A 72089-nucleotide genomic window follows, 5' to 3' on the forward strand; every position below is an offset into this window, starting at 1 on the left:
ATTTATTTCAATATTTTTGCATGAAAATTGATATAATAGGAAAATCGTATGAAAATATTAATAGAAAAATTTTACCGATTTAGTGGTTAGTTAGAAAAAGAAATTATTGAAGAAATTGGGTAAAAATAAGATATCGGTACCTCTATCTTGTAAAACCAAGTCAAAAATAATTTTATAAATATTTCTGAAATGTTATTAGTGTGGTATTAAAATTTAGTTAGGAAATTTTAATGTTTGGGTAGTCAATTAAATGAAAAGGACTAAATTGTAATAGGTGTAAAAGTTTCTAGAATGATTAAATAGCTTAAGAGTCTAATGAGAAAGGATTTAAAAGGAAATTACACCCAAAAGTTATTTGGGCTGGACGGCAAGGGTATGAAATCAGCAGGAAATTTGATAAATTAAGGGTAAAATTGAAATATTGCAAAATTAACTAAATAAAGCTAGGACTAAATAGGAAATATCTAGATTTCTCTTCATTTCTCTTCAATTCCAGCAGCTAAAAACGCCATAGGAGGGTTCTCTAAGCTGGTATTTCATAATTTTGCACCAAGTGAGTTAATCCTTGGCTTTTTCTTGTAATTTTGTGTTTCTAAGACTTTTACAACTAGGTCCTACTATTAAATTCATTAGTTTTTGATTTCATGGATGAAATTGAAAGTCTCCATGGTTGAGTGCTGTAATTTTATCATGAAATAGAATTAAATTAAAGCTTTAATTTGTTTATGAGATGATTTTATTAGGTAATTTCAATAGAAATTGATTTTTAGGACCTAATTGTGAAAATGCTTGGAATTAAAGTCTATTGCTGAAATTATGATTCCTAAAGGTTGTAAACTAGTTTAAGGTGATAGAATAAAATATTAATTGAGAAAAATAAGTTCAATTGAGAGGCTAATTGAGTAGGGACGAAATTATCATTTATTAAAAGCTTAGGGGAAAAATGGTAATAAACAGCTTGCACAAAAACAGTTTGGACAGCAGCAGTAGACTAACTTTGAAAAATCACCATAAATTTTAGAAATCGAATTAGAAGATGAAAAAAATATGGAATTAAAGCTTATTGAGTCTAATTTCTCATAGAAGAAATAGTGTAAGCAATGAATTTTTAAAATTTGAGATATAATGAATTTTGTGAGATAAGGTCAGAATGAATTCGAGTTCCCCTGTTCTGACTTTGAAAAATCATAAAAAATTGAAGAAAAACAATTAGGGGATTAAATTTATATGTATAGAATCCTTAATGAGTCTATTTTTAATAAAAACAAACAATAACATAATTTGAATTCTTTATGAAGAGATAATTAATTTTTAGTGAAGAAGGGTCAGAACTGTCTACAGCAGAACAGGGGTGATTTTAAAGAATAAACTGTACTGATTGGCTAAACCAAAAATTCTGAAAATTTTATGGTAAGAAGATATGTGAGTCTAGTTTCAGGGAAAATTATCGGATTCTAATTTGGAGTTCTGTATCTCAAGATAAAAATAATTTAGTGACTATGACTCAAGTAGACAGCTTTGAATGAACTATAAATAATAGTTGAATTATAGAGAATGTTGCATATGAACATGAAATGTATTAAATTGATAATTAAATTTATTTATTTAGATCCAGAAGATTCAAATACGAAGCTAGATCGAGGAAAGGAAAAAGTTCGGGATTAGTAGATTTTTTTTGTTTACAAACAAGTATCAAGGTAAGTTCATGTAACTTGAATTATATTCTTAAATGCTTGAGATTGTATGTTATTTATGTGAATATGATTTGAATGTTCATTGTATAAAAATTTATGAAACATTGATATATTTGATAAACAGAGAAGAAATCCCGGTTGAATGAAAGGAAAATTCGATGGATCTCTGAAAAGGAATTGACGGTAAAAAGGATCTAGCCCGGACGGGTGATCCTATCCTGATATATGTAAAATGGATTTAGCCCGGACGGGTAAAATGGATTTAGCCTGGACGGGTAATCTGAACTAGGGTGCAATTTAGCTTTGACTGGTAATTCAGATCCAAGCTCATTAGAGTAATTGTCGCAGGGATTTAGCTTTGGATGGTAATCCGTTGCAAGGTTGAGGTTCATGAGTGTGCTCTCTGAAATGGATATGTAGCACATGAATATAAATTGACGGACCCAGAAATGTACACTAAAAGTGTATCTCTGAAAATCCATCGAAAATTCCAAGAAATTCAACGGGATAAATATGGAAAAATAACAAGGAAATGGAAATCATGGTATTGATTAGCTCATCAATCATAGTATATATTATTGATACATGAAAATTATTGTACTAACTTGAATGTTGAGTTTGTGCATATTAGGGTAATAATGCATTGAATGGATATAGGAATGTTTATTATATTGTATTGAAAATATTAGGTAAGTATAATTCTTGTTACATGAGCTTATTAAGCACAAAGTGCTTACCCCGTTTCCTTTTTCCCTATTTTGTAGTGTTAAGAGCTCGGAGGTCGGATTTGGTCGGAGACACATCACACTATCAACCTCAGGACTTTGGTATATAAAGAAACTTTATTTTGGAAATCAATGGCATGTATAAGCTAATAAAGTAAATGATTCTGTGAAATGAATGTAGAGTTAGCCATTGGTATGGTTAACAAACCTGGTTTTGGGTATGTGATGACGTTATTTTATAAATATACATGAATTTATCTTGAAAATATGTTGAATTGGATTGGTTGATTTGGATTGGTCTCGATATAATATTGCAGGGAAGGTTAGATATCTATAAAGGGATTATATTGAGTTTTTCCTAAAAAAAAAAAATTTGTAAACTCCGGTAATACCTCGTACCCTATTCTGGCAATGAATACGGGTAGAGGTATTGCACATACAGTTTAGTATTTAGGCTTATAATCATCATACATACAATTTACGTATTTAGGGTCTAAGTAGTACTTACCGACCCTACAATAGGTTCATAGTTGACTTGGGCGACCCGTGCGACTTTAGAACACATTTCAGTTAAATGGGCTCACACGCCTATGTGGCCTGCCCGTGTGGGCCCACATGGCCTAATTTGGCCTTGGCCGTGTGGATCACATGGCCTGACCTAGAATTTCACATGCCAGTGTGGACTACCCTTGTAGGCCCACGCAACCCAAATTAGTATAGCTCGTGTGTCGCATACGACCTACCTGGCCATCACACGGTCGTGTCTTATGCGCGCGTGGCCTCATCGATCATATGCCCGTGTTATGATACACAACCTACCACACGGGCGACCACACGCCATTGTGGAGTTGATAGTGGGGTTTGCAACTTTTGCTGAAACCTTATTTTCTACATTTTCGGGTACACACCTGTATCGTTTTCGACGCGTAAGCTCTCCTAAGCCTCCAGAACCTAAAAATCGACCAATGTAATACTCAATTAAACATTTGTTTTGTCATTCAATCAAAAGTCTATCGAAATTTATCATCGGTAATCTAACGAAACCCTTACCGTCAACAACCGAAATCGCAACTCTTAATTCTCTACAGCAGCACCGATCAATCGTTGCCCTTCACCTAATCAAAAAGAACCACAACAACCTTCTTTAAGAGACTATACACGAAACCAAAAAGAAAAAGGCAAAATTGATACTTACCGAACAACGAAGTCACATGTTTAAACAACGGAAACGGATGGAAAAAGAAAACGAAAAGAGAACAGTTGAGTGGGAATAGATTTCAGCAGCAATGGTGGGGGATGAAGGAGGAAAACAACAGTGAGAGAAAGAAAATTTGAGATGGGAAGTAGTTTTGGAAAAACAAAAATCAAATCCTATCAGATTTTCCCCAACTCCTCACTATCACACAACTTCATAGACTTTCAATCCCAGTCAAATTCAACCACGCCATACGCCCTATACAAAAAGAATTACTCCCTCACTCATGCAAGGATTCAAACATAGGACCTTTAACAAATTAACACTCCACTTAATCACCAGACCAGCAGGCCCATTCTGTTAATTACTTGCAAACTTTTAACTAAAAGCCTGCTGACCAGAGATAGGGCTTAATTCATACAAATATCAAAATTTACACAAGCCATGGCTTGAACTTGGGACTTCCTACACACACCTAGAACACTTAACCACTGAAGTAGGCAGATATTTGTGCCACACATACGCAAAAACAAAAGATTAAATTTTTTGGGCGTTATACAACATATTATGCGTATTATAGATATGTGTACTCTTTTTCCTTCACTAGGATTTTTTCCCACAGGTTTTTTTTTTATCTTAGTTAAGTTTTAATGAGACATATTATCTATAAATGGACGTCCAAGGGGGAGTGTTATAAATATTTTATTAAGTGGATGTCCATCAAGATCAAGATAAGTTTTGATGTACTTTAAATTATAATAGTGATTAAAAGTAGATCTCTACTTCATTTATACTTTTTATGCTTATAAATAGAGACTTTGGAGAAGCATTGTAAACATTCCGATTGATCAATAAAATACATTCTCTCTTTTGCTATTTCATTTTCTTTGTTCTTTACTCTCTATTTTTATTTTATAACAAATCCAATATATTTTATAAACCCAAAAAAATCCTAAAAATTAAAAACAATTTAATAATTTAATAAAAAACCTAAACATCCTAAAAACAAAAAAATAACACTGACAACCACCATCTGAACTAAACTTAAACATTGAAGTAACCCTAAATTGAAAATCATCTAAAATCCCTAATCAGTAATCTCATCTCCTCAAATTGAAAATTCTTTAAAATATCCTAAAACCCCTACTGTTGATAGCCATCAATCACCACCGTAACCCAACGTAGTGACACCCTAACCATCACCTTCGAGTTCACCTTCACTCAACATCATCTGGTCATTATCACCTTCGAGTGACGCCGTAACTCAATAGCTCAAAACACTCACCATCGTCCTGCGTCCACCACCACTAGGTCACCAAATCCCCCCTACTTTTCTTTATTGATTATGTTATTCTCTTTGTTGAATTATTTGTAAGTTGTGAAGTTTAAGGAATTTTTATTGTCCCTAACTTTTCTCCTGCCTTTTGTTGGAACCTAACATGTTTTAAGCGTGGCAGAAGCATAACCTTTTCTATAGCCTTTTGTTGGTATTGTTTTGGTTTGAATTAGGTTTGCTCTTTTGATTAGTATTTTGTTTGCTTTAATTGGATTTAGTTTTGTGATCCTATTCAGGTGTGATTGTGTAGACATTTCTACAGATTTTTTCACAATTGCATTGTTGTAGTCCGTTACTTTTTATTAATGGAAATGATAAGTATAGCTTCAACTGTTCTATTTACTTTATTTAAAATATCATCGTGATTAAATTATTTGGTTAATTTAGATAAAGCCCAAATTACTCCTTATAATATAATTTATTAGGAAATGTAGGGAATTAACCAATGTATGTAACAAACAAGTAAATATAATAAAATTGAAATGATCGAACACACAAATTTTGTGTGGAAAAACTCTACACAAGAGAATAAAAAACCACGAGCAAAATGAGATTTCACTATAATAAAAGAAAGTACAAAAGATGGAGAGAATTAAAGAAAAACTCGAAGCCCCACAAGAAAAACTTTTTTGAAACAAAGAACAAAATTCTCTCAATCTAAATATTTCTGTTGTTGGAAATCCGTCCTATTAGTTTGTGTTCTTTGATATATAAATTGGTAATAAAGGTAATTGCTAATAATTTCAAAATGGTGTTTCCTAATCTCATAGGATAGGAACATGCAAGTTTCATTGCAGGATATAATATTACTAACAACATACTAATTGCACAGGAGGTCATTCATTCGATGATGAGTAAGCACAAAAATAGAAAGTGAATGGCTGTCAAAATTGACTTGGAAAAAGCTTATGACAAAGTACATTGGGATTTCATTAGGGCATCTTTTAAGGATGCAAGAATTCCTGACATGCTTATAAGTGTTATAATATCTGTTATTTCGAGTTCTACTATGCAGTTGTTATGGAATGGTGTTCCAATGCAAAAGTTCAAGCCGACGAGGGGTATTTGGCAAAGATGTCTGCTTTCTCCAATTCTATTTGTTCTTTGCATGGAATGGCTCAGTCATAGCTTTCATCATACTATAGATAATGGTCTTTAGTGGCCTATTCATTTATCGAGATCTAGTCTGAGTCTTTCTTATCTTTTCTTTGCGGATGATCTTATCATTTTTTGTCATGCAAATCTCTATCATACTATGATCCTTCAAAGATATTCTAGAGAAGTTTTGTGGGTATTCCAGTCGCCGGGTTAATGCTTGGAAGACTAATATTTATTTTTCTAAAGGAACGGATGATGTTATTGGTATGCAGTTGAGCGAAATTCTTGGTTTTCAGAGGGTGCATAATATTGGCATCTATTTGGGGGTACCTCTTCTTCATGAAAGGATTTTGAATAGTATCTTGAGTTTTATTATTGACAAGATTCAGAGTAAACTAAACAGATGGGATGCTAGGAAATTATCTTTAGCTAGTAGAGCTACCTTAGCACAATCAATTTTGCTATCTTTTCCTAATTACTTCATGCAGTCCATGATGATCCCTAAAGGGTTATATGATGAGATTGAATGTATCGTCAGGCAATTCATTAGGGTCATCTAATAGTAGGCAGAAGATATCTTTAGTTAATTAGGAGTCTATTTGCCAACCTCGTTCTTGTGAATGGTTTGGCATTAGACATTTGAGAAACCAAAATACCTCAATTATGATGAAGTTAAGGTATAACTTAGCCTCCAAACAGGATGTCTTATGGGTTCAAGTTCTTCGGTCCAAATATGGTATGAAAGAGGCTTTACCAGATAATATCTCTTGAAGGAGATGTTCCTTTCTTTGAAAGGCCATTTCTAATGCATGGCCCCTAATTTGGGAAAGTTTGCTTTGGTCAGTTGGAAATGGGAACAATATTAGTTTTTAGAGAGACCTATGGATCTCGAATATGGGGCCTTTGATTTTTAAGTTCCAACCCTTGCTAATATTAATTTAGACTGTCTTCCTAGTGATATGATCACTGATGAGGGATCATGGAATTTGGATCTTTTTCGTCTTTGGCTATCAAAAGATATAATTAGACGTATTGTAGGTATTCCCTCATCTTATCCATCTGTAGGTTCTAATAGGATTATTTGAGCTCGTACTTTGAATGGTATTTTCTCTCTCAAAAGTGTGTATTGGAACATTCGAGAAATATCGTGGAATATGAAGGATGTGTTGGCGTGGAAATTTTAGGGACCCCATAGAGTCAAACTTTTCATATTGCTCATCTTAAATCAACGCATGGTTACTAATGTAGAGTATGTTAAGCGGGGTATAGGGCATGATAGTTCTTGTGGTATATGTGGTCATCATTCTGAAGACATTTTGCATGTGCTCAGAGATTGTCCAGTAGCTAAAGAAATTTGGACGCATGTCCTTCTGGATGGAATTAATGGGTGTTTCTTTGCAGGTGACCTTCTTTAGTGGTTAAAGTCTAACTTGCAGAATCCTGCTAAATCAGTAGTCAATGAGGTAAATCGGTCTTGTTTATTTGGCTTACTAATCTGGCGAATTTGGAAGAATCGAAACCTTTTTCTTTTTTAAGGTGCCTTATGGAATACAGGTGAGATAGTTAAAATATCGTATATTTGGGCAAACAATTTGTTTCTTTTCACAGAGAGGACTTGTCTAGATAGTAGGAGTCAAGTTCAACTACTCAAGCTCCAAAAAATTAGATCAACCTGTGCACTGATGGAGAGGTTCAAATTCCTTTTGGTAATGCTACACCAGGAAGAGTCATAAGAAACAAAAGTATGGAGTGGATTATGAGGTACAACAGACATTTGGACAACTACTTAGTTCTTGATGCTAAATTGTGGGTATTCTTGATGGATTGGCCCTCATTCATGATAGGTAATATGTGGGTGTGATGATTCAAACAGATAACTTGGAAGCGGTCAAGATCATTCAGGATTCTTCCTTGACGAGTTCAAATTCTGTTCTTATTAGACATATCCATATTCTTCTAGTGAATGTAGAACTTTGGATCATACAACATTTTCCTGAAGACCGTAATAAAGTTATTGACTGTCTAGCCAAGATGACCTTTGATACAAACAATGGCCTGAAGATATTTGAGGTGATTCTGAGGGAGGTGTTGGCACTTCTATTGTTCAAGCATATAATAGTCTTGCTCAAAGAACTCTTGTGTAGTTAGCTTTTATATTTGTTTTTCTTTACTAAAAAAATTAATTACTAAATTTTGAATTTTAATAAATTTTTCCACAAACTTTTATTTGAAAACAAAATTTAATGAAATTAAAAATAATGAAAAAATATTATTTCATATTTTAATGGTCAACATTAAGTTAATTCATAAAATTATTAAAATTTATAAATTAACTTGGAATTTTTATTTAATGAACAAGACTTGAATTTTTTAGAAATACTTTATTTTAGTTTTATAAATAACATTTTATTTATATTTAAAATCATGTTAATTATTTATTTTAATTATTTAAATAAATTATTTATATTAAATTTAACTTAATTTAATTTAATTTAAAATTGAATAGTAAAATTCTTTAGTTTCAAAATTCAATCAAATAAAAGTGAAATGGCAAAATTAAATTAAAAGGAAAGTGATAAATTTACCTTTTAACAAATACTAATAAAAATATGGTGGCAAAATTCAATTACTATCCAAAGTATAAGGGCTAATTTGCACATTAACCCTATTAATTTGGAATTATACCAAAACTGGATTAGGTTGAGATATAGGGGATGACGGGGCAAAACCCGCCCCGCCCCGCCCAGCCCACCCACCCAGTTGCCATTTCTAAGTAGAACAAGTAAGCAAAGGGAATAAAAAAAGAAAATATAGGGCAGTAAGGATTTGACCAAACGAGCTTGGAAATCCATTGGAAAAAATGGCAATACAATTGCGAATCGGCGGTGGCGTCTTCCTCTCACAATGGTCTCCACAGCTAGTGTTGGATAGTAACAATAGGAACGGGCGGCGGTTGGTAATCGGGGGCGAGAGCTGGGAGAGATCGCGATTCATCGGCCTTGTCCATTGCAACAGCAGAAGCAGCAATAATGGTAGCAGCGATGCTAAAAAGGGAGTCCCTAATTCAAACTACGTTGTGCCACTCAACAAGTCGTTTTCGGCATCAAACTCTTCGTACATCACTCGTCCTCTAGTTGAAATCCTTCGCGATCTCAACAAGCGAATTCCTGATAACATCGTCAAGCCTCCTTCTGATTCTTCTTCCACTTTTCTCCCTTGGTACCGCCGCTAAATTTTTATGTTTGAATTTCGGAATCTTATTACTGATAAATCAGTCGATCTGATCTGACCTGGTCTTGTTTGATTGCCTCAGGTACCATGCCAATCGCATGTTGAGCTTCTACGCCCCTGGTTTGCCTTTTTCCTTTGATTTCCTTTTGTATATCCTCCTTGAATTGCAAACCTGATTCAATATTTCTCACAGGATGGTGTGGAGAAGTACGTGATGTTATATTCTCTGAGAATGGAACTATCACTGTTGTATATCGACTCACTATTCGAGGATCTGATGGAGAAGTATGCTTTCTTCTCCTCACTTTTACTTCTTTATCCTATAATTATATGATAAAAACATCATCCTTACTATAAACACCTAACAATATTACATTCTACTTCCTTTCTGTCCCCATTTTTCTAGGAACATTTGGCCTCACCTTTAAGTTCATTGGGAAATATAAACTAAAAATAATATATTTCATAGGAAGGAGCTATCTTGACTGAGTTGCCTACAATCATTAAGGTTTTCTATTCAATGTTTGTTCCATGTTTTCAGATTTATTGTTAGATGAGATGATGCTGAGTATATCATTCATATGAATGATCCAATAGCCTGATAGGGACTGTGAGGCTTGTAGGGGATTCTCATAGATATATATATATTTGTATATCGAGGCTTAGTGAGACTGATCCATGACAGCTAACGGGACTAGCTTTTGGGAAAACTGAAAACAATAATCTTTCATTCTCAAATAAATAGCTTAATTTGTATAAAGCAAAAGGGGAATAAAAAAGGAATGATCCCTAAGCTTCATTCCTTTGGTTCCTTGATTGCATTGCACAACCAAGAACAGAAGAAACCATAAGCATCATGTGTAGAATTCCTTAATCGCACAAAGGGTTGATTACACCACGCATTTTGATTACGTCATACAATCACACTATCTGAAGTAGAATGTCTCGGAAAATACTCAACTCCCAATTGAAAATCAATTAACTTGGCTTGAAAGCAAAAGTTTAAAGTATTTTGGGGGAGGTGGAACTTCAGATACTGAACTGTGATGTAACTGTAAAATTCTAAATATAATTGTAGTTCAATTAAGCACCACTGGTCTCAAACTTTATAGCATGCTTTATGTCAACTAAATCCCTATTAGAAAATGGCCATGAAATGACAGATGCCATATGATGTGTAAATTAAAATTTGTCATTCTCTTGATGTATGTTTTAATAAATAAATACAAAATAAGAAATAATTAATATTATGTTTTGAATTTTTTGAACTTATAAATAATTTTAAACCTATAAAATATTTACTTAATTAATTTTATAGAAACTGTTTTAGTTTCTTGTTTCTTTCCATTTCCTCTTTTTATCATTTTATCTTCTTTATAATTTATATGATCTTCTTTGGAATGATGCTCAAGAAATTTTTTTTTTATCTCAATATTCACTAGGTATTAAGATCTCAAACCTACTATCATTGATGAGGAAAATCAAAATCATTTATAGCATAGAACACTACTAGTGACCCTTTCCTTTTCTAGGAGCACATGATAGTTCTGTCATATGAAACTAGATGCTGGTTTTTAGTAGGGTTGCAACGACATCAGCCAAAATTTCGGAATCTTTTCTTAAGCTTCAATAAAAGTTAGCCTTGGCGTTGCTTGAATTGGTAATAACTATGTCTTTGTTGTCACATTTGACAAGTAAGCTTCTTAAGCTTTAGTCCTAGGTGATTTCTAGAAGTTACCACCAAGGAAAAGAAGCCAAAGTATCATATCCATGGAATCATATCAGAAATCCTACACCACTATTCACTTTGGCAGGCCTCAAATTCAGTATATCAAGGTGGTCCTTGAATAATAGCTTCCCTCCAAATATTTGTTGTTATAAGGTACAATATCACAATATAGGGTCAAAATCCCATTTTATCCTAGGTTGAAAGCTAAATGTTAATAAAACTATAAAGGCACTTCTTTTTAAGTAGCTGCTGCTTTTAATGAAACTACCATAGTGTTTTTTTTTGGAAGATTCTGCCATAGTATTTTTAACTGACCTCATGAAGGATCCCGAGGCATTTGATTAGTGTGGATTGTTCAGAAATTCTGGCTATAACAGTGGAGAAGTGTTTTCGAACTAGAAGAATCCTTTATCATACATTTACTGTGATTCGGTAATCCAAGTTTAGAAAAACTGAAGAGAATTCAAACCCCCTGTTATGTCATTAAATCCTGTTTAGTTAATGTCTCACTCTCAAATTTTTTGCAACAGCTACCAAAATACCATGCTTTGCTAGCCCAGTCAAAATCCTGTTTCACTATTTTGATGTTCAGAACTTAGTAAACCCAAATTATGTTCATTGTAGTTATCAATTATGTTCTGACCAAGGTATTCAATACCGTGCCGATGGACGTATTGTTTTTCAACTGGAACTGATGCATACCGGTATTGGACTGTTTTGGTATACTGTTTTGGATTTATCAATATTTTTGAAAAATATTTCATATATGCTTTTAGAAACATTTACAAGTATCAATTGACTAAAAATTAAATAAATTTCACATATAGAATATTTATCAATTGTATAAAATACTCCAATAAAGTTCACAGCTAAAAATTCATCATTTGACAAATCCATGGAAAAAGAAAAGATCTCATACATTAAACAAGAAGGTTGTCTTATATATGTAATTTTACATTTTTTTTCTTATTTGTGCACCAGTGGTGCACAATGTTCCGGCTGATATGACTAGAATTGGGTGGAATGAGCCAATGTGATCGATATATGCCAATATTTTCACTGGTGCAGAAAAGAATGTAGAAATGTTTTGGTTTACTACCGGAACAAGGTGCACTGGCCAGAACTGGTGTGGAATTAACTAGATTCTCACACTCCATTTTCCTTGAATTATGTGCGGGATATATACATATCCAACTAACATTGGATATGGGGGTTTGATCCTCCAAATACGTGGAACATTTAGGGAAAAATGAATGTAGCCAGTGGCCGGCACCAATTTTCCATGTTCATATTTTTTTTGCTTGCTTCTGTGATAGTATTGGGTAAAAATACTATGGAAGCTCTTGTACTGGGAATAAGATTGTATTTTGCTTCCTCTACAAGAAAAATAGTAAATTAGTTCATGTATGTTAAATCAAATTTGTTAAAAATTTTATCTATTTTTTCTGTTAAAAATTTGTCCCTGTATGTCATCGTGAGGAATAATGTGGCATGTCATGTGGAATTGTCTTGCTATTCCGTCAACTACATCAGTTTTTAATAGTTTGCTCTTTGATTTAGCGTAGTAAAAAAGATAAAATGCAATCTGATTTCTAGTACGGAAGTCTCTACGGTAGTTCTACTAATAATATTGTTATTTATGTGTATTGTGATGGTATTGTTATATATGTGTTATGTTTACTGTGGTTTTGAAGGCACATAGGGAGTCAACAGGGACAGTATCACTTAGCGACACTGACATAGAAGATCCAGTTGGCGCAGCAGAGGAAATAGCATTCTGCAGGGCCTGTGCTCGATTTGGTCTTGGTTTATATCTCTATCATGAAAAACAATAGATACACACAAAAGCATATTGGAAATATGGACTATGCTTTTAGTCTTACTGTTCAAGCACATTTTAATTACCCGAATGCGCCTAATAATTAAATGAAGGTTTTAAAATTAGCCTACATTGAAATTATTATTTATTATTTTAGAAATGTTAGGTTAAATTTTCCTATTAGTCTTTGTACTTTCGAAAGTTGTGGATTAAATATCTATACTTTAAATTTTAAATTTTAAAATTTTAGTCCTCACTAAACGATAACGGTTAAGTATATTAAAATTTTCTACTTTCAAAATCTGATGTGCCTAATTTATTATCATATATTTAGTGTCATGTTAGTTTATTATTTTTACATATTACTCACTAAAATTTAGTTGATATATTAACAAGTATCAATTGCATCAAAATTGAAATTTTAAATTTTAAAAAGTATAGAGACTTAGAATAATTTAATTGGAGAATACAAATTAAATTTACAATTGTACATATAGACTAGTAATTAAATTTAAAAAAATTCTATTAGGAATAATAATTCAAAAATCATAAGGTATAAAAATAAAAATGATGAATTTAAAAAATACGTTAAATTTGATTAATTTAAAAGTATTAAATTCATAATTTTGAAGCATATAGGTAATTAATTATCATGTGCTTTCTGTTGGATTAATTCTACCCCACTATACACACAAAACAACAACAGTAAATTTGCACCTAACAACAATCATCTAATGAAGATATGTGTACTGTTGATTATTAATTTTCTTTACAAGTCTTATGAAAGAGAAAAGCAAAAAAGCATAAAAAGCCAACTAAAACAGGTCCAGTATTTATATAAATTAAAATAGAGTTTTCCTTTCCTTTTTTTTCTTTTTATAATTCTTTTCACACTATTTATTTAAATTAGGACAGGTCTAGTATTTTATTTATCTATAAGTACGAAATTTTGACCTTCGTAAATACTCTTTAAAATTTTAAAACTTAAATTAATTAATTTTAAAAATAGAGTTCAGATAATACTAATCTATTTAAAAATTAGGGTAAACTACCTAATTAGTCACTCAATTTTTAGTGCGTTTTTATTTTTATCACAAAAAATAATTGCAATTGTAATTGCCATTAAAAAACACTTTCATTTTAGTCACTCAAGCGTTAAACCTTAACAACAACTTATTGTACACACAAAATCATGTCCACATTATGTTTACATTTTCATTTTGGCTATCCAACTACTAAATCATTATAATTTTGATCACTAAAAAAATCTTTTTAAGTCTTGATCTATCTAATAAAAAAAACCTTTAATAATTAAAGTGAAAAAACGATAGAAACTAAAATAATGGATTAATAAATTTGTCAAATTATACTTATTTATCCCATTACTGAAAATCATGTCCACGTTATGTTTACAATTTCATTTTGATCATCTAATTACTAGATCGCTTTTATTTTGGTCACTCAAAAAAACCATGTCTAAGTTTTGATCTATGTAAAAAGAATTTTAAGAATTAAAGTTTAAAAGCAATAGAAACTAAAATAATGCATTAACAAATTTGTCAAATTGTACTTGTTTATTCCATCGTCGAAAATTCTATACACAGACTAACACTACACACCTGTATATTATATACACACAAGCATTGCTAATTACAAATTGGTGGAAGCTCATGGCTAATCATATGTGTGTGAAACTGGACATCCCTCCCTGCTATGATACATAAATGTCAAAGAGGGGAATGAATCTGAGGCAATATTCTTCTACTATTCTATATTACACTACAAATCTCACCAATGCAGTATGATCAAAATAAAATAGTTCCTTTGATGATTTTAGCCGGACGCGTATCAAGGCCTAAAAAGTTTTGTACCTGAATTTGAAGCCATCCAAGAAGTGATCACCTCCACAAGATTGTTCATGTCCTTTGAAATCTCTGCACGTATAATGCTCGACTCAACACCTAATGTATTACTGACCTCTTTGGCTACAGTCTCCCATGGTGTTCCTGCACTCAGATTCACCAAAAGCTCACCTCCACGATTTACTGCATCTGCCATTGCAGGTGGAACATCTGGAAGAGCCTGCAATATAAATAATATGTATAACTAAAACTGCTCGCCGTTTCCAGCAAGAAAAGCAATCCCAAGCGTAGGCCGAAGCACATTAGTCTTATAAAATTCATATACTGAAATGATCCGAAGTAATTTCCATTCATGCAAAGGCATTGTAAAGTAAATTACAAGCATTACTTGTTGTAGAGGAAGCCCGTGATCTCCTGGTAATGATCGAATTGACATGTCTAGCATTGAGCTGATGGCTGACTCTGAACTTAGCACCTTAGCCAATTTTGGAGTTTCATCAATCGAGTCATCCTTGAACTTTATTAAAAGATTTCTCGAAATGCCGTAGTATGACTTTATCTGAAAAAAATATGTGAAACTCAAAAAGCAGAAGTGTAACAGTTTAGCCTAAGGTTATATCCGAAGGACATTGCAGTTTGAAGTACTTCGCAATAAAATTAAGGTTAAAATATGTCATAAGTCCTTGTACTCTTAGTAAATTTGCAATTTAATTCTTATACTTTTATTTCTAGATTTTGAAATTCAAGTTCAACTGTTAACATTGTTAAAATTATTTTGTTAAATTCAGATTTATTACAATGTCATTTTTTAATTGCATTGTTGTAAAGTGAGTTTTTTTTATTTATTTCAAAATGTCATACCAATTAATTTAGCAGAAAAAATTAACAGTGTTAACAATTGGATCAGAATTTTGAAATCTAAAAAGTAAAAAGACTAAATTCCTTAAAATAAAAATATAGAGATTAAATTCCAAATATATGAAGAGTAAAGGGACCTATGACATATTTTAACCTAAATTTAATAACTAAACTATCTTCAGATTTAACATGCTTCTCATCAGTGTTCTAGAGTTGCATATACGTAAAAACCATTGCCTCTCTACAAAAGCATATGGCTGAAGTGCCAGAATTAGCAACCAATCAACTCTTTCCCTCGTTAATATACATTGCCCTTAACATTCAGAATGAAGTAGAGTAGCAAAAATGAGCAAGAAGCATTTTTTTTTTTCAAACAGGGATGGAGTTGTGGACGCCTATGTAGGTAAAGAGTATGTCTTTATTCAGTTTGATATGACTTTCCTTAATTATTGCAATACAAAATCTCTATTAAAAGAGATGATGAATAAACAAAGGTAAGCAGAATATTGTTAAACCCTATAAAGATCTGGGTCTCTTTCTAAATGATCCTAAGGTTTCATGCTTTTTTTATGAGCTTAAGTGAATCAATATAATAGGATGAACAAGAAACAAGGGAAAAGCTCTGCTATTAAACGCAGATTTTCCCTCCCATTGCCCCATAACTTGTGTCCGTGTTTACATTTTGTGTTTATGGTAGCTTTTAGCTTAAAATTGAGTAAAATTTGATGAAGTTGTGGTGCTGCGCCACCAGAAAAGGACTATTTCAGTTGATTCTGTTAATTTTCCATTTGCAAATTTTAGGGCCATTCTCATTTCATTTTATTAGAATTTTAGTTAATATCATAACTGTACATAAATAAGTTTCTAATCCAAGCTTTTGGTATAGGAAACATGGCCATGAAGTACGGTCAAATAGGGAGCAAACGCCACCTTACAGCCCAGTTGGGGTTGCGACATCGGGTTGTGGTGTTGCAATGCCATGCTGCCTTTGAGCAGGAAATCAGTGGTTTTGGAAGAATTAAGCAGAGGCATATCAGTCTTTTCGATCCTTCCATGCCTTGGAGCATAAAAACCATTATTCTGGATCAGATTAGATTTCTTAGGCTGATTAGTTGGTTAAAAGTAGTTTCTGAATTTTTTTTCTCTCAACTTCCACATTAGTTCTCTTTAGACTTTCATTAGAACTTTGTAATTTCGTAAAACTTTTGTAATTTTCAGTAGTTTTCTCTAGTTTTTGTGGATTGTAAGTTGAATTTGAGCCATTTGATGAAGGGAACCAATTGGACAAAGGATGATTTTCGAGTGTCAATCTAGAAGGGAGTTTCACTTCGGATTATGAGCATTCCTAAACACCTTTTCGTATTTGTAGCTTGAATAATTATTGTTAGTGAAGATATTTATGTTTGCTTCAATTGATTTTCAAAATTATGAGCTAAATTTCCTATTGGTTGATTAGGGTTGATGAGTAATTGAGTTGATTTGGTTGAGATACTTGTCGATAAGCATGATTAATGTGTTCAAATGATGGGGCTTAAAATTGATTTAAAGATTGACACCCATTAATTTATATGAACTAGGGAACAATCGAAAATTGACATTAGTTAACTAAATCAATTGAATATCTCCAACTTTAGTATTGAGAGAGCTAAAACTAACCAAAATGCACGAGAGAACTCGTCTTAAGGGAGAACTCAATGAGAATTTAGGTTTAATTATCCTAGAAGGATCAAATTAGAGAGTGAAGCTATTTGGTGTTTAGTTGGAAGCTTATGATAGCGAGAGTGTTATGATTATAAGGATTTGGCATGATTATAGGGATTATTGGCTGTAAATGGTAGAGATTATAAGCTCAATTTTAGGAATTATAAAGGCTTAACTTTAGGGATTATAGCTGCTGTAATTCCAATATTTCTTTTCATTTTTTGTGCATTTGCTATTGTATAGATATCCATCTAACTTGAGGGAATAATCAAGCAAAAAATTCAAACTTCACTCTTTTTTTTACTAATTTTATATAGTATCAGAGCCTAGTTGGTAAATCCAAGTGCCACTAGGTTTTTTTTCTTTTTCTCTACTCACAACACCCAACCTTTTCACACATGAGCCCACCTCTGGTCATTGTTTTTTGGACACGATTTTTCCAGACCTCTTACCCAACCCATCCAACTCCAGCGGTACCTCTATTTTTCATTTTGACTTTGTCCTTTTTTTTTTTTTTTGTTTCTTCGCTAAACATGTCTGAGGTTTTAGATTCTATCAAACCCATTTTCTCCTCCATATCTATTTCTCTTGCTATTACTTTTGCTAAACTACAAGGTACTGATAATTATGTTTTTGAGCTGCATTTGTTGAGTTATGGTTTATGGGACAAGGGTATAAAGATCATTTAGAGAATGATGCTAAAAGAATGATGAGAAAAATGCAGATGTGTGGATGAAAATCGATGCATAATTATGTAGTTTGTTGTGGCACTCTCTTAAGCCAAAATAACTTTATTTCACTCATGCAAAACTTGTTACAAAGTTCGAACCAAGGCTAATACACTATATTACCAACAATATTCAACCTATTTACAGAAGGCTGTCAAATCTTGTCCATTTAAAATAAAATCAACAGGATATGACTAGTTATTTGGGTTAAGTTGAACTCTAAAACATGAATTTAACTATCTTATGTCTCTTTCTGAAAATGTTAATGATCAAAAACAGCAAAGAGACAAATTCTTCATGGTATTAGCCCTGATAGGACTCGGCACATATTTGGCTACAGTTCAGGATCAAATTCTTGCTAGTCCAATCATTCCTACTTTTGAAGATGCGTTTGCTCGTCTACTTTGCATTTCCTCCAACAAGATTGAGATTGAATGCTTTGTGTTAGCAATACAGAAAATTAATCAGCAAGGGGATAATCAAAAGAGGAAGGGCAAAGGATTCAAATCCCGTTGCACTTATTGTGATAGGGAGTCACATGGATGACCTCCTTGCAATACTCATCATAACTGACCTCATTGCTCACATGACTCAGTCTCAAGGAGATAGACTTCTTCCACTACCAAATGCCCAAGCTCAAGGAACAAAATCAGTCACATTAACAGGGGCAGATTATGACGAATACTTGCAATATCAAGAATCGAAACAACATTCTCCTTCTTCAATGGTTTTGTTTCTCAACAGGGTAATTCCTTTGCTTGCCTAACATAGTTTTCCTTCAATGGCTCTTGGATACTTAACTCGGGTGCTTTTAATCACATTTCTGGTAATAGAGACCCTTTCTCTACTCTTGCTTCTCTTAACTCTTCTACAGTTACCTTAGCTAATGGATCTTAAACAGTCATCAAAGAGTAAGGAGAAATTCATTCTCTTCCTTCTATTATGTTATTGTCAGTTTTATATGCCCGAAAATGCCCATACAACTTGATTCCCATTAGTAAACTTTCCAAATAACTTAATTGTAGAGTAATATTTGATTCTTATTCTGTATATATGTAACAAGTTAGGAGTATATGATATATATGCTTCAGCTTGAGGGGAACTGTCATGATTATAGGGATTATAAGCTGTAAAATGTAGAAATTATATGTTGTAAATTATAGTGATTATAGGCTCAATTTTAGGGGTTCTACTGTAATTTCAGTATTTCTTTTCTTTTTTGTACATTTCCTATAGAATAAATATCCACCTAGCTTGAGGGAATAATCAAGCTGAAAATTCAAACTTCAATTTTTTAATTCTTCTTTTTCTTTTTCTAACTTTATAGAGTCCTAGGTACCTTACAACTCGATAGTCATTAATATGTGAATCGACAAGTATGGATACTGAATAAGTAAATTATGAATTGAATCTAAATCACCAATCAACCATACTTCCATCCAAGTTCAAGTTTTCAATCCATTATTAGTTTAACACTAGTTAAGTTTTAGATAATCAAAGAAAGTAGCTAAATTCATGTCTTTTCATATATTGTTGATTTTGTTACCAAGATAAGAATGAACTAACATTTGTAATTGAAGCTCTAATTAGTTTATTAGAGTTCCATTTTAGTAAGTAAGCTTAAATTGTAGTAATTCACAATTGTCCTATGGATTTGATCATTGCAATACTTCCATTTACACCAAAATTGTATTTCGCTATAATTATTACTTGACAATGACCCATACACTTGCAGGTAGTAGATGGTCTAGAATTAAGTTTTTAAATGAAAATATTTTAAAGGTTTTATAAGAACCTAAACCACGTGTCACAAGGTCTAGCTATGGCTCAAATCTATCTACCATGAGGTCAAAGCACGAAACAAGTAGACAATACACTTTGCCTAGGTTGAGAGATATGATAAACAAGAATAAACAATAATGTCAAATGCAACAACCTCGGAATAAAAGAGTTGGAGATTTTACATACAAGTCGTTGAGCTTCTTCAGGTTTTGGAGAAAAATCTTCTCTTCCCTTGGCTAAGTCCATGTACAAGGGAGGAAGTTGCTCAACAAGGGGGAGAACCTGCTTCATAATGGGAGGACTAAGGCTTTCGATTTGCTTTAGTGTCATCTCAGCCTGCAAGTAGTTGATGTAAAAAGGGTTTAGTCATCCATTCCAGAACCATATATAAAGAACATACTCAAGGTAGAAAAAACAAAATGAAGTGTCATAAATGGAAGATATATTTGAGGAAAATGAAAAAGATGCTTTAGACACAAATTTCACACAATAATATCATTCCTTTTAGGTCGGATAAGAAAAAAACAAAGGAAAAGCACTCCTCATATCAAACTTTCATGCTTCAAAATCGGACAGAAAATGGCAAGTAAAAAAAAAAGGTCACTTATAAATAGAGTTTAGTCAAATGGTAGCAACTTACTAAAATGATATTCAATGTGATATCCTAACCATCACTTTATTTTTCATAAGAACGTTGATAGTATCATGTGATGGCATGCAAATATATATTTCAGTATCTAATGGTAACAAAACCTAAAATTTCCACATTATCCAAAATGAAAATTTGTGGCAAAACAGTAACACATAGTTACGATGTCACATCATAATTGGTTATAATATTCCATAATTCTGCTTTTGTTCTCTGTTCTTCATCACTTTTTTCTTTATCTTTTTTTCATTCCTTTTAACTTCATCTTTCTCCAATTTCATTCATTCTCTCTCACAACGTCCATTCACTGTGGATTCCTAGTTTTTCCCTAGACACTTCCTTAAAGATCATCCTTGGTTTTTCTAAATCCCATGCTTATCTGTCCCACTCTTAGGCCCACTATAAAAAAGGATAAGATACGTTCTAAGCCAAATCCAAGGCTGACAAGCTCTCTAAAGGTGAAAAAAGACTTGTCATGGTCAAAGGACCAAATAAGGTTAAAAAGGTCATTGAGCCTCAAGAACTTCTAGAGTGGGATCCTCACTACCATCATCATTGGTGAAACCAATTCTCTTGGTTTTATCATTGGCTCTTCAGTGACACAAAGATCAAACTCTTGTCACCAAGTCAGATATGTAAAATCATGTTTGCAGTTCCAGATTTGATATTTTCATTCCTTGAGCACATTTTCAGATAGGTCAAGGCATAAGAAGTATTCAAGCATCAAAAATCGAAAAAAGAAGTCATAACAAAGAACAATGTTACAATGGTAACAAATTAAAGTATTCATTCTGGTAAATAAAAGAAAATAAAGCATTCAAAGGGAGGAACAGGCAATCTCAAAATGAAACAATGTTTATCTAAAGTAGCATGTGGTCAAGAAATCCATGATTTTAAAATCCTAAAAATCTCATAAACAAAAATATAACATTAATCAATAGATTAGAAGTTGTGGTTATTATTAAAAAAAGTAGGTGCAAGTCGAGTGCTTTAGAAAACATTATTTGCATCATTGCATGTAATGCAGGAAAAAAATACCCCCATGCGGATTGTGGGTGACGATGCAATCTGTGATAGAAATGGTCCAATGCTTTGGGCCATTGGAACAAGAACAGGTGAGAGCCATGAGAGAGCTAAGCTTGCTTCCTGCGAGGGTATAAAGTATATTTTCAATCCCATTTCAATTCATAAAAGGAGGTATATGGTAGCTACCTTAGGATGAATAAAAGATGACAAATGCAGACTAAAAAAAATATAAACATGAGATCAGCAGATTGCTTCTGCCTTAAAGGACACACGAAATAAGCAAAGTGAAGTTGATCTTATCCATCTCATTTATTTGCTTAAACTGAGATCAGAGTCACAAAAGAGAAGGAAAAAATGACCCTTTCACTAATATTTTGCAACGTTTAAATATTAAGTTTCCTGCAAATTTCCTTGACATGCAAATTGAAAGTTGAAATAATTCTGATGGACTAATTTGATTTAGGACTATGCAGACACTTCCATAATCACACATATGATGTAACTTGCCTCATTTTTCAGTAATTTTAGATGTGCACAATAAGATGGTGAACTACCTGGTTGTTGAATGCCATTAACACATTCCCACTCCTTGGGATGGCATATCTTGAACCTGTACAATGAATTCATTAATCAAAAAACCCACTGCAAACAAAACCAGCTACAAGCTTAGGATGAATATGATAGAAGATCTAGTAATACCAATCAAAAGGTGGATGACAGAACCCAAAGAATGGCCAATACCAAAAGTAGGAAGATCATGCCCCTGTGAAGCTTAAAGTCACATTTTCAGTTTCATTCATAAATGAATTTAGAAAAATGAAGGGGTGATTTTAGTAAAAACTCACTGTTTCTTGTAGAAATCGTAAACACCTGTCAAATTTGGACTGTACTTCATCGGCAATGAAGAAGTAATCAAACCCACTGGCATATGGTGTTGCAATCACCAAAACGCCCCTTCATTATAGGAAAAGGTTAAATGGTGAATTCCCTTATTTCCCAGTAGGACAACCTTGTTTAGTGTCCAGCTCTATTTAGATTAAATCGCAGTTTAGGTCAAGAGGCTGATCAAAGATAGTATTATCAACAATAAACTGGGTGCTAAGAAGAATGACTCCAAATGGTTTACAAATAAATTACAGGCAGTACAATTACTATCACACAATCAATGTCAATTTTCGAGGCCCTCAATCAATTTTTTTGAAAGCAAGCAACTGAGTAGCAATAGAAGAGACTTACTTCTCCGAAAGGCGCTCCAGAAACAAACGATAGGTAAGCTGAGGAGCAGCTCCAACAAATATACCACCAACAAAGTGAACAACTGACTTAGGTTTTAAGCCTTTGGGTTTGAGAACCCATGCTCCCTGTATGCATCAAAGTAATCTCATTAATAAGCTAGCAATTAGGTGAAATTTTGTTGAAGATGGAGTTAATAAAAAAAAAAAGCTGATTTCGCAAATTTAATAAAATCGTGAACAGTTTATGGGCTATAATGAATAAACATGATATTATACACTAATCGGATAAAACCTCGACTTGGCTCCAATCGCTTGAACCACCCCAAGCACTTTGCGATTGTCTTACGGTCTCGGTAAGTAATCTGAAAACATAAACACACCAGGAGAAGAGCCGATAGGTAAATTAAGAAGCCATAAAAGAAATCCAGGATTGGAAGAAGAGAAAGGACATAATTATACCTCTCAAAATCCCGATAGAGCTGAACTGAATTTGAAGAGGGCTGTGTCTGGTTGTTACGATTGGAACCATCGTAATTACAAAAGATTCTTCGAGTCAAACGGGGACGAAAAACAGGCGGTGAAGGAAACTTGAGAAGAGATTCAGAGAAGGATCTAATGTGAGTATGAAGTTGAAATGGAGATGGAGAAGTGAAGACGCAATTAGCCATATCGTTCAGGGTTTACCTGTTAAGACTGGTCTCTAGTTTTATGTATCTCTTGGAAATTGCTTTGCTTGTTTCAACACGTTTGTCCTTGTCCCATATGCCATAGCATGCGGCAATGCTATAGGCTCCTCCTATGGTTTTTGATTTTTTTGATGCAAAGTCTGACGACCAACGACCGTGCTCCACCAAACAAACATGCATGTCGCTTTCAGTTTCACTACAAGTACGCTTTGGTCACGTAGGCTTGGGGTGAACAAATTGAATTCTTTATAATAAAAATATGGTAAAATGTTATAAAATAATAATAATCCAAAAATAATAATAATAAGAATAATAGACTAGAATAAACTATGAACAAATTAAATTATTTATTAATATAAGTTATTTTCCTGATTTATGAAATAACTTAATATTAGTTAAATCCGAGTTAATTAAGGAGTTCCTATTTTCTTACTATAGATATAATGACCTAACTGCATTTTAGAGGGTATCATAGTTATATGGGCACTTCATGCTGTATTTGGAGAATAGGTTGGATAACTTTCAATGCATTACATGGAGAGTTTGATGGACATTCTATATTTAATGAATAAAGCGAAGAAAAAGAAAGAAAAATATTTAAAAAAAAAAAAAAGAGAGAGGAAAGAATAAAGTGAAAAAAGGAGAAAAAGAAAAATTTAAAATTTAAAAGGCATGACAATATATTAAAATTTAACAATTTAAGTATTTTAAATAATTTTTAATATTTTTAAATTTTATAATAAATATAAATAAATCTGAATTTATATATATTGAATTTCATGGAAATTATTTCTAATTTTTAGAAAATTATTAAAATTAAAATTAAATTAACAGAACATATAAATATTAAAATTAAATTTATTAAAATTTTAAAAATTAAGTAAAAAAATTATATGACGAAATTAATAGACAAAATTGAGGATTGATTTGAAAGAACAGAAAAATAGGTAGCAAAAGGCAGAGGCAGAGGCAGAGGCTCAGAGCTTGGAGAAGAGTCTGTAGGAGCTCAGACCTCTTATATCATTATCATATGCTTTCCAACACCCAACCTTTATACAACGTTTCATTCCAGGTAAAGTTCAAAACTGACCCCTTAATTTCAATCAAATTCATCGGTTGGATTTCAACAATGTTTGTCGCTGTTGTAAACAATGATTTTATCTGGATTTCAGCTTCTTTTTTATCTGACGGATTTTCTCTCTTGGTTTAAGATCTGATGGCTTTGATTGATGTCACCAAATCTTGCCTTGATTCGATTCGCCAAGTAAGTTCTTAATTTAATCTATTTTTGAATTAAGCATCTCCGTTTTGTATCAAATTGTGTATTGAAAGAAATTCTATTTTCATTATGATTATCAACTACGTGAAGCTTGGTTGAAATCGAAACATGTCTTACAATGGGTATTACTTTCAGTAAACAACGTTAGAAATTTCTGTTGCTGCTTGATTTTTGTTGGCATTTTCTCTATCTTATCTATAAATTACATCTGAATTATTTGCCATGCCAATATTTGGTGCCTAATACGGCGAATGATCAGGTAATGAATCTTCCTTCTTGCTTTTCTTTTTTGTTCATATGGTGTTAATAAGAAAACCTTCTTTAAGTGTAACATTAAATATGCATAGATCTGGTTTAAATTCGAAAAAGGATTGTACTGTTGTGTCAGGATTAAGTATGTTATGGTCTTTCTGTTGTCATTTTAGATATCAGAACACATCGAAGGGGCAATTGTATACCTAGATGCTGGATGCACGGAAAGTTTCCAGCTTATGGGAGCATTTCCTCTTTTCCTGGACCTTGGAGCGCGTGCAGTTTGCAGCTCGGAAAACATGTGTGCTCTTGATGCGGTAAGCTAGTTGTGGCACTTCCAGCCTTAAACTCTTTTGAATGCTTATTGTCTTCTGTCCACTTGAAAATAAATAGACTGGTTTCCCTCCTCCATTTTATTAACAAGTAAAGAATGCTGTAAGTCTAAATCTGTCAAATATGAGAAAAGAAAGGATGTTGTGAATAGTTATGTATTTCAGGATGTTAAAATGTAGACAAGGACTGGCATGCCATGTCAAACACCTCAAAACATAATTGTACCAATCATTATCTTTAAATTGATTAGCAATTTTTTTTTCCCTACATAATTTTTCTTGCCATTAATTAATACTTTTTGTGGATATAATTTGTGCACCAGATCCATTGTTTGTGCTGCACCATCCTGTTTTAAACCTAGACTACGGATATATAAAGGTGGAAGAACATAATGATGTACAGCAGCTAGAACCCATTTGTTATCTAGCAAATTATTAACTCCTGTTTGTTTTACTAGGAAATGTTTATAAGATTTTCCTTGATCATATTCATTTCAATTCTCATTTGCTACTTGCCTTTCTCCTCTAGGTAGCTGACTGGAATGGAAGTTTTGAATCAGCAAGGAAAATTGTAATTATGACTTCTCGTTTACTAAGTGATGCACACCGTTTTATACTACGTTGCCTGAGCATGCATAAAGGAGGTCATTGTTGTACGATATTTACATCTATCTCAGAGGTAGTTCCTTGTTTTGGGACATTTTCAACTACTAGGTGGTTACTAAATTGAAGTTTGCAGTCTCTTCTATTTTCATCTTCTCCAAAGATGATTGATGGAATCTTGTGTCATGCTTTTTATATGTTTCAGATTCTTCTTTTTGCGTTTACTTAATACACTATTATCTCTTTATCTCTTGGGTTCATTGTGGTTGATGTTTTTTGAATGTCGCTAATGTAGGTAGCTCATTCAGCATATCCTGATTCACCTCTTGGACCTGATGCATTCCATGAGTATCAATCCTTTCTTCTCCAAGATTATGAGGAGCTTATTGAAAATTCTGATTTAAAGTCTGGTCAGTTGGTTGATAGTAATACAAAAGGAAATTTGACACTTGAAGATGAAGGATGGTCCAGGTTCACCTCCAATGAAGATGTTCCTTCCCTTGAGGCTAGTTCTGCTGGAAAAAATCTATATGGGGATAGTCCAAGACGGGGAATGGTAGATTTGGGACAAAAACCCATTGTTTCTGTCCATCACTTCCCCATGATTTTATCCCCCATTTCACCTAGAGTGTTTGTCTTACCTTCTGAGGGATCAATAGCTGAAGCATGCTTATCATCTGAACACGAGGATTCTATTAGTGCTGGGTTGCCTTCCTTGAGTACCGGATTGCCATCTGATGTTGATGAGGTTCCTCCTGCTGCAACCCTTACTGCTCATTTTCTGTATCATTTGGCTGCCAAGGTAAGAAGCTCTTTGCGGCCTTAAACCCAAAATTTACTTTTGTGTAACATTATGTATATATATATTTTTCAAGTCCCATTGATCTGCATATGTTTATCTTCAGATACTTTCATATCTTCTAAATGTTAGCTTAGTGTAGAAACCACTCAAAGTGCAGATATTTGTGAAAGCTGTATAATGAAGCCTGTGGAATTACTTTTGTTTCCTGTGGCAAACTCATAATCATTTGGTTTGAAATGGATGGAACTTTTAAGAACAAGAAAGATCATATAAATTCTTTCATAGCATACATGCAGCTTGTTCTTCTACTATGTCCTGCAATTTGTTGTATTGCACTATCGTTTAATATATAAAATCCTTTTCACCATACATTTACTTTGTTCTTCTATCTCCTGCAATTGTTACATTGCACTATTGCTTGCCTTGCTGTTTTTCAGAATCATGACCATTGTGTCTTCTTTTAAAACATGTAGATGGACTTGAAAATGGAAATTTTTTCCCTTGGTGATCTGTCAAAAACAATTGGGAAGATTTTGACAGACATGTCAAGTCTCTATGATGTAGGGCGTCGAAAACGGACGGTGGGGTTATTACTTGTTGACCGTACCCTTGACCTTCTTACTCCATGCTGTCATGGTGATTCACTTGTAGATCGTATCTTTTCAGCTCTGCCTCGTAAGGAAAGAACATCATCCTCTGCAAGTATCAAATGCTCACAGGCCCAACTTCAACCTGGTCCTTCTAGCCTAGCACGTGCTTCCCTTGAGGTTCAGATACCAATTGGAGAATTTTTAACCAAAGAAGATTTTGAAATAGATGATTCTGGTCTTTCAAATAGCATTGAAGCTTTTCGCTGTGGGTGGGATTCCTATAACACTGCTTCAGAAATGGTAGATTTGATTAGTCTCAGCAAGAAAGCTAGTGATGAGAAGTTTTTTCCTGCTGAGCTATTACGGGGGTCCTTAGTCTCTACCGAAACATTCAAAGGAACACCATATTTGGAAGCAATACTAGATAGGAAGACGAAAGATGGGGCTATTCTGGTGAAGAAGTGGCTTCAGGAAACTCTATGTCGAGAGAATATGACTATTGATGTGAAAACTCGCCCTGGTTTTGCTTCAAAATTAGAATTAAAAACCATGATTAAAGCATTAACCAAAAGCCAATCATCCTTAATAAGAAACAGAGGAATTATCCAGTTGGCATCAGCTACTTTATTTGCCCTTGATGAATCATGTAGTGCCAGATGGGATGCATTTATCAGTGCAGAGAAAATATTGAGTGTTAATGCTGGGGATACGAGCCAAAGTCTTGCTGCCCAAATAAGTGACCTGATCAATAAGAGTGCTTTTGCAGGATCAGATGGCAAAAAGAGTGGGAAAAAGGAACTCTCACAAGGGCTACTTTCTTTTCAAGATGCTTTGCTCCTCACAATTTCTGGTTATATATTGGCTGGCGAAAACTTCCCAACTTCTGGATCCGGTGGCCCTTTTTCATGGCAAGAGGAGCACTTTCTTAAAGAAGCTATTTTGGATGCTATACTCGAAAACCCATCGGTGGCTAGGTTGAAGTTTCTTCATGGTCTAACGCAAGAACTTGAGGCCAATTTAAACAAAACTAAATCAGATGTAACCAAAGAAACATCAACAGATGAATTGAACATTGATGATTTTGATGATGATCAGTGGGGTAAATGGGGAGATGAAGATGAAGATGAAGAGAATGATAATAAAGAGCAAGAATATGATGACATGCAGCTTAAGCTGGAGTTGCGCGATAGAGTGGACAACCTTTTCAAATATCTTCATAAGTTATCTAGTTTAAAGAGCAAGAAAGGGCCATTGGGTTTGGAAAGCAATTTGAGTAGCGATCCTTACACAAATAAAGGATTACTTTATAAGCTTCTAACAAAGATTTTGGGCAAGTTTGATGTACCAGGATTAGAGTACCATTCATCTACAGTAGGTCGACTGTTTAAAAGTGGGTTTGGAAGATTTGGTCTTGGACAGGTAACTTTAATTAGTTTCCACAGATTTTTCTTTAACTTGCCTGCTGTATATATGCTAATAGTTTTAACGTGATCAACTTTGTTTTCAAAAATACTACAGGCTAAACCAAGTCTAGCAGACCAAAATCTCATTCTGGTTTTTGTTGTCGGAGGCATTAACGGTGTTGAGGTCTGAATTTCTTTCATCTTCTACAGCGTTTCCTTCTCTTTTGCCTTTTTCTTCCTTTGGAAATCTCTGTTGCTTAAACTGTGTTTATTTTGCGTGGCATCTGTCTAAAGATCCCATTACAGTGGGATCCTTTTAAATCAACACTTGAAATAAATAGGAAAAGAAAATCAATCCACCGTTGAACATGCCATGTAGGATTTGCATTGAGAAACATCTAAAGAAGGAAAGAAATTGATTTTTAGAGAAAAGCAACACATTCAATAACCGATTTAATAGGTTTCAGGACACCAACACAATTTCCTAGTTTCTGACATGGCTTGATCAAATGGCTATAGTTTCCTCATTTCTATCTTTTAGTAGTTGATTTAAAAAGGATCTCACAAGATCCCATTATGATAAGATCTCACCTTAAAGTGTTACCTTTTTTGGTACAAATAAGTATTCCCATGTTTATACGGCTTGACTAGCAAGATGACTCTAAATCTTCAGTTTCTTTTTTCAACCCAAATAACTATGAAACATTCTTTTGTTGTTCATTGTGGCAAGGTACAAGAAGCACAAGAGGCATTATCAGAAAGTGGAAGACCTGATATCGAATTAGTTCTTGGTGGAACCACTTTTCTAACTCCTGATGACATGCTTGATTTGCTATTGGGAGAATCTAGTTACATTTGACTTCTCTCTCCCTAACATACACTAATGTTACCGCAAAGAAAGAATACATGGTTAAAGCATTAAGTTAGAACTTGATGTTTGTTTGATACATGTGTCATAATGTATTGGTTCAGGTGTTTATAGTTTTTGATATGTTTATCATACTCAATAGTTACCGTTGACGAAAGGGAAATTGGCACTCAACCAACATGGTAAGTTGTCTTCTGCCTTTTGATAAAAGCGTGTAAATGCATTTGCTGACCGTAGATCATTGAACAAAGTTTTGTTTATCCACAAAGTTCATATGATGGCTGGAAGTAGACTTGATTATGGGCCGGGTTGGGTTGATTTCAAATATTAGGTCTTTTTCTTAAGTTCGAGCTTGGCCTGAAAAATGAGCTTAAAATTTTGTCCAAGCCTGGCCCAGGTAAAAAAGGTAAACTCGAGCTGGACTCGGCCCATCTGTGTTAATTTTTATATTATTTTTATATAAAATTAAAATTTTAAAATATAATACATCAAATTCATTAAAAACATTAAAACAAATGTTTCCCAATAAATTGAAAATACACTAAAAAATCTCTATACTTAATAACACTAATATGGTTATAACTTATCAAGTAGATGCCTTCAAAGTAGAAGCAAAATTAATAATAAAGTAAAAGTTATACAATATCCAAACAATAACAATGAAATAGTAGCAATATAATAGCAAAATAGTAACAAAACAACAACAAAATGACAGTAGAGAAAAAAATATTATTGGGTTAGATAAATTATAAGTGTTTAGAAAATGGGTTTTATTTTTTGTCTAAGCTCATTTTTTGGGTTAATATTTTTACTCAAACTTTCTTACTTTTCGGGCAGGCTTTCGGATCTGGTCAATGGCCCGGCTCATGATCAAGTTTAGCTAAAAGTGTTTGAAGTTAGAATTGTTAGAATTTGGTAAGGGTTTAAGGTTCATTTGGTTAATAAGTAGATATGTTCATGAACATGGCTAGACTAGGTTATAACTTGGTTTCAAAAAAATTTTGAGCCCGACCCATCCAAGCTCTCTTAAATGTCCATTTTACTGTTTAAAAATAATAAAAAGTATTTTTATTTAAATTTAATTATATAAATATTGATATAACCATTTTTTATATTTTATTATTTATAAATAGTAAATGGATTGGATCAAGTAGGCTCAAAATTGAAAAATATGAACTCAAATCTTAACTAAAGTGGGTTGGACCGATTGGATCAAGTAGGTCATTTGGCTCATGAACACCTTTAATAGAAAGTGATAAAATAAAAGACAGCAAAAATGCATAAGCTCGATAAAAGTATAATGGAGACCTTTGAAGTAAGATTTGTAAAATGAATTATTTTATGAACTTCGGTTTACATTTTTGTATGAGTATCTTAGATAATAATAATTCATTCCAATTATTTTATTTATCTAGTTGTTTATTTTCTCTCCCTAATGTTGTGAAAACTATCTCATAATAATCGACAACCCATGTCTTAACTAAATATCAATTAATAGCTAAAAAAAATTTAATAATATGAGGAGACTTATATCAATATATATTCCCAATCTCTTATGAGAATTATGTTAGAAAAATTGGTTTAGAAAATAGTATTTTTAAGCAGAGTAAAAGTTTAAAATTTTCTTAAAACTGAGTCTTATGATATTTATAATAATAAACTCTTAGCCAAAATTATATCTATGTGTTGTACGAACCAGTCTAAGTCAATCTTGGCTTTCTATCGAACGATTTTAGCCACTATCCTGGTCCTGGAACCCCAAATTCCTTTGAGTGTGGGCTCAAACAAAATAAACCAAGTGCACAGAATGAAAACTTTTCTTAACTTTCAACAGGAAAGTTAATTCTCTCTATAACTAGAAACTACGAGTTTTTCCTAGAAAATATAATTTATTCTAAAAATAAATGTTCACTATTTTTCGACAAAATAACAATGCTCAATAAGTTGTGTGTTAGTAGTTTATCTCATATTTCCTATTTATAGGAAATGATACAAGAATTATGTTCAAAAAAGGTCCAACTAGATAATAACATTTTAATAGAAAATACAAATTCTACTCTAGGTAGAATACATGGGGTGGCAACATGCCCTAGAAAATACTAGGGTTTGTCACTTCTCTCTTTAACTGGGCAGAATTTGGGTCTTTTATGTATTGGATATAATTATGTGTTATTTGATATTTTATCCAACACTTACAATTTATCTAACCCAATAACTATTTTCTATTTCCCAAAATATTAATTTAGTTAATTGGTTTAACTAAATTAATTTTCTAGTTAAATTAATTTTTCAATTCAATTCTAATTCTGTTAAAGTTATGACAAATTTACCATATTAGAATTTATGAGAAAATAATTTAATTGCCTAAGTCCAAAAATCCATGTGGATAGTGATGCATACGGTGTGCTTCTCTTCCTTCATCATTTTCATTCATTCCATATTATTGGTTCTACATACAATTCATTTCGGGTTATCTCAAGCTAGCGAGGGGATCAATTGGGCATATATAATTAGGCTCAAATAATTTGTAATTAAGTTTCAACTCTTCACTTATTAATTAGACTAAAGTACTTTGACATGAATTGGTTGATTGGTTGGGATATATTAGTGTATCTTTATGTTGTGTGCAAGTTGATGTTAATAAAGGTGAGAAAAGTGGTCTTAAAATGACCTATTTTCGTCCACATGGGCAGAGGCACGGGTGTGTGTCTCAGCCACGTGTGATACACGGCCTGGCACATGGACGTGTAGTCTGGCCGTGTGTCCCCTGCACCTTAAAATTTCAAAATAGAATGCCCAGGTTTTTGCACACGGCCTAGCACACGGGCGTGTGACCCCTGTACTTCATACATGGCCTAGTACATGGGTGTGTGGTTGGACGTGTGACCCAAATCAGTGGCTACCCTAATTTGGACACGGCCTAAGACACGAGTGTGTCTTCTGGCCGTGTAAGCCACAGGGGCGTGTGTCCCTTGCTCCTAAGAAAAAAATTTGAGATTTTGAGAAAAATTCCCTAAGTGTTCGGTTTAGTCCCGATTTACTTCTAATGTGTATTTTGGGCTTCGAGGGCCTATCTAAGGGACAATAGGTGTGTTTTATGATTGATTCTTGATTTGAATGATAAAGGTTGTAAAATTTCAGTAATTAGTCTATAAAGTTTGGTAATGCTCCGTAACCCTGTTCCGGCAATGAATAAAAGTTAGGGGTGTTACAGTAAATGTTTAATAGGAACTGTGGTATAAAACTTGTTCTGGATTTTTGCAAATTGCTATTCTGACTGAACTTTAGAAACTGTGGATTTATATTCCAGAATGTTTTTAACATAACCTAACTCTTATGTTTTGAATCCTAAATGGTTAAACGGTTTAGTTCGAATTTAGCAAACTATGTTCAAAATAAGATTATAACAATTCATTTTGAAATATTGCTTTTGGATCACTTCGGTGATCAATATAACCTTTGGGATTCAGTCTAAACTTTTAGGCTATGTTTTGGGGTGTTACAATAAGAGAGACAAATAGACACAAAAGTGAAATGATAATTCTACTTTTACTTAGGATACAAGAAAACTTATACATGTCCTCTATTTATAGGGTCTCAATAACCATAGGTTGCAAAGACATAGATAAGAGAATTAATGTACCTTATAATTTCTTTAGGGGTTACAGGAGAATAAATTCTTTGGGGTTTTGGGAGTTATATGTGTAGGGATATAGTGTCCTTAGTGTTGTATTTTCTTCTATATGTGCTTTGTATTTTCCAACAAATTGGTTTAATCAAATATCCATCAATTTCATTAATACATTTTGTATATTATCCTCAATAGTTTTTTTGCATGCAAAGCAAAATGGAAGCAAATATTGTCTTACTAGTTATCTACTATTTAACTAATACTAAGTGGTATTACGTGGTCCAATCGTAGAACGAAAAGACAACTTATGTTAGTAGATAATCTAAACATATTCTTAGTCAAATTAGAAATGAGCATACCAATTGAAACAGTTATGTGTTATTTATCAAGTCCAATTGGGGAGATTAGGGAGATGCCTTATCTTAGGTATCAAAGTGAATGACTCCCAAAAGGTAGAGAGATAAAAATGAATGACTAGACTGACAGTACATCAGACAGAACCCAAGTAGAATATATTCTAGATCCATTTATAGATTTATTCACTTTTGATGTTCGTCATATGACATGCCTTCTTGAGTGGATGATGGAATATGTATTCGTAACTTGTATACTTTGATGTAAAAGAAAACCTGAGTTCAAATAGATAATGAATCAAAAGCTGGTACATTAGGTTTACAACTCCTGCAGTATGTAACATTGTTTTCCACAATAATGGAATTCATAGCCTAATAAAGGGTAAATGATATCCTCCCATCGGTATTACATGATAGATAAAAAGTAAATATATAAATAAAAAGTAAACATAACCATGAGTCATTTGTCTTTGTGATAAATTATTTAATTAATATATGATAGTAATTGACTTTTCATGAAGGAAGATGTAATGGTTACCATGAGATAAAGTAAGATCATATTGGGAGAACAAGTTTCTCCCAAAGAGACTAAGTATATCCTATGAAGATAATTCACTTATGATAAGGTCGTTGGACGAGCACTTATTTAATAGCTTTTGTATTGGTATATAATAAGGGAGAGCTCAGTCACGATACTTTAGTGGACTGAATTTGTGACGAAATAATGTTTTAATTAATAGGCGTAATGTAATGTCCTCACCTAACCCAATTCACAGAGTCCAGGTTTTGGGTATTACTACACAAAAAACTTAACGAAATTGTCAAAACCATTGACAAAAACTCTTTACTGAAGACATTTATCATTAAATTGATTAAAACTTCATATTAAATGAAGAAAGGAAAGAATTTGCAAATAACATGTTGTATTAGCCTTGTTAGAATTTTATTATGACTCATAAGTTACAAAAGACAAACTCTAAGGGTATAGTCTTTCTAAACATCAACCCTTCTTATACGCCCACTGTATGCATAGTATCCTCACTTGCTACTACTCTGGCATATTTTTGGCATTGTCTCCTTAAGTACTTACATTGACATGACAATACCTAAAACATAAATATAACACCAATAAGTTCAGAGGAACTTAGTGAGTTATGAATACATATTACCTTTTAACTTTTCTTGATAATTTTTTCATTTTGAATATTTGGACTTTCCACATCTGTCGACACTATCATACTTATATGCCACTTACTCTTCGTACCATATTCTCATTCGTTCTACTACTTGACTGACATCAAGTTTTGACAGTTGGAACTGTCTTCTCTTTTTCTTCAAATAACTTTTAAAAACGAATCTCGAACAAATAATCATATACACTATATTTGGTGGATACCACTTAGTGTTCATACTTTTGGCAGATACCCAAACTGACCTTACTAAATCAAATTATAATTTAGACCATACCCTAATTTAACTCAAGACGTTCTCGTATTGCAAACAGATTAGATTCCATTAGAGATTAGAATAAGACATAATGCTGTAAGGCCCACATTGTGCCCGGGCCCAGACCTCAAAAATAAGCCAAGAAAATAAAATAAATATACCACAGTCCATTATCTGTCCAGATTACATGCCCGTTGTCCAATTACATAACCCGAGCCCAATAGCTAAACCTAAACCCAATAACTAAACCTAGATCCAATTTTAAAATCTAACCCAAACTTACCAAGCCCGATAGGCCCAGAACATTAAAACAAGACAGAACCCTAGCTGTCTGCTTGCGCCGCAGCAGTCCAAGCCCCAGCGCCTCCGTCCACGCCAAGCCTTCAGCACCGTACGACCAGCGCCCAGCCCTCGTACACACGCCTCGTACCTGCAAAAACATACAAACGCACAGCAAATACAAACAAACGACAGCAAAAACAGCAAACAAAGAGGAATGAAATTTGTATTTCGATTTTTATTTTTCTTTTTGGTTTTCTCTCTTTTCCTTTCGGCTATAAAGCCTTTGTTTCAATTGTAAAAAGGGGTTCCTCCTTTTTTTTACGGAAGCAATACGAACACGTTCACAGAGAATACAAACGCGCAATACGCAATACAAATACAACATTGGCAGATTAAATACAAAAGAAAAAAGGAAAAAATGTGATCTTCGAGGGCTTCATTCGTCTTCTTTTTTTTCTGAATCTGTTGTTTTCTTCCTAGTTTTTGCACACATATTCGCGTATATAGGGATATCAAACGAAAAGAGGAGCTTACCTGGCGAAGTTAGCCGTAGTCCCCTCTTCGCTTCGTCGTAATCGAAGTCTGAAGGGGGTTTCAAAGGTGAAAACCCCTCCTTTAGGGCTCGGATGTGCAAACCATCGCTCGTGGTGGCGCATTAGCGTCGAGAGTAATCTTTTGGGGAGGGGTTAACTGGGCAGCAAAATGGGAAAGCAAATACACTGCTAGGGTTTCGGCTGAATGATGACCCATTTAGTCTTTTAAAGAGGCGAAAACGGCGCCGTTTAGGCCAAATGAAATGGTCTAGAAAACGACGTCGCTCAAATCCATGCCCGGTGACCCGATCCGATTTCCCCAATGACCCGCGCGTTTTAGCGGTGAGGGTTATTTGCCTCATAAGTCCTTCCCCTTTCGTCCCTCTTTCAAATCAGTTAAGATTTGTATTTTTTCCTTTTTTAATTTCACCCCGTAATTTTGTGCGTACTCACACTTTGGTCCGAACCCGAGTGTTGCGTTTGGGGGGTCTGAGTTATTTTCAGACTTGGTCCCTGCACATTCGCAAGTGCTACACGTCAGCCCTTTTTTTTATTTTAACAGCTTATTTTATTTAAATTTTCTTTTTATTTTAACTTGATTTTAATTTAATTTCTTTTAGGTTCATTCCATGTTTTTTATTCATGTTTATTTATTCGTATAAATAGTATCATTGGTATCATTTATTTACTTACATATTTATAATTTTGATAACCATATTTTCATGCCTTGTGTATTATTTTTTATGAATGTTTTTATATATGCATACTATTATGTAGATGTATATACATACTTTATAATAAGGTCAACTTTTAATTTCAAGCTTATTGTTAATATTATATTATTATATATACATATATATATTATAATAATGTTCATATATTTTTATACATATAATGGCTTTTAACTCTATATATATATCTTTGTATTTCAATATATATTTTATATGCTTTGTATATGTTTTACATAGGATTTAAGTTATTTTGTATCTGTTATATTAATACATGTATTTGATTCATACTCATTATTAAACGCGTATATACATTATCATTTCTATACAAATTTGCATGTACCTTTTTAAAATTCATAGGTATACATATCAATATACTTGTCACTTTGATAGACTCTTTTATTTATTTTATGATTTTATTTATTTATTTTTTTCATTCTCTTTGTGTATATATATATGAAATTATTTTTAGAAACTTCTTTTGGTAATTTTAAAGTTATTTTTGAATATTTCTTCATATTATTTGGCTTTCGTGTTTTATATAGCCTATTATTTAAATATTTTGATATGAGGATGCGTATGTTTTTCTTTTAAAAAACAATTTAAAATTATATATATGTCCTAATTTTAATCTCATTCTTTTATAAATTTATATGTACATTTTATAAATTTATTTTGGGCCTCATGTTTTTGTCATGTATTTCTTGTATCATATATTTTTGTACTATCATATATTTTGTTAGCTTTTAAATAAATTCATGTTTAAAACATTTTACATGCAATTTGATTCAAATCTTCATTCCATGATATCTGTTCCAAAAATCATATAGCCATCTCTAGCTTTCATGCAAATTCGTCAACCTATGTACAGATCCATCTATTCGTTATTATTTTAAAATCATTTTATAGCGCATTGGTTTCTAATTGCTATATCATCTTTATATCTTGTATTGGTTATTCTATGTCATATGTTGTATATAATTGTAACATATTACCGTATGTATTGTTTTGCTCGAATGGTTGTTATATCATCATCTTTGTCATTGTATGATTATGTCAATTATCCTCCATGCGTTATTATAATCGGGTTGCATTTTTAGGTTAGCTATACTTAATTTTTAGTTCACTAATTGATTGTATCTTATGTGCACGTTTACCCCATTCATCGTTTTCCTTTTGATTTTTGAAATGTGGTTCTAAAACCCAATTTTTTAAGATTAATGTCATCTTATTTCAAATCAAATTAATAGGTTTTTAAGTATTCATCCAAAAATTCTTCAAAACGAAGACGAGATTTGATGTTTGGCAATTCGCGGAATCGTGCCCTAACGTGTTGGGTTGCGATTTCGCATTTGCTCAAAATAATCGAATATCACTTTAAAATTTCTCTCATATCTTTTAAAATCCCTTAAACGAAAACGAGATTCGATATTTAGCAATTCACGGGATCGTGCCCTAACGTGTTGGGTTGCAGTTTCGCATTTGCTCAAAATAATCGAGTATCCCTTCAAAAATTCATTCATATCTTCTAAAAATTATTTAAAACGAAGGCAATATATGGCTTTTGACAATTCGGGTATCATGCCCTATCGTGCTGGGTTGTGATTCTCGTTTGCTCAAAACAATCGAATATTCCTTCAGGTTTTCACTCATGTTTATAAAAAACCTTTCAAAACAAAGGATGTTCGATGTTTGGCGATTTGAGAATCGTGTCCTATCGTGCTGGGTTGCGCTTTTTCATTTGTTCTAAACAATCGAAGATCCCTTCGAAGTTTCATTCACGTTTTCTAAAAACCCTTTAAAATGAAAGAAGTGTTCGATGTTTGGCAGTTTGGGGAATAGTGTCCTATCGTGCTGGGTTGCAATCTCCCGTCTGTCCAAAATAATCGGATACCTCTCTAGAGTTTCACTCGTATTTTCTAAAGTGAGGCAATGATCAATGTTTGGGAATTCGAAGAATCGTGCCCTACTGTGCTGGGTTTCAATCTTTCGTTGGACTAAATAGTTGAGCATCCTTTCGTGATTTTCAAATTATGAATTTTCGGACGCCGAAACAAGAATATTTTTGACAATCAACTCGGGTTACTCAACCGTTATAAAAAAGAACCACATTTCAAAAACTTTTTTAATCTTAGACATAAGGACATTATTTAATCGATTCGGTACCAATTTTGGGCGTAGTGAGGGTGCTAATCCTTCCTCATGCATAACCGACTCCCGAACCCGTCTTCTCAAAAGTTCGTAGACCAAAATCATTGTTTTAATAAACCAAAAATGTTTTATTAAACTAACCTCATTTTTAGGTGATCCGATCACACCAAAACAAAAGATTGGTGGCGACTCCATATTTCTATTTTTCCAAAAAGTCGACTTCTCCCTTTTTTAAATATAAATTTTTTTAAATCGAGGGATGGTTTCGACAAATGCTATACAAATATAGTAAGTATCAAATAACTCACAATTCTACTTTATCAGCACAGTCACTCAAATTGACGGACTTTTTTATCGAATACGCCCATATACAAATCTGATATATAACCACGACGGATACCCTCTTCTAACATGTTGAGTCATGCTTCTTTCAAGAACTTTCTTTAAAAATTATTCAATTTTATCACAAAACCTTTCACAATAAAGCTTCAGGTAGATCATATACTTAATGTAGACTTACCAAAGTACAGGCCAGACATAGTACGCCACAAATATATAGAATGCGCCACAAAGGCTAACAGAATCCCACAATGGCTATTTTAGAATGCCACAAAGGCTAATAAAATGCCACAAAAACCATATCATAATGCCACAAAGGCTAACAGAATGAGCCATAAAGGCCAAATCAAAGTAAGCCATATAGGCTAGCAGTATGCCACCTATGCATTCCATACATGTCGTGTTTGTGATATGGATTTTCTTAAACTCACATTGCATAAGGGTTTTCCATCATCGTCCTAAGATACGCAGAGAACCCCAATCGATAAATGTGGCTTATTCACCCTTTCCAGAATGTACCATGGCCATGGACTTTCTTCAGAATTTGCATATCAGAATTCATGTTTACTGTCCCGATAAACTTTATCGTATACCACCACAGTGACCAATTCCACAACTCAACCTCACCATACTAAGATTCACCCCTATTTCCTAAACAATTACTAATCATATATTGCACATTCAACAGAAACACATATTCAGGTCGACTAACTTATCTTCTTAATCCAAAGCATACTTCATTACATGCTTCACACTCAGATATTAGCATCTATTATATTTTAACAAAAATTTAACTAAAATTTGATGGAAAACTCACCAGTTTTCTCTCAACTAGGCTCAGCAATAAAAAGAGAAAAAAAGCTTGTTCTTGGTTCTTTCTTCCTCAATCAATTATAGGAGAAAAAGAGAAAGGAGAAATTTTCTCTTTCTTTCTCCTATTACATTAATATAATTTAATATGAACCTTAAATAATTATTATGATAATTCCGTCAATGGCCATGATTATTTGTCACAATATTTGGTGACAATCCACTATCCCATTAATGGTTTAATTATTATAGAAACCTTATTTTAATTACCATTAAGACCTTGTTAAAATCTAAATTGATTTTTCTATTTTTAATCACCTTATAATTTAGTCATTATATTAATTGTTTAGTGACTTACTAAATTTTATTTACTAGCTAATTTTATTTCCCAACTCATATTCAGCTCACAACTTTCTCATCCCAACTTTTTGAACAGCTCAACTTAATAATTTTGGACCGAAATTGACTTTTTTGACACTAATAAAAATTGAGTCGTTACAAGACATCTTATATTAGTAGATAATCTAAACTTGTTATTGGTCTAATCAGAAACAAGCAAATTGATTGAAAGACTAATATGTCGTCTACCAAGTCCAATTAGGGAGATGCCTTATCTTGGGTATCGGAGCGAAGACTCTTAGAAGATTGAGACATAGATGTGTTTGACTGGAGTGAAAGTATATCGAACATGACTCAAGTAGAATAGATCCTAAATTCATTTATGAATTTATTCACTAATTGCGTTCATAGTGTAGCATACCTCAATCCTGAGCGGATGATGGACTATGTATGTATGACTCATATACTTTAATTTAAATGAAAGTCTGAGCTTAAATAGATAAAGAACCAAAAGTTGATATGTTGGGTACACAACTTCTGCAGTATGTAGCACCATTCCACAATAATGGAATTCATAGCCCAATAATGGGTAAATAATGCCCTCACATTGGCATTACATGAGAGATAAAAAGTAAACATGGTTATGAGTAATTTATTTTGTGATAAATTGTTTAATTACTATATGATAGTAATTATCTTTTCATGAAGGAAGATGTAATGGTTACCATGAGATAAAATAGGATCATATTAGGAGAATGAATTTACCCCAAAGAGATGAAGGATATACTATGAAGGTAACACACTTATGACAAGGTTATTGGACGAGCAATTATTAAGTAGCTTTTGTACTGATATATAATAAGGGAGAGCTCAATCATGCTTTAGTGGAATGATTTCGTGACTAAATAATGTTGTAATTAATAGGCATAAAGCTGAACCTTAATTACAAATTATTTGAGCCCTAATTATATATGTCTAATTAGCCCTTCCACTAGCTTGAGATAACCAAAAACGAATTGCATGTAGAACCAACAAATGTGAAATGAATGAAAATGATGAAGTAAGAGAAATTGGTCGCATGTATTACTATCCGTACTGAATGAGTTTTCTTGCTAACTACAATAAATGACTTGAGAGTTAATTTAAGTTATTCGAATTATTATTTAATTTAAGTTCGACGATGGAATTAAATTAATTAGTCATTTTGGATTTGTTGAAAAAGGAAATTAAATACATTTCCTCATAGATTCTATTATAGAAAAGTTGCTATGACTTTAATGAAATTAGAATTAGGTTGAGAAAATTATTTAATTAAAAATTAATTTAGTTAATTTAACTAATTAAATTAATTGATTACATAAATAATATTTTGGATAATAGAAAATAAATATTGGGTTAGATAAAATTATAAGTGTTGGATCAAAAGTTTAGAAACACATATAATCGAACCCAATACAAGAAAAAACTCAACTAAGCTTTGTATGATATGTAGGGGCAACAAACCCTAGTTAAATATGGGGCATGTTGTAGCCACTTTCTACTCTACATAGAGTTTGGTTGTATTTTTTTATTAAAATATTATTATTTAATCGACCCTAATTCGAACAAGAGTCTTGTACTTTTCTCTATAAATAGAGATCATCGGTTAACCTAATGACACAACTTTTACATATGTCGTTATTCTACTAGAATCTATTTTCTGGGAATATCAAATAGTTACTTGGTTGTAGAGAGAATTTACTTCCCTGCTGAAAGTAAATAAGTTGTTTTCATTTTGTGACTTGGTTCATGTTGATCGAGCGCACACTTGAGGCAATTCATGGTTTAAGGATAGCGATGGAGGTTGTTCAGTTGAAAGCCAAGATCGACTTTAGTCCATCTTGCACAAAGTGTATATATATATATATATCGGTTTAGGTTTATTATTACAAATAACATAATAAATTCGATTTAATTTTTTTCAACCAAATTTTTAAACAATATGAATATCCATTTATATCAATTTTTTTTCTTAAACGTCATCGTGGCAATTTAATTATTCTGGTGATAAGTGTTAGGATAATGTAAGCTAATTAGTGAATCGCAATCTTAAATTATGATGTTATAAAGGTTGATGATTTAATTAATTGAATGTAACCAAAAAGAAGTAAATTATTAACACAAAGTTATTTAATTATTATTAAATGAACAATTTATTATATGATTTATTATTTAACAAATTATTGATCTAGAAGCAATCCATCTTAGTGATAGAGTATAACTCAAAATTATTAACATAATTCCTTATCAAAATTAAAGATTTATTTGTGTTAAATTTTGAAGTAAAAATTTGAAAGTTAAAATATACTATTGAGTCATTACACATTTGAAATTTAATCTTTTACTTTTACTTTCATAAATTTATACTCTCTACTTTTGAATTTTAAAAATTAGGTCCAGTTGTTATTATTGTTAAAATTCTTTTATTAAATTCATTGGTGTCGATTTTAAAATTAAAAAAATATATCATTAGGTATTCATATAACAAAAAATAATGTTGAAAATGTTAATGTGGATTTTATTTTCTTAAAACGTTCGTTATAATAAAATAAACTTTTGTTGAAATAATGTTCTTAAAAAAATTGACGTCGAGATTTTGATTGAGATAATTAACAATATTAAGTATTTAGTCTAACTAATGACATTATAAAAGTAGAATGATCAAATTATGTAAAAGACTAAAGTACATGATTAAATCCCAAGTTTCAACATAGTATAAGGGTTAAAATGAAATTTGATCATTAATGTAAAAAAAAATGTCAACCAAACTTAAAAGAAGTAAAAGTCACATATTTGTCTCTAAGATCATTAGGACATTTAAATTACATATAGCTACGTAACATTTTAATCGAAAAGTTAATGATATTAATTATTTGAACTAATTAATATCATTATAAAAATACAATGACCAAATTAAGTTAGAAACTAAAGTGTAGCGGTCAAATCTCAAATTTAAAATTCAATCAATTAAATTAGAATCAATTAGTGAAGAATTTATACCACATTTGGTTGGGGAATAGAATAAGATTGTAATAAAATAGAGTTGTAATCAGTAATTTAATTATTTGATTGAATAAAATAGAATAAAACTGTACTAGTATTCTTGTGTTTGGTTGATTTTTAAGGTAAATGATTATTGTTATTGTTATTAAATTTTAATAGGATTATTATTAAATATAATTTAATAAAAAATAATTTAATCATATTTTAATATAATTAGTACTAAATATAATTTAATTAAATTAAAATATATAATTTAATATCATTCTTATTATAATTATTTTTATATTAAAATATTTAAAATATTTAATTTACTACATTTTAAAATAATACACTATTATTAGAATCCATTACTTCTCAAGTTTGTGGACTTGCATAGTATTGTACCTGCTAGAACATGAGGCCAAGTTTGTGGCATAAAATGTTGTTTCATTAAGGAAAAAAATGATTTCAATTTTCACATTATATAGACTGAGGTTTATCAACAAGCAATATGAACAACCTTGAATTTTATTTCCTCATTACTGTCTAAATCAAGGAGATAACAAGAAACGCACAAAATCAAGGAGATAACAAGAAACGCACAAAAACAAGTTCTATGTTACTTATTCTGGTTCGGGTAAAAAAGGGGCTTGATTACAGGGAAATGTAAACAAAAAGGTTTAAAAGAAATCTATAAGGAAAATTTGTTCTGTGCATCATCCAACGCTTGATTACAGGGAAATGTAAAACAAAAAGGTTTAAAAGAAATCGATAAGGAAAATTTGTTCTGTGCATCTTCGAACTTTGCCATCTATGCACGAGATATATCATTGTGTTTAACTGCCATTCGGCTACTCAACTACGCTATACAGAAGATACCTCCAATTCAATGTCCTCTTCCCACCAAATAGAAGTTTGCAATAATTCATAATTTGGTTTGTTGGTTAGCTGATTAGATTTTCATGATGCTTAATCCTTACCATGTAATATATGCATATAAATCGAATTTCTCATCTTGTTTCCCTAAGTTCCATGTATCTACACTACAATGCCAAATTTTGTGTATTATTTTAATAATCCAATACAGAATGCCCTCCTAATTTTCGAGAATACCAAGTTGAAGTGTTATCATATGGCCAGAACATGTAAAACTGGAAGGAAGAAATTAGGATACACAAGTCAAGCAACATAAATTCCTTGTTGCAATGCCAATACAACCAAAACAGTAGAAACTGAAGAGAATCACAACTACTCCAATAAATAAATATAAAAACCTACAAAATTAAAAATTGGAAGGTCAAAACTCAAAACAACATGTAGAAAATTCTACCCAAATAAGGACTTGAAAACAAACCTAAAAATAAATAAATAAATAAATCAACAGTACATCCTTCAATAATACACATGACCATGAGAAATCAGAGAACAAATGGTTGACAGGAAGTAAAAGAAAGAAAAAAGTAAATGAAACTTGAGGAGGAGAAGAAAAAGAGTTCATGACGTTAATAGGAAGTAAAAATATAAAATTCAATCTGACACATGGACCAATTAGATTAGTGGGGCATGAATAGGAGCAAGTAGAAGGGACAGAGGATTTCAGTTCACCTCATACACCATTGACTTTCTTGGCATCTCAAATTTGAAAGCTATTGCTTATCAATGGGTGAAACCATAATGATAGGCCATGAGAATAAGAATTTTCACATTGACACAGTAAAAACCCAACCACCTGATGCTATTAGCATCATTGGTAATGTGGATTTTGTAAAAGCCCTTTGCAGCTAAAGCAATTTTAGGGGGAAAAACATACAAAATTAAGATCATGGCTGAGGAATAGGTTTACATGACACGAGAATTGTATAAATAATCCAAAACTACTGAATATATCATTTATTTGTGTTCCATAGCGAAACATAGCAAAATAATGAATATAAACATATGTAATCCTTGTCAAGACAATAAAATTCTGGTTACATTTAAATATTATTAATTTTCTACTACCTAAAAATAAAATTGTAAAAGGTTCTTTCCAGATTGTTAGTCATACCTTGAGCTTTAAAATTCTAGTACTTACTGATCTCTACTCCATGCAGAAATTGAAAAGGAACATGAAAATGAATATAGACTACAAGTAGGTTAATGGTCCTTTACTGTAGAAAATTATGAAAAAGAGTAAACTTCCTTGCTCACATGCATCTTGTTCACATGCATCGAGCCACCACAATTTGCATTGTGAGCCAAACTTGCAACTAATACACACACAAAAAAAAAAAAAAAAAAAAGGAGGCTTTGCATAAAAAACTAGATAAAAGCCACATCTTAGTGCCACAATAAAGTCCCAAAAGGTGTAACACAAGAACTAGTTAAGTTAAAATAAGAGAGATAAAAATCAAACATATAACATGAATTGCTCATCAATTAACAAATAGAGAAATATGGTACATATATACAACCTTTGGACATATCAGTTGTAAGAGCAGTAAGAAAACACCAATAACTTTGGACTATCAGATCCAAACCTTGTACACTACTATATAAACACCATAAACAAAATCATATGAATACCTTCAAATCAACTGCAACATTCCAAACAAGCCATTTGAAAGACATCTGAAATATAATATACAATGTCATATGCCTATAAAAATATAGAGCAAAACTGACAAAAGAGTACAAGTTGTCTTACCTAAAAACAAAGAGATGTTGTACAAATTGGCTAGTCTAAATGTTTACCATGTGTCCAAGAGATTGTTCATTCAAGTGGAAGCATTGTGGAAATGCCATTAGTGAATTGAAGAACTACATTTATGTCTCAAATATGAGCAACAACTCCTTAAACCCATACGTATTGATAGCTTTACAATTGAGTGGAGGTACTTCTCATGTGCTGTAAGTAGACCATCAAGATCTTTAGCTACTTCCATTTCATTGGAAAAATTGGACCACGACACCTCCAAGACTTCAAACATGATATAGTATTGCAAGTTGGTAAAAAAAATGATTCATCTCATCCCAAAGAACCTGGCATCGCCTCAATGTTGAAAGCAATTGTAATTTTACAGCATGTTGCAGCTTTGTGTATGCATATGAAGTAAGACAAATGGATTTATGGAAAAATACTTCCAATACCAAAATCTATGATTTCTGAACTTGGATTTAACTAGTTGGTTAATGAAAAAGGTGCTAATATCAAAATCTACAATTTCTAGCCTTATCCCCATACTGTAGTCTTTGCAACTAAAAAAATTCCATATTCTTCAAAATTCAAGAAAATTATGGAAAAATAATTACTTAATCTAGGTTTCTCAATATTCTTTTGGGTCATTCTTATAATAATGATAATTGAAAAAAATTTCAAAAGGAAAGAGGAAAAAGGGAACCAATAATACAAACATAGTTGAAATTACAGAATAAGAAGGGGAAGAAAAAAAGGGGAACTTACAGAGGTTCTCGTAGAAGAAATGGGGAGAGTTATTCTGTGAAATGAATCCGGTGAACAAATATAGGGTAAAATTGTTTGGGGAAATTTTTTTGCTATACGTCTGTCGTTGAATAGGCAATTCTTAGCCCCTTCACCGAATGATGATTCGGTAAATCAGAAGAATAAGAAAGGAATAACCATTTGCGGAATGAATAAAGCAGTGAATCAAACTACAACTTCACTGTTCATACAAGAATAAGGAGGGAATGACTATTCCATTCCCCAATCCAAACGTGACGTTGGATTTAAAGAAATCAAATTAATTTGATTACTAGTTTAGACTTAAAGATTTGAAATGAAATCACTAGTTTTAGGATTGCTTCTTAGTGTTTTAGTATTTTCATTATTTGAGATTGCATTTGTTGATATTGTAGTAAAAAATATGAAATACAGAAAATGTGAAAGAAAGATATATTGGAAGCCTATTATAATCTATTATATTGTTCAGATTACATAGGTAAAAAAAAAAAAAAAAAAACCTATTAAACTTACTCCAAAATCATGCCGCAAACACTTAACTTACCCTTAAAATCATGTGCCAAAAAATTTAAAACTAAAAATCCCTACAGACTTGTTCTACAGACTTATTATTGAGCAAGTCTAAGGCACATTTTCAACACTCCTCCTTGCCTTAGTAATTGTAAAAGCCTAATTTATTTTTTAAAACTTTAAGTCTAACTTCTGGAAGAGTCTTGGTTAACATATCTGCTATTTGATTTTCAGTCTTGCAAAAAACCAGACTTGATTTCACCAATCTTCTGTTCTTCCAAATGATTGTCATTAATCCTATTGTACCAGGCCCTAAAAGTTTGTTTAAGACCATATGAGGCCTTGTTTAACATGCAAACTTTCTTTTCCTATCCTTTGACTTAGAATGCCTCGAGCTGCTTTTATCTCATTGCTTCGATCCACTTGTCATCCTTCTTAGCTTTTTTAAACTCAGCAGACTCAAATACAACAACATTGTACCTTTCATAAATTTTAGATAAAGATCTTGTGTCACGAACTGGAACATAATCTATGTTGTCATCAAAGTACTGAGGAATCTCTAATAATTTCTTCGTTGTTGGTTTCTCCTCCATTAGATTTAGAGCAAAACTTTTTTCTTTCATTTTTACTTTGAATACATCTCTGCCTTTTGAGTCTTTGATCAAACACCATTTATCTTCAAATATAACCTTGAAACCTTTTTCAATCAATTCTCCAACACTAAGAAGATTTTGGTCAATGTTAGGCACATATAGAACATCAGTTATATGTTCCAAACATATTAAACTTTCAATAGCCACTGTTCCTTTTCCCTTAACTGGAATAAACTTACCGTTTCCAACTTTTATTTTGGAAATGATAGTTTTATCAAGTTCTTTGAAAAATGTTTGTTCTCTGATCATGTGATTTGTATAACCGCTATCGATCAACCAGGAACCACTGAAGCTATTACTTGTAGAGAAATGTGTTGCCACAAAAAGGAACTCATCTTGTTGTTGCTCAATTGATGCTTTTGCCTCTTCATGTTGTTCAGACTTATAGACCCACTCTCTGTGCCCAATACTGCCACATTTCCTGTATTTGATATCAAGCATCCAGCAACACTTCTTTGGCAAATGATTTATCTTCTTATAATCTAGACATGGTGGATATGTCTCATTGTTGTTATTATTGCTAGTTTATCTTTCTTGTTTTTGCCTTCCAAATTTTCAAACTTTGCCTGAAAAACACCCTCTACTGATGCTTCTTGTCTCATATTTCTCCCTTGTTCTGGAGCCTGTAATGCCTTCACTAATTTTGCCAAGGATATACTTGACAAATCCTTAGATTCTTCTAATAAAGAAATTTTAGACTCATATTTTTCAAGCAAAGTGGTAATAATTTTTTGCATTACTCGATCATCGAAAAAATCCTTACCCAACAATCTTACTTTATTTACCATGCCTTTCAACTTGTTAGAACAATCTTTAATGGTTTTTGTCTCTTTCATTTTCATCATTTCAAATTCTCTGATCAGATTGAACACTTGCATGTTTTTTGTTCTTAGTATTCTTTCTTGAGGTAGTCCCAAATTTCTTTTATTGACCCCAAATTCATGATTCTTGTAAATATTTTGCTTGAAACAACAGAGAAAAAATATGTTTTAACTTTGGACTGTATTGTCTTATTCTCTTTGTGAGTCTTCAGTTGATTCATCGTTGGATTTGCTAGTAAAGACGAAACATTGTAGTCTTCTTCTACTACTTCCTAAAGATCCATCGCATCAAGATAGACTGTCATTCTAACGGCCCAAGCTTGATAGTTATCATCATGAAAAATTGGTGAAACAATATGAGAAAGCGTTGTGTCAACTTTCATGCCTAAAGCTTATGTGTTTCTCTCAACTCATAGATCCCTTAAGATAAAAGCTCAGATAGCAATTGTTCGTATTTTAGTAAAAAATATGAAACACAAAAACTGTGAAAGAAAGATATATTGGAAACACATTATAATCAGTTACATTATTCAGATTATATAGTCAAAAAAAAAAAACAAAAACTTGTTAAACTTACTCCTAAAATTATGTCACAAACACTTAACTTACTCCTAAAATCATGTGATAAAAAATTTAAAATTAAAAATCCTTAAAGCCTTGATCTACAAACCTATTATTAAGCAAGTCTAAGGCATATTCTTAACAATATTTACCTATTATTAAGCAAGTCTAAGGCATATTCTTAACAATATTTATGTAATTTTCTTGCATTCGAAGTGTTTTAATGTGGGGTTTTAATTTCTATATTTTAGTGTAGGGTCTTAATTTCTATATTTTAGTGTTAAAGCGAAATAAAAGTCGCGACACAATGTAGATGAGTGTGATTACTTTGGCACTTGGATGAAATGCAATATCTTGGATGGATATTACGACTTGCACAGTTAATGTGAGATGGGAAGACCAGTCTCGAGGAGGATGTCACGACTCTTAATTAGATCTAGAGCATATACAAAATGGCATTTTGAGGCACGACACTCGATTGAAAATTACAATTATTTTAAAGGCATTTTTTGTACTTTCTCTCTTCCAAACACTACCATATATTTTTTGCTGCATTTTTCTGGAAATTGTTGTAGCTTAGAGTAGATAACTTTGTAGTTGTTTTAATTTTTCGTTATTAATAAAATCTAGTTTCCTTGCATCTCTAGTAAATTTTTTGCACATAGGTCTCAAAACGCTAGAGATTAGAAGGCTAATGCATGGGATTAAGGTTGGACTTGACTAATCTTGAGCCATAATTGTAGCATCTCATAATTTTAGTATAACATTTGGTATTGTTTTGTGATCGTGTTTAATATATTTTTAAGAAAATATGAAGATGAATTAGTTTAAAAAATTCATAAAAAATAAATTAATATTGAAAGTGGAAATTAATGTAGAAAATTGTGAATATGTAATATATTAAATATTATAAATTTAAAAAAATTATAAATATAAAATTCATAAAAATTATAAAAAATTAATAAAAATCTTTACCCACATCATATTCAATCCTATAGCCTAAACATTAGCTGGTACTTAGTATCATGCCCTTTTTCTTACTTTTAAGTCATCAATTATGATTATCTTACTTTTTTTCATTTTGTAAAATTAAATATATAATATTTTTTTAGAAAATAAATATTATATTTGAGGACTAAAGTGAAATTGTTTATTAATTATACATTCCTTGACTTTTAATTAAGGATAATTATTTCATTAGCAATTTGACGATATTGTTTCTATTGCTAATAATTTCATTTCATTATTAGTGAGGATTTTAATATAACTAATGACAAATTCGTTTATAATTAGGTAACAAAAATGATTTTTGATTGAAATTTAACTCAATTGGTATGAGTATTATTGCCAATATAGGAGGACGTGGGTTTGAGTGCTTAAAAAAGCATTATCCTCCTATTTATGGGTTGGGGAGGGGTTATGGGTAATTCTAGGCATTATATCAAAAAGAGCATATATGATCAGAACCTCTAATGAAATATTAATTATAATTTTTTTTTAAAGGATAAATGTTATTTTAACATATCAAGGGAAGGTATTTATTTTATTAGTTATGTGATGATGCTTATTTTGTCACAATATATTGAATGTTATTTGATTGTGCATGATAATTCCTATAATTAGTAACAAATTTGTATATGATTTGGTGACACAACTAATTCACTAAATATTGACTATAAGGTAGTGTTATGTATTATCGTCACTCATACCACTATTTAATCATATTAGGTGACGATATAATATATCATTAACAATGTGACGATATCTCCTTCATCATTTATATGTTGAGTCTTATTTTATATTGGTGATGATCTACCTAATAAATGATGAATATTTATATTATTTGATGATGAAATTATTTGTCACCAAATACTTATTGAAAGGTGCCACACATGTTATATCATTATTTTACCATATAAGGTGGTGATATAGTATGTCATTAACATTTTACGATATTGTTTTCGTCATCTATGGTTCATGTCCTAAATTAGTATCATTTTCGATATTGGAATTTTGATGACTTTACACCCTTTTATAACACATATGGTCCAAGTGACCCCTAAATTTGTTCTATTAATCAATGAAATATGAGATATTAAGTATTGGTTATAAAATAATAATTCTAAGATATAATATAATGTGATATTTTTACCTTTTAATAAGATGGAACTCTCATTATTGGAAAAGGATGGGTGCTAACCACCATATATGTATCGATACTCCTATTTGTAGAGGCAAGTAACAATTGTTGACTTTGTTGATCGATTTATAGTCTGCCTTGCAAAATGCCTTATACCAATACGTTAGAGTGACCTTAGTTGAATCTATCAGTCGCCTCAAAATTCTCAAACAGAGGAAGAAACATGGAATGGGCCTTATTGTCAGACTTGTCTAGCAGCAACATAACTCTGACCATCTAGAGCATCCAAGCTTTGGTGTATCAGTCCATCTCCTTTACGATTGATTACACTAGCTATTATTATCGCCTGCTCTTCTATTAGAAGGTCGGTTATTAAAGTGACATTTTTGGGTGTGACGATTGCTTATTCATATAGAAAATGGAATGTAAACATTTTCGGCCTCTATTTTTCCACTAAGGCGGTAACCAAATTCAAAATGATTTTCAACTTTGCCATCATATATGTCACATAAGTCAACATCCATCAAACGTTCTTCGATACAAGAAATGTAAATTGTGTTAGGTTAGAAAAACTTCATCCACTAGGTGTTAAAAAACACAAAATAATAGTATTAAATTTCAAAATTCATAATATCATTGTCGTAAAAATTTAAAATTAGAAAGAATTGAGTTGAAGAATTCACCTTATTGACGACATAGTTGGTAATGTAACCCGTCATTTCTCTCTAAAAAATAAGTAAAAAGGCCTTTTTTTTTTTGGAAAGTTAGAAAACTTGAGAGTGTTGAAAGATTTTGGATGAAAAGAGAAGGAACGAATGTGTTTTTTATAAAATGAAAGTCACTAACTATTGGAGTCAATTTTCATTGTATTAAATTCAATTTATTAAATTAATGATTGAATAAATACCTTTTAATATTAAACTCGACTTATAAATATCGAGATACTCTATATGTAATTTTCAATACTTCTTTTCTAACATGTATGGTACAAACTAGTATAATCATTTGACATCAATCTAAACTTTGCACTCATAGGAATTGAGGTATTTTTTAAAAAGTATTATGAAAAATGACTACTAATAATTAAAAAAAAAAAAAAGAGCACCCCCCACATGACTATTTTCCATTTCCAATAAAACCTCTTTGGGTTTTTTAGTGAATGTCTTTGTGACGAGTTTAGGAAGTTAAAAAAGGGTGAGAGTTGAAGTAGAGTTAGCAATCAAAGAGAAGGCCACATGGGGAGAGCTGATTGGACAACTCCAAAGCTTCTTCTTCCACTTGTAAACCTTCCATGTTTCATCCTAGCATTGATTTGCTTTACAAGCTTGGGATTAACCACCGCAGACGACCCTATTCTTCATCCTGAAGAAGGTATGTATATATTATTATATTCCCAATTTCTTTTGGAGTTTCCCTCAGCAATGAAATTTTTATGAATGAATTGTAAATATCTAATGCAGTGAATGCACTGAAAGCAATAGGGAAGAAGATAGAGAAAAAGGATTGGGATTTTGGGGTAGATCCATGTAGTGGAAAAGGGAATTGGATGGCAAAAGGTGATGGAAATGAAGGATTTGAAAGCATTGTCATATGTAATTGCTCTTTCAACAACAACAAGACCTGCCATGTAGTAAGCATGTACTGCCTCTTATCTCCATTAATGCCTTCTTCTTCACCAACCTTTCATTTGTGATCTATTCTTGGATTTTAATTTCGATATTAAGAACAAGAAGCAATTCCGGTGGAAACCCAGAGTTTAAAAACCATGATTTAGTCATAGAATCACTCATCTTTGTCGGTTCTACACTCGTTTCTTTATCTATGGTTGGGTAATCTTTTGGTTTATTTTGATTTTTCATTTTTTAGATCAGAATAAGTTCCTGTTAAGACTACTGTAGTTGTTTTCAGTGAAGTCCTTTTGGGATATCCAACTCTCACTTTTAAAATAATAATATTTATAAAAATTATACCATAATTAAATCACAAGTAAAGTGAGTTTTGTTTGATTTAAGATTTCACATCAACAAATAAAAAAAGTATAGAAGCACTCATAATTCAAATAAATTATAAAAAATAATATAAACAAATATAACTTTAGTTTGGTCTATAGAAAAACCAAAAAGCAAGCTTTAAGATAATATTTTTTTATTTTCGGAATTAAATTAATATTCTGACAGTAAAATTTTAAATAATAATATTATTTTCTTAAAAACTGATTTTAAATTAGCGGGTAGACAAACGTCTAAATCATAAGCATGGGTTGGGAGGGTCAAATACGCGGTATTCTGGCCAAAACCCTTCAATGTGGTCAAACTTTTGAGCTCATTATTCATATTTTAAAGAGTTTTGGGGATGGTTGGTAAGGCAAAGATCTCGAGCCCTTCAATACTTGGATTTGAGTTTTATTATGACATTAGTTAAAGTTAAAATAAAATTTAAAATTTTATTAACTAATTTTGATAATTATATTATTTAAAAATATTAAAATTTAATGTACATAAGAGGTAGAAAATAATTACTAAAATATTATTGTAGTTTTTGTGGAATTGATTTTCATAAGTAATAGCAAGTTTGTTTACTAACCATAAAAACAAAACAAGTCAGTTACATCAGAAAATAAATATGTTGTTTAAGTGTAAAATTAAAATAAAATGTTCCTTTAATCCCATTCATTTTGTTTTTAGTAGTAAAAAATTTAAACTTTCATCTCTTATTCTTTAAATTTTATTATGGACAAAAATTTTAGTTTTAAAATGTATTTTTGTCTAATATTTATAATAATTGTGATTAAAAATAAAAAAGTTTGATCCCTTGTGACCTTTTTTGGGAAAGAGAGTATAAAAATTAAATAAATTGTAGAAATTGATTTAACGAATTTAACTGTGATCAGTTAAATTAAGATTAAAATTGTAAAATTTAAAAATGTATTTAATTCAAATTAGAATACAAAAGTAATTTTAAATAGCAGAATTTGACCAAACCACTTCAGTTATTCTTCTCTTAGTTCTTAACTATTTCAAGTACTCTGTTGTACCTTGTAAGAAATAACAAAAACTATCTGTCAACAGGTGCCAAGTAGAAACCCTTAGGGGATATTTTTTTAGCAGTGGTATAGAAATTGTCCAGAAAACTGTTGCAAAAATTTCCAAAAATGGGGAAAAAGAACAAACACAAAACATGTATATACTCGTAAGGAGCATTTCATATGTAATTTTTTTATTATATATAATCCTGAACTTATACGGTAAGAATTCACTAGTCACATCACTTATGATTCCATCTATAAGTACGGAGTAAATTAAATATTCTATGCTTGCAAACCAGTCAAATCAAACTCCAGTAGTCTGAATTATCAAGCTAGCTAAGTTTGACTATCCTAACATTTGGTTGTCATGAATGTCATCGAGTTTCTTTTATAATATATTTAATGAAAAGTGGAGCTGGATTTCCGCACTTTTTGGATTTTGCTTAACTCAGATACAGCCTAAATCTAATATGGACTTTATATACATTTTGGTGAACCCTAAATAATTTTAAATTCTGATAAATTAATTAATGGTGCAAAGTTTTGTAGGTGATAATTATATGCTCATGTTTAATGGTATTAGAGAAAATTTTGGTGATGATATGTGTCCATCCAGAAATATTGTGGTACAATAATATTGGAAAAATACCAGTCCTCTTGGAATCATTGATTGTAACTGTTTGAGAATCAAACCAATGTCTTGTTTTGGTAATAAGGACAGGGGTTCTCCAGGTTTGGCCTGAGCCTAATTCCCTGTCTGATCGATATCAAGGACACACTCTGCCACATTGGCCTGGTGTTTCAAGGTTTTATTTTTGGAGCACTTTCTCAGGAATTGAACTCGGGTTGACAAGGAACCATTGTTCCATCTTTATACTCTAGTTTGAACACCTAGGAACCATTGATATATGCGAACGTTCTCAGGTTTATTGGTGAATCTGATGGCAAAATGTTATGACGTGTTTTGAGGTTGATAGTTCAGCTCATCTAATTGAGATTGAAGTCCATTCTAGTTATGGATATGGAAATCTAACGATTTGTTAGATATTCATCTCTCTTTTAAGTGTTTTTTTTTTAACTATAAGAAAACCTAAGGAAAGAAATAAAAGTATAATATAACCCTTATTTAAGAATTCAAATTAAGGTTCGATTGAAATTTCCCTTCCATTATTATTAGTCAAAACTGATAGGGGTTGTAGATCTTCACAAAGTTATTCTCTTTTATCAATACAATTGGATAAATATTTTCAAACGTTTCACCAACATTCAATATTTTTTAAAAATAACCTAGCAAGTTAAAGGTTTTCTTGATGAAGTTAAAAAAATAATGAGTTGTCGAAAGGGTTAACCAATAAGATGAGCCAGTGAAGTCATTTGCGATTGCATGAAGTTTTTCAAGATGGATTTTGGAGAGTTTAATGCATGGGATAAGGAATAGAGATTGGTAGAAGCTGCCATAGTTTGGTTTTGTTCAATTAGAAAGCCTAACTTCGCATCCACCATAAAGCAATTTACCTGTTTACCAACAATTGTTTTATCTATTCGATCACGCATTTGATCAAACAGTTGAGTTTTTGTTTCATGAATACTTTCATGAACATGCTGCAACATACAACCAAGAATCTGATCAGTCATATTGCATATGCTTGAGCTTCTTGCTTATTTCTACTCTGCTGACCACTGTCTTGCCATTGTTGGCTCTTGATACTAAATTGTTACAACCGTGTGTTTGAGATTGATAGGCCAGTTCATTGAAGGGAGATTGAAACTTTATGATTTGTAGAGACTCAGATCTCTTAGTCTTTTCTTTTTGACAAAAATTCTGCTTAGAGTGTTATGGTTTAATACACCCGACCAATCTTATTATGTAAAAGAGAAAATTCATTAATGGAAAGTAAATAAACTGAAATAAAAACATATTGAAAAGATCTTAGGGAAAAAATAAAAGTAATATAGGCCTTAATTCAAAAACACTCAAATTAATGGCCTTTTCTAATATATATTTGGCCTGTAACACAATTTATTTGCTCAATGGAGAATTCAAACATGACTGAAACTTTAAAAGACTCTTCCAAGGAACATTAAAATGTTGAGGCTAAACTAAAAAGGAGAGTGACAATGCACATAGTGTACAGTGCGGTGAGCCGTTTATGGTGGTGATTCGATAGAGTTTTTGTATAAGAGGGGGAAATCTACCTCTAATGGTGTGGAGGAGGAGTATATATAGGTAAGGTTGGTCACTCCTTGCGGTTAGGCCTTGATACATGTTCACGCGTTTCTTGTATTGCTCTTCTCCTTAGGGGACCTTTTAGCTAGGCTGCGATGAGATTGTTGTATTTGACAATCAGACTGTGAATAGACTGGTGTGATCTTGTTCAAGTCCCATGTGCTATCCAAGTAGGAAGGAAGGGGGGGGGGGGGGGAGGTAGACTAAAGGAGTGTACTACGTGCTAGTGAGGATCATGGTTGGTGAGAATGGAGGTGAGGTGATATCAGGCATGGTTGGTGAGGTCCCTCCTTGGCAAGTTATGTAGAACAATTGCTCATAAAGTGACATTTCCAAGGCAAGATTATGATGCTTTATATTCCTGCATTGAGGTGAAGAAAATCTTGACAACTTGTGCATGAGTGGAATGTGTAGGAAACAAAGATTATGTGTTGCACATGAGTTTTGCAAGCATCCTGGCTTTGGTTTTGTCATAGGAGGGTGTTTTTTTAAACATGTCATTTTGAAATCGTGTTCAACACACTTTATCCTTGATATAAACAGGGCTTTGGAAATATTAAAATTCTCACTTTGCTATTTTTGAGAACTTGGAGAGCACTTAAGCGAAAAGGTCTTTTAAGAGTTGAGATTTTCTTGGTGGGTGAATATGCGTGCACAGTGCACACATGGTCTGCCTCTTCGGGTTTGTTGAAGGCAATGCCTCATCAAGCACACGGTCTCTCAGCAGAGTTAGGAAACAAAATCCCCACCAAGAACAATACTGACCTGCTCAGGGATCTGTCAACTCTCGACAGCGTTTCAAAATTTTTTCCTGAAGTAGTCGGTCTCCCCTCAATAGTATACTAGTATGAAGAAATGTCAATGTTGTTTTCTTTCAAGGTATTCTAATTTGGTGTTGAAAGTTTTTGCAGATCTTTAACTGCTTTGAATATATCGGCAACTTTACCACCAGATTTTTCCAAGTTCCGACACCTGAAAGTGCTGTAAGCAAATCCTTTTGTTTAGTTGACTTTAGCTATAACAATAAGATACTCTTTTTCTTCTTTCCTTTCTAGATTATATATTTAAAACATATCATTTGGTGCTTATATCATTAATAATTCCTTTTTTTCTGATTTTTTAGGGACCTAAGTCGGAACTATTTCACAGGTACTATTCCTCGAGAATGGACTACCTTGAAGTTGGAAAGGCTGTAAGCATCCTACTATCTTCATACTGTTATGTATAATTATGTTGTAATTGGTCAAGCCATATGCTTACGTTAGATCAATTTTGCAGCTCTTTTATGGGGAACCGGTTGTCTGGTCCTTTCCCAAAAGTTCTCACCAACATCACTAGCCTCACAAACCTGTATGCATAAGTTATTATTGTTTATACTTCTATTTTGTTAAAATGATATTCTTAAGTTTATTTTGATTTTATCATATAGCTTGGACGCTTCGACTTATCTTAATGATCTCATGAAGGATCATTTCAATTTTCTTTAACTTGAATTGAATACTATCTAATTCCACCTTTTCAGGTCTATTGAAGGAAACAACTTTTCAGGATCCATTCCTCCAGATATTGGAAAGTTGATAAATTTACAGAAACTGTAATTCATTTCATCATTTCTTGTGAGCAGAAGCACTCAATTTCGAGTCACCCCGATTCTTTTTTTTCTTTTTTTGTTCTGTAGTTAACATTACTATTATTTTCTCTCTTTAGTACTCTGTCATCGAATGCCTTCAGTGGAGAACTGCCAGTAGAACTTGCCAAGTTGATCAACTTGACTGATATGTAAGCAGACAATTTCAATGTCCAAAATTGTTTAATTTATAGTTGCTAGATCTATGAGTTGATGGTCAATAGCATGAATCGTATAGACCAAAGCAGAGTTTAGGTCGTGTTGATCCTGATAAGTTCCATTTTCTAGCAGTTTTTTCTAAATCTATGAGTTGATGGTCAATAGCATGAATCGTTTAGACCAAAGCAGAGTTTAGGTAGTGTTGATCCTGATAAGTTCCATTTTCTAGCAGTTTTTTCTCGTCTTTTTTAAGTATATTTTTTGAGACTTCAATTCTATGTTGCTTTTTCTCATCATTTTTCTTGAAGAACCTGTGTCCATACCTGGACATTGGTATAGGTATATGATCCTTGAAGGACTCTCCGACTACATGAAAATCTTGAACATACTCATGTCAGACAAATATCATGTCTCATACTCACACCCAAATCCTAGTAACATTGCTTTAATTCATACTGGTACTTCTAAGCAGTAATGCTCACTTTCTTTGCCACTGTACTAGTAGTAGCTATAATGCTCAGTTTCATTTCACGCTACTAAAGAATCGGTTCTTTGTTTAGAAATTTAATCATCATCAACATAAGTAACCTCCTTCTTTTATCCTTGTCTTAGCAGCTGATTGTCGTAACAAGGACTTTTATCAATTGCCTGTTTATCCAACCACAATTCTCTCCGTTCTTTCTCTAGTCATTTTGTTATTTATCATAATTATGATCTATGGAATAGTTCGAAATTAAGCCCTTGGCATCTTTTACTTTTGTTCATGAAAATATTGATCTAGAGCCTATTTTCTAGGATCCTTACAAGCTTTTCTTTATTTGAAATGTTTTAGGAGAGTAAATGACAATAACTTTTCAGGAAAGATACCTGATTTCATCAGTAACTGGAAGCAGATTCAGAAACTGTAAGTTTTTAACTTTAAACCTGGTATTTTGTAAGGCCTTCCTTTTTGGTGCTGTAATTTAATTTCATCGTTTCCTCTTTGCAGGCAGATTCAGGGTAGCTCTCTTGAGGGGCCAATACCCTCCAGCATTTCTGCACTGACTGGTTTATCAGATCTGTATGCAACCATGATAATTAATGTGGAGTTTGCTTTTTCCTTTTTCCTTCTTAGATGAGTTCAGTAAATGACTGTTGACTTTTAATGATTGTTAGGAGGATTAGTGACTTAAAAGGTGCAAGATCTCCTTTCCCTCTGTTGCGTAACATGGACTCACTGAAGACATTGTTAGTGAAATCCTGTTGACATTGCGTATTTTACTATTAGTGTTTCCAAATTTGCATAGGTGGCGATCTATGCTCTATTTCTTAGAATAAAATGAAATTGTCAAATGCAGGATACTAAGGAACTGCTTAATATATGGAGAAATCCCAGAGTATATTGGAGATATGAAGAAATTGAAAACCCTGTAAGTAGTATCAAGCTAGGGATTTATTGAAACCAAACTATTTCTAGTTCTGTGATTTTTACATGTATGTTATGTTGATACCAAGCTAGCACTGAAATTGTAGTGGCCTAACACAGGCATACTCAGTGTCATATACACACGTACATTTAAAGAAAGAAATGCTATTGATTAAGTTTGGAGTTTGCGTTGTCCTTATTCTCTAGTTGGGTCTTCCATATGCTAATTTGTATTATGTTGGATGCTTGTGGTTGCTCTTTGTTTTCCTATATGCGGTGTTGATGATGTCTTTGGTCCCTTTCTTTAAGTTGTTTGTACTTTGTTGACATGAGTTGAAGCATCAAGTGGTGATATTCTGCACTACTTAACTGTGGAGCCCGTTGTGGTGTTATATCCATGTACACACAGGCTTACTCACTATCATATAAACATATACATCGAAAGAAAGATGTGCTATTGATTAAGTTTGGACTGGAATTTGCTTTGTCCTTATTCTCTAGTTGGGTCTCCCACATACTAATTCGAATTAGGTTGGATGTTTATGGCTTTGTTTTCCTATGGATGTTATCAATATCTTTGGCCAATTTGGTTAATTTGTTAGTAATTTTTCAACATGATTTGGAGTATTAAGTGGTGTCATTCCACACTGTTCAATTTGTTTTAGGTTTGATGCATGACAAGACAGATGAAAAAGATTCCTTTTCTCTGAAATTCTCCAATAATATCATTTTTTTCATTTTCTTCCTGGTTGGAGTAATTGAAGATTCACACATGCTTTGCTGTTATTATTCAGGGATCTCAGCTATAATAACTTGACCGGAGAAATTCCTGGATCATTCCACAAATTGACAAAAGCAGATTTCTTGTAAGAGGATGTAATTGTTTTTAATAATTCTAATCAGCTTAAAGTCGTTGTAAAACAATGAGAGATTCTATTGTTTTATATTGTTGTTTGTTGGTACTTCTGGTAGGTATTTGACTGGAAATCAGCTCACTGGTTCAGTGCCTCAGTGGATCGTGGAAAGAAATAAAAATGCGTATGTGTATATTACCTTTAGCTTTCTATTGCAATGTTGAAACCATATTGTGTCCTAAGTTTCTGAGTCAATTCCTTGGTAAATTTTGAACTACTCAATCATTTTTGTGATGCATGGTCCAACGAATGCTGATCTTCTAGCTAGTTCAGTCGTCCGATGACTCCAAAGAATTGTTAATTCATCAAGTTTTATATTGTCAAGATATTGCCTCTGGAATTACAAAAACTTATGATGAATATGGCTATATTTTCTTTGATTTTCATCCACAGGGATTTGTCTTACAATAATTTCACATGGGAGCCTGCAAGTCCAATAGAATGTCCTCGAGGGAGTGTGTGAGTTATCTTTTAAGATATATTTGTTTAATCCTACGTCATCAACAAGCATGTATAAATTGAAGTACTAATAAGAACATTTTTCCAGGAACTTGGTTGAGAGCTACTCAACATCAGTAGATAAATTGTAAGAATTTTGTGCCTTAATTTTTCAGATATTCTATTGAGTTGCCGTGCCTGTTTTGAATTGCTCATGGCTTTGTAATTCATGCAATTCGCCTCAGTAAAAGCTTATTAATTATCTTTAGGCTTTCGTATCTTGGTGCAGAAGTAGGGTTCCTTCATGTCTAAGGCACAACTTCCCATGTTCTGTTTCATCTAAACAATGTAAGTCAATTTTCAGAGCTCGCTTCTTTTTGGACTTGAAACATATGGAACTCTCTCCTTCAATGTTAGACGTGTTCTGACTTTAGAAATGTGCTAGGACCATAGGAAACTGGGAATACATATTGATGAGATTAACTTTATGCAAGAAAAGAGCCTAAAGACAATAATAGTTTATCCATAACCTCATGGAATTTAACAAAAATTTTGATAAAATTTCTAGTAGTCCTTTTTTTTTTTTTTGGATAAATGGTGATTTTATTATCCAAAGAAGCAGAATTCTGCTACATTAAAACATCAAAAACTTGAAAACAACAATAAATTCCTATGCAGACTACTCTAGTATATTCCAAACTGTAGATAATTGAAAATTAACTACATCAACTCTATCAATGCTTTTACCACTAAGTCGAATTGCAACTAATTCCTTCATAGTAATCAAGATCTCACTCTCATTACTTTGCTTCCCCTTGAATTGCCTTCTGTTAAGTTCTTCCCAAATCAAGTAAACATACGCATTCCGAGCAGTCCTCACTATAATTGCAATGAGGGTCTTGCCTTTAAGCTTTATATAAGCCCACTGTAATTCCCTCTGGCAGTCCATGATCTCTCTGTCAATCCTGCATAATCCAAGAATAGATTTCCATATGCCTTTGAATATGAGCATTCAAAGAAAAGATGATTCCTGGTCTCTAACTCACTGTTAGATACCTTGCACTACCCATCATTGATAATACCCAACTGAACAAGCTTTTGTCCGAATTCTTCCCAAAATAATCATCCAGTAACAACTGCATGTTTTGGGATATGTAATGGGAACCAAATCAGTTTATGCCACTGTACTTTGCACCTTTTCTCTTTAACCTCATTCCAAATTATACTTACCGAAGCCTTATTTGGATCAGAAAACATGCTTTGAACTTGAGTTGCTTCATCTCTCATCTTGAAAAGCTTCCTCAAACACCAACTCATATTACTTCTGCATTCAAATTGCCCAAAATCTGCATCTTTAATGATGTAAGCTCTTATCCTAGCAACCCATAAAGAGCCTTCACCAGCAAGAATATTTCTGATCAATTGAAGAATGCAAGCCTTGTTCCAACTATAGAGATCTTTCAACCCCAGACCACCCTCTGATTTCAAAGAACATAGTTGATTCCAACTTATTTTGGCTCCAGTTGCAGAAGACTCTTTCCCCTTCCTGAGGATTCTGGTACACATCTGATTGATCTTATGTACTACAGCTTTTAGAAGAATAAGTTGTTTGCACCAATAATTTGAAATATTGAATAGTACAGCTTGAATCAACTGCAGTCTCCCAGCACAACTAAGTTGTCTAGAGGACCAATGACTGATCCTTGCTCTAATCTTTGCAATAAGTGGCTGACAATCCTTTTCAGTTAACTTCTTAGTCACTATAGGGACCGCCAAATATCTAACAGGCCTCCCTAACTTAAACCCAGAGATTCTCTGAATACGTTCCAACTCCATGGGCTGAATACCAGTGGCAAACAGTTCACTCTGATGAAATTAGAGATGAATACTCTAATGTATTGAGGAAAAAACTCTCTCAAAGTATATATTTCTTAGAAATATGTACAACCATATATACATGTAGGATTTAACAACTAAGGAAATAATATCTCTTAATTAGAATCTCTAAAAAATATCAGCTGTAATCTCTAAAGATACTATTTAATAATATCAAATAATCAAAGATTCTCAATGCACTCTTTCCTGCATTCAACTTCACACCGGAAAGCAAATAGAACTGTGATAACACACTCTGAACTCCAATGACAGAATCCAAAGTTCCGTTACAAGAAATCAATACATCATCCGCAAAGCACAAATTTGTCATCCCAATCCTATGGCATTTAGGATGAAAATGGAAAATTCCTTTTGCCACAGCAACATCAAGAATCTTGGAGAGGATATTCATGGACAAGAAAAATAGATAGGGGAATAATGGATCCCCTTGTCTAATCCCTCTAGCACCCTTAAAAAAACCAACCAAGCTTCCATTGAAAGAAATAGAGAATCTTGAAGTAGTAAAACAAGCTTTATCCATTACTTAAACTAACTAGGCAACCCCATAGCCTCAAGAACAGCAAGGATGAAGTCCCAACTAAGAGTGTCAAATGCTTTCTGTAAATCAATCTTTAAAGCACACCTGGTTGAGAGAGTTCTTCTAGCATAATCTTTTACCAGTTCCTGAGCCAGCAGAGTATTATCAACAATGTTTCTGCCCTTCACAAATGCACTTTGACTCGGAGATATCATTCCAGGAAAGTATATGGCCAACCTCTTCATTAGAATTTTTGTAATACTTTTATAGACTACTGAACAGCAAGAAATAGGTCTAAAATACTTGATTTGGACTTATAGAGTTTGGAACAAGAACAATTGCAGTAGCATTAAAAGCAGGAAGCATAACTGAAATAGAGAAAAATTGCTCATGGCTTCAATGAAATCCTTACCAACAATAGACCAAGCAACTTTGAAGAAGAAAGATGTATATCCTTCAGGTCCAGGAGCCTTCTCATTCCCTTGATAAATATGGCAGACTTTATTTCTTCAGCAGTAACCTCTTCAATCAAAGCAGCACTAGCTTCAAGGGACAAAGAATACTGCAATAATTCCTTCAACAATTCAACTGAACAACCAGAAACATTTGTATTGGTAGTTCCAATGAGATTGGTATAAAATCTGATGACTTCAGAAGACATTTGTTGAAATGACTCCAACCAGTTACCCTTTTCATCATGAAGAACCCTGATTGTCTGCTTTTTCAACTTGGTAGCCACAAAGGAGTGAAAGAAAATTGTATTTTGGTCACCTTTTATCTATTTTACTTTCGCCTTTTGTCTGTAAAAAGGTTTCTCAGCTTTTTCCAATTCTAAGGGCTGACTTCTCAATCCATAGAATAGCTGGACGGCGATTAGAGACACCAGGAGATTGAAATTCAACAAAAGACTTGAATAATAAAGTTATCTAGCTTGGATTGACCAGTACTCGATCAAGTTTCCTTGCTAAAAATCTTTCACTTTGATGATTAGACCAAGTAAAGATAGGATCATGGCAAGGATGATCCAACACTCCTAAATTCCCCCAACAGTCTTGAAACTCACTCATGTCAGCTGTTATCATCTGAACTCCACCATCATACTCAGAACTCTCATGAGGATGAACTATAACATTGAAATCACCTCCAATGACCAAGGGTTAAGGCCAACAGTTTGCTCAAACACTTTCAACTGATGCCAAAGACTTCTCCTAGCAATTCCATCATTGCATCCATACACAGCAGTGACGAAAACATTTATATCTTTAAAGCACACACTACATGAAATCCTTTGATCATTAACAGAAAGAACATTTAAAGCAACCTCTTTTCTCCAAAGAACTCAAATCCTTCCATTTACAGCTTCATTATATTGAAAAAACTATGCCAGCTATTAAAATGTTTGTTAATAGTAGCTTGAGAATTATGCTGCTTCACTCTAGTCTCCAAAAGACAAATAATATCCACATTCAAACTAACTAATTTATTCACTCTAGTCCTCTTTATGTCTTCTAAAGATTTAACTTTTGATGACCAGGAATTCATTAGAAGCCTATTTTTCATGTTTACTTTATTAGTAATTGTAGTGTCAAATTCTTTCTTGAACTAACAATGATTTGAATTTAGGCTTTATTTTTTTTTTCTCCAGTATTATGGACTCTAAAATTATGTAGTGCAATACCAATTTATATGATTCCTAACCAGAATGTCTAATTATCTTCCTTTCCTGCTAAGAAAATCTTTTAAATTCCATCAAAATGTTGGTTATTCACAGATAAGTATTCATTGCACATTAATTGTGGAGGGAAGGAAATAAACATCAGTGGTGATACCACATATGAAGCTGATATTGAACCCAGAGGAGCTTCTATGTTTTACCCAGGGCATGGCTGGGCATTAAGCAGCAGTGGAAACTTCATGGATAATGATATTGATGCGGATCAATACATCGTTACCAATACTTCTTCTTTGTCCAATGTCTCTGCAATCCATTCAGCACTATATACAACAGCTCGTATTTCTCCCCTCTCTCTCACTTATTATGGACTCTGCCTAATGAAAGGGAACTACACTGTTAGTCTACTCTTTGCCGAAATTATTTTTAAAAGCGATCGATCATTTTACAGCCTTGGCAAACGTATATTTGATGTCTATATCCAGGTAACTAAACTTTCCTGGATACATGGTTTACATATAAGAAAAATTAAAGAAACAAATATTGGTTTACATTTGAGAATTTCATCTCCTAACTTTATAATATGTATTCTTTCAGGATGAATTGGTGCTGAAAGATTTTAATATTGAAGAGGAAGCTGGTGGTACTGGTAAGCCAATTGTAAAGAACTTTACGGTTATCCTAACAACACATACATTAAAAATCCACTTTTACTGGGCTGGAAGAGGGACTACAGGCATACCGGCAAGGGGGATGTATGGCCCTATTATTTCAGCTATATCAGTGGTTCCAAGTAAGTTGAAGCCAAACTCTAGAAATTCTTTTATTGTGCATTCTGTCATTAGCTTTTCAACAATCGACTTTTTTGCAGCTAAAAGGCTTGATCATACCAACCGAACTTTCCCATCAACTACTATTAATAGTACTGGTTTATATATTTAACTGCTATCATTCTAGTTTGGTTCCTTGGATGGAGACTTTAGCAGTAGTTATCAGTTCCATTAGTCATTGCCATCTAGAGGATTCTACCAAAAATTACTAATTGTTGTCCAACTCAGAACTTATGAGAAATAAATGCACAATCTAACCAATTTAGCTTTTTTTTTTCCCATAAAATCCATTCAGCTGCAGTGGATACTATTTGCATTATGTTCAATCTATGCGGATCAAGTTAGTTGAAGTGGTCCTTGAAGAGTTTACACTTATGATGAAAAATATGATCTTAATGAAATTGCTGTTAGTTCTGTGATCTCCAGGGTTCAGTTTTTTTGACTTTTGATGATGTACATTCATTGGGGATAATATTTTTTTCTTAACCAGATTTTCGGGCCCCAACTATCGTTGGCAAAAGGAATTATCTTGTAGTGGTGGTTGGGGCAATATCTGCAGCCATAGTTATTGCCCTTATGGTCTTAGGTATCTTTTGGAGAAAAGGTCGGTTGGGAGGCAAAAACTCTGTTGAGAAAGGTATTCCAAATTCTAATGAACTCGGTTCTTTATTGCCCTTGCTCAACTCCTAATCTGTTGACATTTGATATATATGCGCATATCATATATATAATATGTATGTATATGAGACCGTGTTGACCTGTACAAAACAGCAGGTAAAATATTGGAATTCTAGATGGCACTTGTTGAAGTCATTGTTAAAATTTATCTGACCTAAAGTCCATTTTCTTGACTTCTAATCACATGTTTCTTTATCCCATTATTGTACACATCAATAGAAGAACAGAACACTAATATCAGCATATATAACAATATCATACATAAAATTTCTGAAGATACAAGATCTTGACTTCGTTGTTCATTTTCCAAAGTATAAAATGTTTGTCTCCAAAGGGAAGTAAAATGCATCATCTCCTGTCTTACAGAATTCTTCAGAGCTCTTCATAGCAGATTGCTTTATTGCACTTATCTGTTAACTGCATTAGAAAAAGGAAAAAAAAAAAAGCATAGGATTTCTGTTCAACTTTTATATTATGCATGTATTTCATAGTAGATAGGCTACAGGTTAAATACTTTGTTGCAGCTTGTACTCGAGTTCCGTGACCTTATTTTGGATTGTTCAGTTTTGTGTCGTAGCTGTCAAAAATCGTGATATGGATTAATTATCATGCAAAAAGATATTAAAATATTTTATGTAATTTTTTTGTTTATGACATCTAACACTGGATTCATTTCAGAGCTGAGAGGCCTGGATCTGCAAACAGGAATTTTCAGTCTAAGACAGATTAAAGCTGCCACCAAGAACTTTGATACTGAAAACAAAATTGGCGAGGGTGGCTTTGGTTGCGTGTATAAGGTAAGTGAGTATATCAAAATGATATAGTTTTGACCATCTGTTAAAAATGTTCGTCATGGTCTCCTAGGGGACAGCTTAGCACTTACAGCTTTATGACTCCATCTAGGAGATCTTGAGTTCGTATCTTTAGGTCAGGGTTGGATTTGTAGGATGGAAGAGGTTTAAAAAATATATATTAGTTATGGTTTTATACATATTGAACATAAAAAATCTATGATCAAACTCCAATGAATCAAAAGGATTTTATAGTCTAGTCTGTCAATGTTAATGTGCAGAGATGACACAAGGTTATGATCCAAAGTTGGTCCAATAGATTACGTTTTAGCTAGGAACTTTTAAATTTTACTTTTAAAGCATTACCAACACTAGCCACTTCTTTCCTCAAATATATTCTGGGTGCATGTAAGTGGTCATTTTTGTGTAGTCCTCTGGATTTTCCTGTTGAGATGCATAGATTGTTGCAAAATGATTTTGAGGGCATTATATGTTACAGAAAATTTGCTATAAGAATGGAGCAGTAAAACACTGCCATTGAAAATCTTATTTCAGTATATACCGTGCTTACAACCATGCCTTTGCATGATTAAAATTAAAAAACTCGTTAGTGTTTAAATACATAGCTCCTGCTTTCACTGCTGAATGCAGGGTCTATTATCAGATGGAACAGTTATTGCAGTGAAACAGCTTTCCTCAAAATCTAGGCAGGGAAATCGCGAATTCGTGAATGAAATAGGCATGATATCTGCACTGCAGCATCCAAATCTTGTGAAGTTGTATGGATGTTGTGTTGAAGGAAACCAGTTATTGCTAGTATACGAGTACATGGAAAATAACTGTCTATCTCGTGCTTTATTTGGTAAGATTAAAACTTCTAATTATCTATGATATGTAAACCCACACTTAAAAGTCACCACTCAAATCTTGATTGGCTTTCATTCTGCTTAACCACAGGGAAGAATGCTACATGCAAACTGAAACTGAACTGGCCAACCCGACAAAAGATTTGCCTTGGCATTGCCAGGGGTTTGGCCTACCTCCACGAAGAGTCTAGAATAAAAATTGTGCATAGGGATATTAAAACAAGTAACGTGTTGCTTGATAAGGATCTCAATGCAAAAATTTCTGATTTTGGTTTGGCAAAGCTAAATGAAGATGACAAAACTCACATCAGCACTCGTATAGCTGGGACCATGTAAGTTTCTTCATGAGAACTTTTTCAGCTTTGTAAATTTACTTCTAGTTATTAATGGCATACTTATGCAAGGAAATTGAATGTAGTGTGCTGACATCATCATGTGGGGGGATATTTATGGGCAGGTTTAATCTTAGGGTTAAATTACTTTTTGGGCTTGAACTTGGCAATTATTCCCATATTGAGGTCTAATTTTTTTTTTTGGTTAAAGTTAGGTACTAAACTTAGAAATTGTTCCTCTAGGCTTGAACTTTTTTAGGTCTAAGTTAGGTCCTGAACTTGGCAATTGTTCTAATATTGGGGTTGAACTTTTTTTTTTTGTTCAAGTTAGTCCTTAATATTTCTTTGAAAATCCCCAAGTTCAGGTCCCAATGTGGGAACAATTGCCAAGTTCAGGGACTAAGTTGGACAAAAAAAGAGTTCAAGCTCTAATGTGGAAACATTTGGCTAGTTTAGGTCCAATGTGAGAACAATTATTAAGTTCAAAGCGTAACTTGGAAAAAAAAAAGTACAAGCCCCAATATGGGCATAGTTACCTAGTTCAGGTCTCAAAAAATGATTTAAACCTTAATCTTACATGGCATTTGATTGAGTAGAGAAAGTGTAAAGAACTAGTTACTCATAATTTTGATGCATGCTAAATTTTTGCTCTGAAGTTACTAGTGGCATCCATGAGTGTAATGAATATTAGCCTTGGTTAAATAAAATTAACCCATGCAGTAACCGTTAACTGGTTTGTTCTTTGGTTCTGAAGTGGTTATATGGCCCCCGAGTATGCAATGCGTGGTTACCTAACCGACAAAGCTGATGTGTATAGCTTTGGTGTTGTTGCTTTGGAAATTGTTAGTGGAAAGAGCAATACAAACTACAGGCCTAGTGAGGACTTTGTTTACCTTCTTGACTGGGTAAATTAAATCTTTCCAGAAGTTCAATGCCATGTACATCATACAGAATCCAGGTAAAGTACTATGAAAGCTACTGTACCAAGAGTTAGATTGTATTTTGCTCCAGTTGCTCAAAAAATGGACAAATTAGTCCTTGTACGTTATATCAAAAAGAAAATTCGTCATTTCTATTAAAAATTTCATCTATTTCTATTATTAAAAACTGGTGTAGCTGACAAAATAACTACACAGTTACACATGACATGCCACGTGTATCTCATACTGATATACAAGTACCAAAATTTGATAGTAGAAACAGATAGCAATTTTTAACAGGAGGATTGGTTTGCTTTTTGATCTAATGTAAACAGACGAATTTGTCCTTTTTTGAGTAGAGAGGCAAAAATGCAATCTTAGTACAAGGACCTTCATAGTACTTTTACCCTGAATCCACCTGATGTTTTATGTTAAACTCTCTCTAAATCTTATTATTTCTCAGGCATATGTTTTGAGAGAACGGGGAAGTTTGTTGGAGTTAGTTGATCCGGACTTGGGATCAGAGTACTCATCGGAGGAAGCAATGGTCATGCTGAATGTGGCTCTCCTATGCACCAATGCATCTCCCACCCTGAGGCCTACCATGTCACAGGTAGTAAGCATGCTCGAAGGTCGAACGGCTGTTCAAGAACTCTTATCAGATCCGGGGTTTTCATCCATGGATTCAAAATTCAAGGCCTTGGTTAATCACTTTTGGCAAAATCCAAGCCAAACACTAAGCATGTCGACCAATGGCACAGTTTCTGATTCCGCAAGTTCTAATATAGAAATAGAAGAGAGCAGAAATTGTTGAGAGTTAATTCTGTTCAATCTGCGGTGCAACTTGTACCATTATTATGGTTTTTCTTTTATTTTTCTGGTTACATCTGAGCAAGGGTTCAAACCTTTTTCCCTCTACTAGGCGAAGCTTTTATGTCTGCTGCTGCCACCGCCAACCCCGCCGTTGCATGTCATCATCATCGTCATCGTTGTTGTTTATAGCATCAAAATCAAGTGTATATAGTAATGAAAATATTCATTGTTATACTAATGTACTTAATAATGTATTATTGTCAAAATAACAAATAAAAGGAACAAATAGTGGACTTATAAATAAATGTTGATAACTTTATTTAAATATAATTAAATAATAAATAATCGTAAATAAATGATAAAACCTTAAACCTTAACTCAATATTCTAAATTTGAGAGTTATCAATATTTATTTATAATAGATATGATTAATTTTAATTATGCTTAAATAAAATTATTAGTATTTATTTACAAGTCCTTTATATTTTTGTTTAATTTAGCGATGATGTGTAATGTTATAATTCATTGATTGTGTATGAGCTTTTGTTGTGATGGTGTGTCAAATATTATTCTTTATTAATAACAATTCATGCAAAAATATTATAATTACAAAAAAATATAATTATAACCAACACAATAATTCTAAAATTATAATTGGATTTAAAATTATTAGATTAAAAATATATATATATATATATATATATATATATATATATATGGGAGGAATCAACTTACATCGGTATAAAATTAAAGTTGTTTTATGCCCTTTTGTATCTTTTTGTACAGTTAATATTTTAACGATCCAATCATTGAATTTATTTTCTAACTAATTTGATATCTTTGTTATATCGATACATAATTGTAACACTCTCGACCCGACCTAGGAGTTTCAGCTAAATCTAAGGCGTTACATTGATTACTGAAGTAATCCAGTAAAATCATTCTTTTCCTTAGGTTGGATTATATGAAAATCACTCATTTGTTTTTAAGAAACATTCATTAATTAAACTAATTTTATTAGTAATCCAATTATGAGTTATTAATTTGAAGTCTGGAGAAAAAAAGGGTTAAGGAAAAAGAATCTTACTTAGTAACCAATTAGCATGTAATTGTCAGAGTGTTAAGTAAGTATCATGCTTAAAATTTAATAAGCTAAATAATCCCAAACAATAGTTATAAAAGCAATAAATTACAATACGATAAATAAACCAATAAAACGATTAAAGAAAACTTTAATTGAAACTTTTAAATGGTAAAAAAGAAGAATAAGAGAGAAGCTAGTCTGAGGTCCTTCCGATACCATTCCGAGTCCTAGTTTTCTGTGTTACTTGACAGGTAAGGAAAGGGGGAGTGAGCTTGTGACAGCTCAATGTGAGTCTAATTTTTAAACCGTTATATATAATTATTCGAATGGTAAAGAATTCAATTTATAGCATCAGAGCAAATTAAGCGTAAGATAATGAACACTTAGTAAACCAATGCATGTACAATTTATGTTCGTGATGCAATGCAATAATAATTTTAAATTCCCACCCAGTCATCCTATTCACCCTTGAGCATCGCTGATGCGGTCGTTGAGAGCACCAAAAATAACCTATTCCTTGTAAAATAATAAAAATAGAAAAAGAACAGTAAAGGGGAAGTAGGGTTGAATCCTCGGGGACCGGATTATACTAACGCTTGTTTTCAAATCTCAGGCGAATCGTGCCCAAGAAAAC

General features: G+C 32.6%; 4 protein-coding genes and 2 long non-coding RNA genes across 11 annotated transcripts; 4 read left to right on the forward strand and 2 right to left on the reverse strand.

Moving 5' to 3' along the window:
* The first annotated feature begins 1507 nt into the window (after positions 1-1507).
* LOC128280749 (uncharacterized) lies at positions 1508-2685 on the forward strand. The gene is made up of 2 exons (XR_008270883.1): positions 1508-1697; positions 2459-2685. It is a non-coding gene; the product is annotated as an uncharacterized LOC128280749 (long non-coding RNA).
* A 6146-nt stretch (positions 2686-8831) lies between these two features.
* Positions 8832-12949, forward strand: LOC108457478 (DNA repair RAD52-like protein 2, chloroplastic). The gene is made up of 4 exons (XM_017756563.2): positions 8832-9267; positions 9362-9399; positions 9473-9564; positions 12703-12949. The coding sequence occupies exons 1-4, from the start codon at positions 8909-8911 to the stop codon at positions 12841-12843; spliced, it is 630 nt and encodes a 209-aa protein (XP_017612052.1). The 5' UTR covers positions 8832-8908; the 3' UTR covers positions 12844-12949.
* A 1433-nt stretch (positions 12950-14382) lies between these two features.
* LOC108457387 (uncharacterized) lies at positions 14383-23578 on the reverse strand. Its single transcript, XM_017756418.2, has 10 exons — positions 23128-23578; positions 22961-23030; positions 22670-22794; positions 22279-22387; positions 22133-22196; positions 21988-22043; positions 21446-21553; positions 19945-20094; positions 15078-15248; positions 14383-14909 (listed from the first exon to the last, which is right to left on the reverse strand). Exons 1-10 carry the CDS (start codon positions 23334-23336, stop codon positions 14676-14678), a joined length of 1296 nt encoding a protein of 431 aa, XP_017611907.1. The 5' UTR covers positions 23337-23578; the 3' UTR covers positions 14383-14675.
* A 677-nt stretch (positions 23579-24255) lies between these two features.
* Positions 24256-29751, forward strand: LOC108457368 (sec1 family domain-containing protein MIP3). 2 transcript variants are annotated; one of them, XM_017756388.2, is made up of 8 exons: positions 24256-24426; positions 24527-24618; positions 25059-25202; positions 25747-25896; positions 26116-26622; positions 27096-28631; positions 28731-28799; positions 29346-29751. In XM_017756388.2, the coding sequence occupies exons 2-8, from the start codon at positions 24571-24573 to the stop codon at positions 29472-29474; spliced, it is 2583 nt and encodes an 860-aa protein (XP_017611877.1). In that variant the 5' UTR covers positions 24256-24426; positions 24527-24570; the 3' UTR covers positions 29475-29751. The 2 variants fall into 2 exon arrangements, with proteins under 2 accessions (XP_017611877.1, XP_017611876.1); XM_017756387.2 differs by having other exon boundaries at positions 24566-24618.
* A 15963-nt stretch (positions 29752-45714) lies between these two features.
* On the reverse strand, positions 45715-47146 carry LOC128280802 (uncharacterized). Its single transcript, XR_008270964.1, has 2 exons — positions 46559-47146; positions 45715-46137 (listed from the first exon to the last, which is right to left on the reverse strand). It is a non-coding gene; the product is annotated as an uncharacterized LOC128280802 (long non-coding RNA).
* A 5122-nt stretch (positions 47147-52268) lies between these two features.
* On the forward strand, positions 52269-70676 carry LOC108456943 (probable LRR receptor-like serine/threonine-protein kinase At1g07650). 5 transcript variants are annotated; one of them, XM_053018942.1, is made up of 25 exons: positions 52270-52632; positions 52722-52899; positions 57425-57496; positions 57637-57705; positions 57792-57863; positions 58036-58107; positions 58221-58292; positions 59132-59203; positions 59288-59359; positions 59455-59526; positions 59637-59708; positions 60499-60570; positions 60677-60742; positions 61012-61077; positions 61166-61204; positions 61346-61404; positions 65241-65626; positions 65739-65790; positions 65878-65934; positions 66462-66608; positions 67328-67446; positions 68092-68302; positions 68398-68638; positions 69393-69543; positions 70022-70676. In XM_053018942.1, the coding sequence occupies exons 1-25, from the start codon at positions 52497-52499 to the stop codon at positions 70370-70372; spliced, it is 2976 nt and encodes a 991-aa protein (XP_052874902.1). In that variant the 5' UTR covers positions 52270-52496; the 3' UTR covers positions 70373-70676. The 5 variants fall into 5 exon arrangements, with proteins under 5 accessions (XP_017611192.1, XP_052874902.1, XP_017611195.1 ...); XM_017755703.2 differs by having other exon boundaries at positions 52269-52632; positions 65739-65934; XM_017755706.2 differs by having other exon boundaries at positions 52271-52632; positions 65739-65934; positions 69393-69596; positions 70022-70134.
* Positions 70677-72089: the final 1413 nt, after the last annotated feature.

This window comes from Gossypium arboreum, chromosome 9, assembly GCF_025698485.1.
Source record: "Gossypium arboreum isolate Shixiya-1 chromosome 9, ASM2569848v2, whole genome shotgun sequence".
Taxonomy (NCBI): domain Eukaryota; kingdom Viridiplantae; phylum Streptophyta; class Magnoliopsida; order Malvales; family Malvaceae; genus Gossypium; species Gossypium arboreum.

What these genes read in the sequence shown, in the direction of transcription:
- LOC108457478 (XM_017756563.2), top strand. Translation starts at nt 8,909, where the DNA reads ATGGCAATACAATTGCGAATCGGCGGTGGCGTCTTCCTCTCACAATGG. An exon ending in GTTGAGCTTCTACGCCCCTG is followed by an intron (nt 9,400 to 9,472) that starts GTTTGCCTTTTT and finishes TATTTCTCACAG; the next exon opens with GATGGTGTGGAGAAGTACGT. An exon ending in TTCGAGGATCTGATGGAGAA is followed by an intron (nt 9,565 to 12,702) that starts GTATGCTTTCTT and finishes GTGGTTTTGAAG; the next exon opens with GCACATAGGGAGTCAACAGG.
- LOC108457387 (XM_017756418.2), bottom strand. Translation starts at nt 23,336, where the DNA reads ATGGCTAATTGCGTCTTCACTTCTCCATCTCCATTTCAACTTCATACT. An exon ending in GCGATTGGAGCCAAGTCGAG is followed by an intron (nt 22,795 to 22,960) that starts GTTTTATCCGAT and finishes TGATGCATACAG; the next exon opens with GGAGCATGGGTTCTCAAACC. An exon ending in CACCCACAATCCGCATGGGG is followed by an intron (nt 20,095 to 21,445) that starts GTATTTTTTTCC and finishes AACTACTTGCAG; the next exon opens with GCTGAGATGACACTAAAGCA.
- LOC108457368 (XM_017756388.2), top strand. Translation starts at nt 24,571, where the DNA reads ATGGCTTTGATTGATGTCACCAAATCTTGCCTTGATTCGATTCGCCAA. An exon ending in TATTTACATCTATCTCAGAG is followed by an intron (nt 25,897 to 26,115) that starts GTAGTTCCTTGT and finishes TCGCTAATGTAG; the next exon opens with GTAGCTCATTCAGCATATCC. An exon ending in GAAGATTTGGTCTTGGACAG is followed by an intron (nt 28,632 to 28,730) that starts GTAACTTTAATT and finishes AAAATACTACAG; the next exon opens with GCTAAACCAAGTCTAGCAGA.
- LOC108456943 (XM_017755703.2), top strand. Translation starts at nt 52,497, where the DNA reads ATGGGGAGAGCTGATTGGACAACTCCAAAGCTTCTTCTTCCACTTGTA. An exon ending in ACCTTGAAGTTGGAAAGGCT is followed by an intron (nt 57,706 to 57,791) that starts GTAAGCATCCTA and finishes TCAATTTTGCAG; the next exon opens with CTCTTTTATGGGGAACCGGT. An exon ending in TTCTGTTTCATCTAAACAAT is followed by an intron (nt 61,405 to 65,240) that starts GTAAGTCAATTT and finishes GGTTATTCACAG; the next exon opens with ATAAGTATTCATTGCACATT.